The following is a 72,089-nucleotide window of genomic DNA, read 5'->3' on the forward strand; positions in this document are numbered from 1 at the left end:
TATGACGATTGGGTTGTCAGTCACAGCCGGGTCCCTCCTCCACCCCACCCCCCCACCACCTGTTCGAGGACACGTGAACAGACGTCCCAGAGTGCAGTGCTGCCGTACTCTTCATCTATGGGGCACTTTCTCTGACGCACTGCATTGTGGGGAGCCGCAGCAGCCATGACCAGCTCCTTAACATGATCCATCAGCCTTCGCTCCTCTTCCACTGTCAACGTGCTTGAACTCCTTCAACCTGAACTCCTTCTGCACCACCTTTCTTGCACGGACCCCAATCCTCGAATCCCATCCATTCCCTTCACATCACGACTTCCCAAACCCTTCCCCCACCCGTGAGCCTTGTATTATGACTGCAAACCCAATCGGTGCGGTCATGTCACATCCAAACCTAATTCCAGACTTCCTCCAGCATTCAAAATCTATCCACTTCTACCTTAAAGATCCTCAGTCACTGGGCCGCTGCAGACCTGTCGAGCAGATAGTTCCGGAACCTAACTCCCAACTGGGTAAAAAAATGTCTGCTCCTCTCCCTCCTGATTGCCCAACGGCCACCTTCAACGAGATTCCACCAGCAGACACACTCCACAGCGACCATTCCCCTGCTAAGTCCCCGGTCCCCACCGATCAGCCCAGGAGTCACCGTAGTTTCAGCTGATGGACAGGACCAGGCCCCACCTCACCACAGGACAGCACGTTGGCACAGCAGGAGGAGACCCAGTGGCCCAGGTTCACCCCAGACCACCAGCGCTGTCTGTGTGGAGTTTGTACGTTCTCCCTGTGACCGTGTGGGTTTCCTCCGGGTTTGGTCCCATGTCCCAAAGACGTGCAGGTTGGTGGGTAAATTGCCCCACACACGTAGGTGAGGGGCAGAATCTGAGGGGAGTTCATGAGAATGTGGGGAGAATAAAAATACGATTGATGTTGGATTAGGTGGTTGATGGTCAGCATGGAATTGATGGGCCAAAGGGCGTGTTTGCGTGCTGTATCTCGCTGTGACTCTGACGTTCTCTGGCTGTGATACTGATGGGTTCCCCTTACATGGCTGAATTTGGGAGGGGAGACTGAGGGAGAGGAGGGAGCCAGAAGTATTGGAACGTCCCAAGGCTGAGGGGGAACACAGTGGGAGGAGCTCCGATCACCGGGGCACTTGGCCAGGTGGGGGTTGGGGAGGTTGTGGAAGGAAGTCCAGGGAACCAGCAACCACCTGGTGAAGGTGGCGGCAGAAGTCGGAAGGTTCTGGCAGAACAATTGCTTTGTGGATATGACACCCATGAAATGGTGACTGAGAACCAGGGCAACAAGGGCTGAAGGTACGAGACAGTGACTGCAATGCAGTAATCGCTGGTCAGTGAGCAACAGAGATCGGCAAAGCATGAATACTACAGTCTTCAGCAGGAGGTAATCCACTGAGTCTCACACACCCGGAGTGGACAATTCAGAACCAACGGAGGCACCTTTGCAGCCAAGGGCAAGAAGACCAACAGATCCAACATATCCAGCACATCATCCTTCGTCACTTCCACCAGCTGTAACGTGGTCCCACTGCCAGCCACATCTTACCCTCCCCACCCCTTTCCACCTTCCACAGGGACCACTCCCTCCGTGACTTCCTGGTCTGCTCATCCTTCCCCACCCCCCCACCTCGCTGACCCCTGGCACTTTCCCCTTCAACACGCGTCCTTACACCTCCTCCCTCACCACCATCCAGGGACCTAAACAGCCCTTCCAGGTGAGGTAAAGAGCGTACACCTCTTCCAACCCGGTCTATTGCACCTGGTGCTCCCATTCTGGCCTCCTCTACATCGGCGGGACCAAGTACAGACTGAGCGACGGTTTTGCAGCACACCTGCACTCTGCCCACAATGACAATCCCCAGCTCCATTTCAACGGCATGCCATTTTCACTTGGAGGGGGACAATGATATTCCAGGGCATGTTGGTATCAAAGAGGAGGAGGTGTTGGGTCTCTTAAAGTGCATTATGGTGGATATGTCCCCAGGGCCTAATGGGATATATCACAGGTTATTGAGACAGGCAGGAGAGGAGATCACTGGGGCCTTGTCTGTTCCCTCATTCACCACAGGCGAGGTTCCAGAGCACTGGAAAATAGTCAGCGTTGTTCCTCCGTTTAGAAGGGCAACAGGGACAAACCAGGCAACTATATGCTGGTGAGTCTTACATCAGTGGTGGGGAAACTCTTGGAGAAGATTGTTAGGAAGAGGATCTACTCTCATCTGGAGAAGCATGGTCTTATTAGGGAATGTCAGCATGGCTTTGTGCAGGACAGGACAAGTCTTACAAATTTGATTGAATTATTTGAGGAGGTGACGAAGGTGATTGATGAGGGCAGGGCAGTGGATGGTGCCTACAAGGACTTCAGTAAAGCTTTTGACAAGGTCTCTCATGGTTGCCTGATCCAGGAGATTAAACATGGAACATGGAACATGGAACACAGAACATGGAACATGGAACATAGAACATGGAACATGGAACATGGAACATAGAACACGGAACACGGAACATGGAACATAGAACATGGAACATGGAACATGGAACATGGAACACGGTACAGCACAGGAACAGGCCCTTCAGTCCATGATATCTCTGCCAAATTAAACTAAATCTCTTCTGCTGGTACATGATCCATGTCCCTCCATTCCCTGCAGATCCATGTGTCTAACAGCCTCCTAAACGCCACTATCGTACCTGCTTCCACCACCAGCCCTGGCAGCCCGTTCCAGGCACCCACCACTCTCTGTGTAAAACACTTGCCCCACACATCTCCTTTAAACCTCCCTTCTCACTTTAAATGCATCTCCTCTAGCATATGATATCCCTATACTGGGAAAAAGATTCTGACTGTCTAAGGCACTTGGGATCCACAGAGACTTGGTAGATTGGATCCAAACTGGGCTTGGCCATAGAAGACAGAGGGTAGTGGTGTAGGGGTGTTATTCTTACCGAAAGGCCTGTGACCAGTGGTGTTGCACAGGGATCAGTGCTGTGTAGTTTTTGATATATGTAAGTGATTTGGACAAAAAAATAATGTGGACAGATTGGTGAGTTTGAAAACAACACAAAAAATTGGAAGAATGTTGGATCGTGAGGAAGATTGTCAAAGGGCTCAGCAGGATATAGACCAGGGCAGAGAGTTGGCAGATGGAGTTTAATCCAGATAAGTGCAAGAAGTTACTCTTCGGGTGGTCAAATATAAGAGTAAAGTCTGCAGTAAATGGCAGGGAGCCCTGATATACAGGGAGATCTTGGGGTCCAAGTCCATAGCTCCCTGAAAGTGGCGACACAAGTAGATCGGGTGGTGAAGAAGGCGTACAATATACCTGCCTTTATCAGTCGGGGTGTTGAGTACAAATGTCAGGAAGTTGTGTTGCAGCTGTATAAAACTTTGATTAGGCTGCACTTGGAGTATTGTGTGCAGTTCCGGTCACCCCATTCCAGGAAGGATGTGGAGGCTTTGGAGGGGGTGCAGAAGAGGTTCACCAGGATGCTGCCTGGATTAGAGGGCATGTGCTATAAGGAGCGGTTGGAAAAACTTGGGTTGTTTTTTCTCGAGCGGCAGAGGCTGGGGGGAGATCTGACTGAGGCTTATAAGATTATGAGAGGCATAGATAGAGTAGACAGCCGGTATCTTTCTCCCAGGTTGAACAAATGTGGATAGTTTTCTCTGGAGAGGTGGAGGCTGAGGGGAGACCTGACAGAAGTTTATAACATGATGAGATGCATTGATGGGGTAACCAGAGTATTTTTCACAGTATGGAAATGTCAAATACAAGGCGTAGGTGAGAGGGAGAAAGTTTCGAGGAGATGTGTGGGGCAAGTTTTTTACACAGAGAGCGGTGGGTGCCTGGAATGCACTGCCAGGGGTGATGGAGGCAGATACTGTAGCAATGTTTAAGAGGCGTTTAGACAGACAAGTGAACAGGCAGAGGAAGGAGGGACATCAACCATGTGCAGGCAGGCATGCAGTTTAAATTGGCATCACAGTAGGCACAGGCAGCCGGTATCTTCTTCCCAGGGTAGAAATGCCAAATACTGGAGGACATGCATTTAAGATGAAAGGGGGAATGTTTGAAGGAGATTTTCGAGGCAAGATTTTTCCACAGAGGTGTGGGTGCCTGGAATGTGCTGCTCATGGGAGTTATGGAATCAGATATGACAGAGGCGCTTAAGAGGCTTTTATTATAGACACATGAATTTGCCGGGAACGGAGGGATGTGGAGTTTGCACAGGCAGAAGGGATTTGGTTCAATTTGTCATCATGTTCAGCGCAGACATGGTGACCGGAGAACCTGTTCCTGTGCTGGACTGTTCCATGTCCCCAGCCCATTCTGTTCTCCCCACATCCCCATCACCTCCCCCAGATTCTACCCCTCACCTACACACCAGGGACAATTTACAGCGGCCAGTTAACCTCACAACCCACACTTTTTTTGGGGATGTGGGGAGAGATGAGAACGCCTTTCCTCAGAGAGTTGTGAATCTTTGGAACTCTCTGCCTCAGAGGGCTGTGGAGGCAGAAGCATCTCTTCAGATTATAGATGAGTTGAGGGGTTATGAGGAGCAGGCGGGAGTGGAGGCCGTGCCATGGAAGGTCAGAGAAGGTTCCAGAGCCGTATGGCACAAGTCGGGTTCCACTAACCAGCTTCCAGCCAATGACGTGACCCCTGACCTGGACCTGTGCGAGCCACGCCCCCAGCCAATCACAGTTTAGACAAGTAATGGGCCAGTGAAAGGGGAGTTGACGGGCGTATGTGAGTGAGGATCATTTACAAAGGTCCTGGGGAATAAGGGGAGGGGGAATGGGACTGAAGGGATGACTCCCCTAGGAGTCATCAGACTCGATGGACTGAATGGCCTCCTTCAGTTGTAAATGGTTGTAAGTACAATGTCACTGCGGAGTGGGAGAACTGAGGGTCTGGTTCCACACCACCTCAAGTATACAGATCACCACAGATGGGTGAGACACTGAAGGTGTGGCTGTAGATGGGTTGTGAACAGGGAGTACGTGGATGGTTCGTTTCATTGTGGCTGGTGGGAGTTCTCCTCTCCTGGAAGCTGGGATCACTGGATAGGAAGAGAGACTCCCACCGACCAATCGCTGATTCCTTTCTGAAGGTGACAACTGACCAATCGTGGGGGCCCTCTTCCTCAACCGCGGTTGGACAGTCATTGGACAATACACTCACAGTATCGTACAGCACACAAACGGGCCCACCGAGTCCATGCCGACGTTGATGCCTGTATAATCCCATTGGCCTGCATTAGGCCGGGATCTTTCCAAGTACCTGTCCACATGCCTGTTGGACATTGCAACTGTACCTGCACTTGACTGTGCTGGAGCCCCTGAGGCTGGACCAGCTGCTTCCACAGTGACCGTGGGTCACTTCTACCCAGTATAACTGCAATGTAGGGTCATCAGCCTGGGGCTCATTGAGGGACATCTGAATGCACAACTTTGTGTGTGGGGTTGGTACTGTTCAGGGGCTGCTTTGCGATGACCAGGAGGAAGGCTTCAGGGATAAGGCACTGCCAATGGCGCGGGAGCAGGAGGAGGAGCCGGCTGAGTGTCTGTTTCCAAGGAGAGAACCACGGATAGTACCAGCTCGAGTGTGAGGAGCAGGGGAGGCGTTGGGAGGCATGATGTGGCCAACCATGTCAGAGGCTGCAGACACGTCAGACAGGATGGGCAATGGGTTATCTTGGTCAGTGTCACATTGCGAACAATGAGTCAAGCGTTTCTCTGTCTGGGCTGGCACCAAATCCTGGAGGTGACAGGAGAACTTTGAAGGAGTAATCAAGGAGGAGTGGATCCTTTCCATGGATTCAGGTGGCGAAGAGTTTTTGAGAGAGTAGGTTAGCAATGGTGGATTCGGAGAAGAGGATGGGAGGTGAATGAATGAGTGACCGGATGAGCCCACGACAACGGCACTCAGTGCACTGTTCGTGATGTACGTGGCTCAGTGATCCGTGCTGAATGGTAACTGTTCTTCACCAGCCATCAGAGGGGTCTGACCTTCCCAGTAGCTTCCAAGTTGGTGAACTTTAAATAACAAAATCTTCAGTTCCAGTTAATGAGGCTGTGAACGCAGCAAAACGGTAACAGAGCACTCTCCAGCAACAAGTGATCAAAGACCCATCACCTGCAATTCTTTGTTTAGTTCAGGAACCTGTTTTAGTTTGATTTTCCCAGCAGGTTACTCTCTTGGGCAGGTCCATTCACTCTCTATCTCAAAGTGCATTTTCCTGTCTGAAGTCCTACAGCTCACACTGGGGAGTCCAACATTCGTGAATGGTTGGATCTCCACCCATCAAAAAGGGTAAGACAGCATTTGAAAGGGATTGCACGTTGGACTCTGACCAGCATTGATCAATCATGTGGAAAATCAGTTGCACATGTAATAGTGATTACGTGTAATAATTGATGCTCCAATTGTTTCCCGCTTCATGGATTGTGTCACGTGTCTAACTGTCTCCAGGCCTCAACAATTTTTCATGTTTTCAGATGTCCTCATGGTACGGAGAACATTCAGCCCATCGAGTCTATGCCAGCCCTCAGAACAATCCCATCAAACTGATTCCCCAGTTATTTGGTGACACATGAGGCTGCAGACACTAGAATCTGGAGCCATACACACGATGCCAGAAGGACTCAGTGGGTGTTATGAGACAAGTTCGAGGTCTCGAAGGTAACGGACTCTGAGCACAGCCTGGCAAGGAAGGATTTTATTTCCAAAGACAAACGCGGGAAAAGGTGATGAGGGCAACGCACACACATCGGTGATAGCACGCGTGGGAAAATCACAACAGGAGTAAGATACACACACACGCACGCACACACACACACACGCACGCACACACACACATACACGCACGCGCACGCACACACACATACAGACACACGCGCGTGCATGCACACACACACACGCACGCACACACACACGCGCACACATACACATACACGCACGCGCACGCACACACACACACACAACGAACTGGGTACAAACGATCAAGGAAAAGCAATATGCTACCCACCACCCCTTGACTCAGTGCAGGCATGGCCCCACGCCCTGGAAATCCTAACTTAAGATGCTTCTAAACCTGTCAAGGTGCACAGCTTACCGGTGGTCTCTCCAGTGTTGTTGCACGATTCCTCCGGGACAACAAGGAGACAGAACCAACACTCTTTATAGTGCTGGAGGGCTGGAGGTGACCCAGCTCAGGTAGTTCGAACAGGCCAATGACCTGGGCCCAGGTACAAAGGTGTTTACCGAAGCCAATCATCAGGTGCGCCCTGATGGGTGGGGGTGGGGGTGGAGCCAGACCTTGATTGCCAGTGGTGTGGCTTTCGACCAGGTGCCAGGCTGTACTGTCACATGACAGCCTCAGCCATCCACAATACAATCCACCCCTCAAAAGTCACACCACTCGCCAATCGTGGTGAGAGCTATTACTAAGTCTAGACCTACATGTTAGTGTACAGTATCAATGAAGGGCAGACGCACTCTTAATAACTTGGCAAGCACAGCATAGTATACAAATTGCGATGAGAATGAGAATGAGAGCAGTCGCCCAATGGATGACAGTTGCCCACCATCCCCCCAGAGACCCAAACGGCCACCAGCTTCCCCATGAGGTGTCATGCTGGAAGAGCTGGTCCCTTGCTTTTTGAATTTTAGCCACCGAGTCCCGGATGTGAGCGGCCAAGTGGGTGATGTTCCTTGATTCATCAGGGATAAATGTGCAGCACTCCTTACCAATCACTGCACAGGTACCACCATCAGTAGCGAGTAGGTAACCCAGGGCCATTCGATTCTACAGGGCAACCATCCTGATGGCTGTCAACTCAGCTGCCGTCTGTGTCAGGGCATCTTGGGGTATGTTGCAGTGCCACTGCCGTTTCATTGGCCAGTGCCTCGAGCACGCTGGTCATCTGGATGACCTCACGGGACAATCAGGCCATGCCATGTGTGGGGAAGGCTATCATCTAAAACCTTTCCGCCTCTGTGATGGCCCCCACGTCCAGGTGGCCGCTATATGCCGTGTGCTCCCCAACATCCTCTAGAGCGTGGATATAAGGCACCACAAACGCTGGAAAGCAGCAACCGTACCAGCTTGTGGGGAGCCACTGGTAGGCACAAATCCAGTGGGTCCCGGTCAAAGTCCAGGGAGCCCCCAGCCTAGCAGTACCATCAACAGTGGTCACTGAAGCGCCCGGATACCAGTTTCACTCGCAATCACTCTGGCCAATCGAAAGGGTGGACTTGCGCTCATTAGGGAGCCTGCACCAGCATTCCTTAGGCCTGAACAGGGGCTGTGGAATGACCCTGAGAGTCAGGACTTGGGTGGAGGTCAAATTGTAGGGAGGGAAATACCAGTTCCTGAAACACCTACCCCACCGGGGATCGCTGGATGAAATATTATGCAATGGTGAGGGGAGTGGTGGGGGACTGCCATTCGGCCCTCCCCAAACAGATATGCCGAACCCCACAGGGGTGAAAAGTCTGTGCAAACAGTTCATTTGAAGGTCATCCAGCGGGATCGGCGTAAGTGAGAGAGCTTCATCGGCGTGTGATGGGGTTCGGAAGCAGATCCAGCAATATGATCTATTGGAGGTGCTGTCGAATTCATAGGTGACTCTGAGGAAGGTGTTGGCAGATGTCCCGATGCTGATCATCGCGGTGAGCAGGTCGAGTGACAGGAGAAGTGCCATTGTCCTGCAGGGTGTGGGGGGGGGGGCTGCGGGGGTGGTTGAGGAACAAACTCACTCTCGGCGGGTCGGGTGTTGGGTATGAAGACAGGATAGCTTAGTGTGACCCGGGATAGTGACCCAACGGGTGTCCCTGGGACCGTGCGCGATGACTTCTCCCTGTTGAGGGGGCCCTGTGGCTGTCATACCCACACTCTCACTGAGTCCTTGGTCTTGGGGTGCTCGGAGCCTTGCGAGTCGGGAGGTGGGGACTGTGCCAGATGGCAGGATAGTGGGACACCCTCTTGGCCAGTGGTCCGTGTATTCAGCTGGTCAATGGCCTGCTGCAGCACGCTCAGCCACCCCTGCAGTGTGCAGGAGGGCGTTACTTTCTCTTTAAGCAAGCCATTCATTCTCTAGATCAGGCCCGATGCCTGGGGATGGTAGGGGATATGGAACAGCCACGAGATCCCCGCCTCAGCAGCCCAGTTCTGGACATTAGCCCCAGCAAAGTGTGAGCCCTGATCAGATTGTACCTCCCACGGGACTCCATAGATGGAGGAGAGGTACTGCAATCCTTTGATGGTGCTGTTCTGGTCGGCCCTCTCACAGGGCATCGTTGCCAGGACACCAGAGTATGTGTGCACCATCATCAGGGCATACTGCTTTTTATTTTGGCATGGGAGCGGTCTGATATAGTCAATCTGCCACACGACCTGCTCCCGTGCCTCATTGAATGTGACCCGGCGGCCCTGCCGGCCAGCCTAGTGGCTTCACTTGCTGGCAGATAGGGCAGTTAGTGACAGTGGTCTTGCACTGGTCCACTGTGAGGGTGACCCCGAACTACTCTGCCCAACGCCATGTACCGTTGGCCCCTAGGTGACCGCTCTTGCTGTGTGCCCATGCAGCTAACGCGCTGAGGTCGGGTTCCCCCGGGGAGGTGGTAGCGCAGCATATGTGGGCAGCCTGGTCCACAGCAGCATTATGTATGGCCTCCTGTGTGTTTCTGTGGATATGAGCAGCCACATGGTGGACTGAGATCTGTCTGTGGGAAGCCTGATCCCAGATAAGACGCCAGTGTCCCTGCCCCCAGAGGGGGCGTCCATGAATTTCCCACCCCATTTCGTGCCACCGGGCCATCCATACTGCCATGCCATTGGCCACTGCCCAAGAGTCAGTATAGACATGGACCGGCCCGGTGGTGTTCTGTGGGGTAAGTGTTACTGCTGCCAATTCGGCAAGTTGACTAGATCCACCCGCTCCCTCTTTGGTCAAGGTTTTCCCTGTGGTGGGATGAAGTGCTGCCGCCTTCCAATATTGCTTCCCCCCTTTCCAGTGGCTGGAGCCGTCTGTGAACCAGGTGTGCAGCTTTTGTTTGGGGTCAAGGGAGTCGAAGGGTTGGCCCCAGGACATGGGGGAGGGCTGGATCTCAGATATGTCCGGGGGTGGGTCCTGGGACTGGGGGAAGGACGTGACCTGTTCATGGAGGCAGCTGACCCTTTCCAGACTGGGGTCAGCCCGGCCCGCAATGTACCACTTCCACTTCACTATCAAGGACCTCTGGGCCCAGCCCTCTTTGTGTGTGGAGTCAGTGAACTTGACCCAACACATTATGAGCAGGTGGGGGCGAAGGACCACGTGGTCAGTGCCGGTTTGGTATTCGGTGGTGAGGAGCGCCAGGTAGAAGGCCAGCAGCTGGCGCTCGAAAGGACTGTAGCGAGCAGTGGCCTCAAGCAAAGATTTGGTCCAAAAGCCAAACGGGTCTCTGCGCCCTTGGACCTTCTGCCAGAGGCTCAATTCGGCAGCCGACTCGCTGGCGGAGACCTGTAGCTCGAAGGGGACACCTACCTGGCGGGGAGCAAGTGGAAGGGTTTACCCAACAGCTTGCTTTGCTGTTTCAAAGGCAGCCTGTTGTTCAGGTCCCCATGAAAAGGTGGCTTTCTTCCGAGAAACCCTATAGAGTGGTCTAAGGAGCATGGTGCAGTGGGGCATATGCTGCCCCCAATAGCCTAGGAGGCCCATGAAGCTCTGGATTTCCATTTTGTTGGTGGGGACGGCAAAATTTAAAATCTTATTTCTGGCAGCCCCGGTAATCTGTCACTGGCCTGAGTGCCACTGTATTCCAAGAAACAGAAACTGGGGCCTTGTACTTTTTCCATATTAATGGCCCAGCCCCATTCTCTGAGGGAGGAGATTAGCAGATCAAGATCCTCTGAGACAATGGTCTCAGACGGTCCTCGAAGGAGGATGTCGTCGATGTAATGGGTGGTTGACACCTCTGGGGGAAGTTGAATGGTTTACAAATCTCGGGAGATTAAACCGTGGCATATTGTCAGGCTGTGAATGTACCCTTGAGGTAGGCAGCAAAAGGTGTATTGTCTCCCATCCCAGGTGAATGCAAATTAATCCTAGGAGGGTGATGGGGGGGGGATGGAAAAGAATGCATTGGCCAAATCCACCACTGCATACCACAGTTTGTCTGGGCACCGCGCAATGTCCTCGACCAGAGTGACGAGAGAACCATGGAACCATAGAACAATACGGTACAATACAGGCCCTTCGGCCCACCATGTTGTGCTACACCTAAGACGATCTAACCCCATCCTCCCACATATACCTCTAACTTAAATTCCTCCATATGCTTATCTAACAATCTCTTGAACTTGTCCAATGTATCAGCCTCCACCACCACACCAGGCAGTGCATTCCATGCACCAACCACTCTCAGGGTGAAAAACTTCCCTCTGACATCTCCCTTGAACTTCCCACTCAATACCTTAAAGCCATGTCCTCTTGTTTGGAGCATTGGTGCCCTGGGAAAGAGGCGCTGGCTGTCCACTCTATCTATTCCTCTCAATATCTTGTATACCTCTATCATGTCTCCCCTCATCCTCCTCCTCTCCAATGAGAACAGCCCTAGCTCCTTCAGTCTCTCCTCATAATCCATACTCTCCAATCCAGGCAACATCCTGGTAAATCTCCTCTGCACCCTTTCCAACACCTCCACATCCTTCCTATAATGAGGCGACCAGAACTGGACACAGTACTCTAAGTGTGGTCTAACCAGAGTTTTGTAAAGCTGCATCATCACTTCGCGGCTCTTAAACTCGATCCCCCGACTTATGAAAGCTAACATTCCATAAGCTTTCTTAACTATATCCACCTGCGAGAAAACTTTTAGTGATCTGTGGATATGAACCCCCAGATCCCTCTGCTCCTCTACACTGCCCAGAATCCTGCCATTTACCTTGTACTCCGCCTTGGAGTTTGTCCTTCCAAAGTGTACTACCTCACATTTCTCTGGATTGAACTCCATCTGCCACTTGTCAGCCCAGCTCTGCATCCCATCAATATCCCTCTGCAAGCTTCGACAGCCCTCCACACTATCTGCAAATTTGCTAACCCAGCCTTCCACCCCCTCATCTAAGTCATTAATAAATATCACAAAAAGTAGAGTTCCCAGAACTGATCCCTGCGGGACACCACTAGTCACAGCCCTCCAATCTGAATGCACTCCCTCCACCACAACACTCTGCTTTCTACAGGTAAGCCAATTTTGAATCCACACGGCCAAGCTTCCCCGGATCCCTCGGCCTCTGACCTTCTGAAGAAGCCTACCATGTGGAACCTTGTCAAACGCCTTACTAAAATCCATGCAGACCACATCCACTGCACTACCCTCATCAATCTTCCTGGTCACCTCCTCAAAGAACCCTATCAGACTTGTGAGGCAAGATCTTCCCTTCACAAATCCATGCTGGCTGTCCCTAATCAGTACATGTTTCCCCAAATGCTCGTAGATCCTATCTCTTAGAATCCTTTACAACAGCTTACCCACCACAGACATAAGGCTCACCGGTCTGTAATTCCCTGGACTATCCCTACTACCTTTTTTGAATAAGGGGACAACATTCGCCACCCTCCAATCCTCCGGTACCATTCCCATTGACAACGAGGACTCAAAGATCCTAACCAACGGTTCAGCAATCTCCTGCCTCGCCTCTCAGAGCAGCCTGGGGAATATTCCATCAGGACCTGTCCTAATATTTTCTAACAACTCCAACACATCCTCTCTCTTAATATCTACATACTCTAGAACATTACCCTCACCTACACTGTTCTCAGAATCATCAAGACACCTCTCCTTGGTGAATACTGAAGAGAAGTATTATTTGAGAACCTCACCCACTTCCACAGCTTCCAGGCACATCCTCCCACCTTTGTCTTTACCCTACTCGCCAAAGCCTTTTCATGTCCCCTTCTCGCTCTCCTCAGCCCTTTCTTAAGATCCTTCCTTGCTACTCTATATTCCTCACGAGCCCTGTCCGATCCTTGCTGCTTACACCTTATGTATGCTGCCCTCTTCTTCCTAACTAGTTGTTCCACCCCCCTCGTCACCCATGGTTCCTTCACCCTGCCATTCCTTCTCTGCCTCACCAGGACAAATTTATCCCTAACATCCTTCAAAAGATCCCTGAACATCGACCACATCTCCACAGTACATTTCCCTTCAAAAATGTCACCCCAATTTACACTCCCAAGTTCTAGCTTTATAGCCTCATAATTCACCTTTCCCCAATTAAATATCTTCCCATCCTCTTTGCTCCTATCTCTGTCCATGACAATGCTAAAGATTATGGAGCAATGGTCACTGTCCCCCAAATGCTCACCCACCAATAGATCTGTCACCTGACCCGGTTCATTACCTAAAACTAGATCTAATATGGCATTCCCTCTAGTCAGCCTGTCAACATACTGTGTCAGGAGTCCGTCCTGGCCACACTTAACAAACTGCGCCCCGTCTAAACCTTTAGCACTAAGTAGGTGCCAATCAATATTTGGATACTGATATCAATCGGTATTTGGACTATGTCCGGCACGGCAGCAGCGAGGGTGAGGGGCAGACTTATTAAAGTGTCTGTAGTCCACCGTCATGCGCCACGTCCCATTCTTTTTGCTGACAGGCCAGACGGGGCTATTGGAGGGGAAGGCTGTGGGTCGGATGGCTCCCTCCCGCAGCAGGGCTTGGAATGTCTCAGTGATGTCTTGGTCCCCCCCCCCCAGCACCCTGTACTGTTGGCTACAGACGACCTTTGGGGGAGAGCAATGATCGGTTCCCATTTGGCTGCCTCAACTACCACAGTAACCCAGGCGACTCCGAAAGTGAACCTGCCCCGGTTAGTATGAAGGGACTGTCCTTTAAGACATTGATCCCTCGGATGCACTCAGGCAAGGCTGCTATTAGAACCATTATGGGTCAAGGAGGTTGGTTCCCGATGGTCACACGGACTGTGACTTCCCTTGGGGGCAAAAGGGAACCCCCCAACCCCTCGATCTGCATCTGTGCCCCCATCCACGTGGTGGGATTTACTGGGATGATGGTGTGTTGGGCACCCGTGTCGACGAGTTCCATCCACCTCTGTACGTTCCCCTTTCCCCAGTGTACCACTACAGGTATATGTGGCCTCAGGTCCCCCAGGCCGTGAGTGGGTGATGGAGCAAATGTACCTGGGGCCCTGGCCTTCATCCTACAGGAGTGGGGTGGAGGTCTGACACCCCGTGGGTGAGGGTTCCTGTTGGTGGAGGTGGGACATTCCCTGTCACAGCAGGTCCTGGAGCTGAGCCCTGAGGATACGGGAGACTGTTTCAAGTGGGGGAGGAGCAGAGGCAGTATCTGTGTCTGCGGGGGCAGCCCACGTGGTCCGGCAGTTGGGGACGCCCCCTGTGTCGGGCTTGGTTCTGGGGTGGCTGTGGATCTTCCCCCGACTGGACTTCCCCCCGCAGAGCTCCTTCCACCGTGCGTGGTGAGCGGAGGTCGGGACCCCATCTCTGCTGGCGCAGTCCACCCCTCCACGCAACAGGTCCAGGTATAACTGTTTGTGCGTGAAATGAGGGGTCGTGTCCCCAGCCCTCGTCCTGCTCGCAGTGCCAATTGTTATGAGACAAGTTCGGGGTCTTGAAAGTAACGGACTCTGAACACAGTCTGGCGAGGAAGGATTTTATTTACAAAGATAAACGTGGGAAAAGGTGATGAGGGCAACACACGCACACACACACCAGTGATAGCACGCATGGGAAAATCGCAACAGAAATAAAATACACACACACACACACACACACACACACACACAATGAACTAGGTACAAACAATCAAGGAAAAGCGATATGCTACTCGCCACCCCTTGATTCAGCGCAGGCATGGCTCTACACCACCGGGAATCCGAATTTAAGATGCTTCTAAACCCGTCAAGGTGCACAGATTACCGTTAGTCTCTCCAGCATTGTTGCACGATTCCTCCGGGGCAACAAGGAGACAGAAACAAAACATGGAGCACTCTTTATAGTGCTGGAGGGCTGGAGGTGGCCCAGCTCAGGTAGTTCAAACAGGCCAATGACCTGGGCCCAGGTACAAAGGTGTTTACCAAAGCCATTCATCAGGTGTATCCTGATGGGTGGAGGTGGAGCTAGGCCTTGATTGACAGTGGTGTGGCTTTCGACCAGGTGCCGGGCCATGCTGTCACATGACAGCCTCGGTCCTCCACAATACAGCGGGTCAGGCAGCATCTGTGAAGGGGAATGGACAGTCGACATTTCCGGTCGAGACCCTTCATCTGGACTGAAAGATAAAGGGGAGAGAGCCGGTATGAAGGGGTGGGGCAGGAGCTGGCAGGTGAGGTGCATCCAGGTGAGGGGGTGAAGACAGATGATGGAGGGAGCATCAGAGGCTGGGAAGTGATAGGTGGAGGTGACAAAGGGCCACAGATGGTGGAATCTGATAGAAGAGGGAGGTGGAGCATGGACCAAATGAGGGAGGTGGGGAGGGCAGGTGGGAGCCTTGTGGGAGAGGGTGATGGGCAGATGGCTGGGGTGGAGGGGACAGAAACAGGGTGATGGGGGTGCTGGGGGTGTAGGAGGAACGGGGTAGATCAGGAGGGGAGAGAAAGGGGACGGGGAGGGGCAGGTTTCCTGGAATTGGAGAGTTCGATGTTCATGTGTCGGGTTGTAGACTGCCCCGGGGGTGGGGGGGGGGGGAGGCGGTACGGGGTGCTGTTCCTTCAGTTTGTGTATAACTCCACTCTGACAGTGGAGGAGGCCGAGGACAGACATGTTGGTGTGAGAATGGGGAGACGAATTAAAATGGCTGGTAACCGGGTGCCCCACAAGGCCGTGGTGGACAGAGTGCTCGACAACGTGATCGCCCAGTCCGTGCCCGGTCTCACCAATGTGGAGGAGGCCACTTCAGGAACACTGAATACAAAACGCACGGCTGCAGGAGGTGCAGGTGAATGTCTGCCTCACCTGGAAGGCCTGATTTTTACCCTCCCATTTATCATGGTAACCTATCCTCTCACAACCCACTGCTTCTATTACCACTCCCAACACATGGGAAACTTACAGTGGCCAATTCACCTGACAATCGCACATCTTTGGGATGTGGGAGGAAACTGGAGTACTCAGGGGGTCACAGGGGGAACGTGCAAACTCCACACAGACAGCGCTCAAGGTCAGGATTAAACCCAGGTCACAGCAGCTGTGAAGCAGCAGCACTGCCTGTGATACTGTGATACCACTGTGTCACCTCTTCTCTGCTTATAGAAAGTGCCAGAAATTGTCTCTGAAGAGCCTTTGGATAACACTACTCTGTGCAACAGGTTTTGTTCAAGTTCTAGTGAATGTGCTTTAGGCCTTGCATCATTTTTATTAACATTCTTTGTAAATTTATATGCTCACAATTTCTGGACACATTTGTTTCCTTGATTCCTTTTCTGATGAACTTTCTTTAACTTTACTTCTTTGTTTTCCCTGCAACTTTCAGCATTTTTCTTCTTCCTAGTTTTTGTCCATGCTGAAACAGAAACAGGATGTGTTGGAAACTCTCAGCAGGTTGGGTGTAGCTGGGAGAAGGAAGCAGAGTTAATGTTTCCTGTTGGAGACTATTCCTCGCAACTGTGAAAGAGAAAATATTTTAGGTTTAAGTTGAGGAGAGGGTGGGAAGGTAGGGACAGGTCAAAGGGAATGTCTCTCACGGGACAGTTCCTGGTTTCCTGGTTTACAAACAGCACTGATTTATGAGGGTAATTAGAGAGAGTGATGACACGAAAACAAACCACGGGACACAATAAAGCTGTGAAACACAGGTCAGAGCTGTTGCAGAGAATTGAAATCAAAGGGAGAACATTGGTAATGCCCGGCAGATCAGGCAGCGTCTGTGGAGAAAGAAACTGATGTCCTGTTACAGATGGAAAAGCTGCAGCAAAACTGGACAGTTCTGATACAAACAGGAAGCACAAGTGACCTGAAATTGCTAAATTTGACCTTGAGACCAGGAGGCTGCAACGTGCCCAGACAGAAGGTGAGGTGCTGTTCCTCAAGCTTGCGTTGGGCCTCAGTGTAACAGTGCAGGAGGCCACAGACTGACCAGTCAGAATGGGAGTGGGATGGGGAATTAAAGTGACAGGCAACGGGGAGCTCGGGCTGCCCCTGCGGACTGAGCAGAGATGTTCTGTAATCTGCTTATGATTCCTCAGGTGTAGAGGACACCACACTGTAAGGCCAAGATGCAGGACACTCGGTTGGAGGGAGCACAAGTTTCACCTGGAAGAAGAATCTGGGTCCCTGGATCCCCTGGAGTTATGTGGGAAATTCTGGGGAAGGACAGCGACTCGTGCAGGGATCAGTCCCTTGCCGCACTTCTGTGTGAGTTTCCAGTTGTCCATCAGAATGCAGGAGTCTGCCTGTGGAGAACCTTCAGCTGAGGAGGTGGCAGTTAGATGCGTATCATAGAACCATACAACCCTTCCGCCCACTGAGTCCGCGCCAGACATTAGACAGTTGTTTTCACTAATCCCACGTCGATACCGTTTTATTATCCCCTCATTCCTGCCAACTCCCCCAGAATCTACCACTCACCGATACACTAACGGTAGTTACAGTGGCCAATTGCCTCTTATTGTTTTAAATATTTTTAAGTAGGATAAAACTAGGTAGGGTAAGAATTAGTTCAGATGGAGGACATGGTGATGTGCTGCAGCTGCTTGATGTGGGAGCCAGTGGACCCTGTGTGGTGCACGGTGACCACTTCTGCAGTAAGTGCTGGAGACTGATGGAACTTCAGCTCAGATTTGATGAGCTGGAGTCACAGCTTCAAACACTGCGGAGCATCAGGGAGGGAGGGAGTTATGTAGATACTGTACATCGGGAGACAGTCACCCCCCCCCCCCCCCTTAGAGCAGGTACTTCTGGGGTCCAGGAAGCAGGTAGAAGGGTGACTGTCAGGGGAGAGAAAAGGAAAAAGTAAACAAACAGGCAGATCGAGCAGAGGAGCCCGGAGGCTGTTCCACTCACTAACAGGTTTTCTGCGTTGGAAGCTGTTGAGGGGGATGACCTACAGGGTTCAAGCAGCAGTAGCCAGGTCTGTGGCACTGGGACCGATCCTGCTGCTCCGGAGGGAAGGGAGGAGAAGAGGAAGGCAGTAGTAATAGGGGACTCGATAGTCAGGGAAACAGATAGGAGGTTCTGTGGCAGTGAGCATGAATCCTGGATGGTATGTTGCCTCCCAGGTGCCAGGGTCCGGGATGTCTCCGATCGGATCCACAGCACTCTTGAGTGAGAGGGAGAACAGCCAGAAGTTGTGGTATATTGTGGTAATATACCAACGACATAGGTAGAAAGAGGGATGAGGTCCTGCAGAGCAAATTTAGGGAGCTAGGCAGAAGGCTGAAGAACAGGACCTCGAAGGTAGCAATCTCAGGATTGCTGCCAGTGCCAAGCGATAGTGAAGGTAGGAATAGAAGGAGATGGCAGATGAATGCGTGGCTGAGGAGTTGGTGCAGGAGGGAGGGTTTTAGATTTTTGGATCATTGGGATCTCTTCTGGGGAAGGTGGGACTTGTACAGAGAGGAAAGGTTACACCTGAACCCGAGGGGGGCCAATATCCTTGCAGGCAGGTTTATTAGGGTGGTTTGCGAGGGGGATAGGAACTGGAGGGGTAGGTCAGAGGAAGAAGTGGATGGGGAAAAGTCATATCTAACATGTAGAGAGTCTTTGAGGAAGGAGAAGCAGAGTATAGGGTATAAAAGTAGAAAGGTGGATGGGCTAAAGTGCATTTACTTAAATGCAAGAAACATCAGTGAACTGAGAGCTTGGATAAGTACATGGGACTATGATATTGTGGCTCTTGCAGAGACTTGGCTGTTACCAGGGTATTGAATATTCTTGGATTTCAGTGTTTTAAAAGGGATGGGGGGGGGGGAGAGGAGGAGGAGGGGTGGCGTTAATGGTCAGGGACACTGTTACAGCAGCAGAAATGGTGGATAATGCAGAAGGATCCTCTCTAGAGTCAATATGGATTAGGAACAAGAAAGGAGTGGTTACTCTACTGGGAGTATTCTATAGGCCCCCCGGTAGCAGTAGGGATACTGAAGAGCAGATTGGGAGGCAGATTTTGGAAAGGTGCAAGAATAACAGGATGGTTATCATGGGAGACTTCAACTTCCCAAATATTGATTGGCACCTGCTTAGTGCTAAAGGTTGAGACGGGGCAGAGTTTATTAAGTGTGTCCAGGACGGATTCCTGTCACAGTATGTTGACAGGCTGACTAGAGGGAATGCCATATTAGATCTAGTATTAGGTAATGAACTGGGTCAGGTGACAAATCTTTCAGTGGGTGAGCATTTGGGGGACAGTGACCATTGCTCCATGACCTTAAGCATTGTCATGGACAAGGATAGGAGCAGACAGGAAGGGAAGATATTTAATTGGGGAAGGGCAAATTATGAGGCCATAAGGCTAGAGCTTGCAAGTGCCAATTGGGATGACATTTTTGAAGGGAAATGTACTGTGGAGATGTGGTCGATGTTCAGGGATCTTTTGCAGGATGTTAGGGATAAATTTACCCGGTGAGGCAGAGAAGGAATGGTAGGGTGAAGGAAGCGTGGGTGACGAGAGAGGTGGAACAACTAGTTAGGAAGAAGAGGGCAGCAGACATAAGGTGTAAGCAGCAAGGATCAGACAGGGCTCATGAGGAATATAGAGTAGCAAGGAGGAAACTTAAGAAGGGGCTGAGGAGAGCAAGAAGGGGACATGAAAAGGCTTTAGCGAGTAGGGTTAAGGAGAATCCCAAGGTTTTTTTCACATTTGTGAAGAGCAGAAGGATGGCTAGGGTAAAGGTAGGTCCGATTAGAGACAAAGGTGGGAAGATGTGCCTGGAAGCTGTGGAAGTGGATGATGTTCTCAATGAATACTTCTCTTCAGTATTCACCAAGGAGAGGTGCCTTATGACACTGAGGACAGTGCTGGCAAGGTTAATGTAGATATCAAGAGAGAGGATGTGTTGGAGCTGTTAGAAAATATTAGGACAGATAAGTCCCCGGGACCCGATGGAATATTCCCCAGGCTGCTCTGCGAGGTGAGGGAAGAGATTGGCTAGGATCCTTGTGTCCTCGTTGTCCACAGGAGTAGTATCGGAGGATTGGAGGGTGGCAAATGCTGTCCCCTTATTCAAAAAAGGTAGTAGGGATAGTCCAGGGAATTACAGACCGGTGAGCCTTACGTCTGTGTTAGGCAGGCTGTTGGAAAGGATTCTAAAAAATAGAATCTATGAGCATTTAGAGAATCATGGACTGATCAGGGACAGCCAGCATGGCTTTGTGAAGGGAAGATCATGTCTCACAAGCCTGATAGAGTTCTTTGAGGAAGTGACCAGGAAGATTGATGAGGGTAGTGCAGTAGTGGATGTGGTCTACATGGTGCTTGACAAGGTTCCACATGGTAGGCTTCTTCAGCAGGTCAGAGGGCATGGGATCCAGGGAGGCTTGGCCGTGTGGATTCAGAACTGGCTTGCCTGTAGAAAGCAGACGGTTGTGGTGGAGGGAGTGCATTCAGATTGGAGGGCTGTGACTAGTGGTGTCCCACAAGGATCGATTCTGGGACCTCTGCTTTTCATGATATTTATTAATGACTTGCATGAGGGGTGGAAGGGTGGGTTGGCAAGTTTGCAAACGACACATAGTTTGGTGGTGTTGTGGATAGTGTGGAGGGCTGTCGAAGCTTGCAGAGGGATATTGATAGGATGCAGAGCTGGGCTGAGAAGTGGCAGATTGAGTTCAATCTGGAGAAGTGTGAGGTGGTACACTTTGGAAGGACAAACTCCAAGACGGAGTACAAGGTTAGTGGCAGGATTCTGGGCAGTGTGGAGGAGCAGAGGGATCTGGGGATTCATATCCACAGATCACTGAAAGTTGCTTGACAGGTGGATAGGGTAGTTAAGAAAGCTTATGGGATGTTAGCTTTCGTAAGTCGTGGGATCGAGTTTAAGAGCCACGAAGTAATGATGCAGCTTTACAAAACTCTGGTTAGACCACACTTAGAGTACCGTGTCCAGTTCTGGTCGCCTCATTATAGGAAGGATGTGGAAGTGTTGGAAAAGGTGCAGAGGAGATTTTCCTGGATTGGAGAATATGGATTATGAGGAGAGACTAAGGGATCTAGGGCTTTACTCATTGGAGAGAAGGAGAATGAGGGGAGACATGATAGAGGTGTACAAGATATTAAGAGGAATAGATAGAGTGGACAGCCAGCGCCTCTTTCCCAGGGCACCAATGCTCAATACAAGAGGGCACGGCTTTAAAGTAATGGATGGGAAGTTCAAGGGAGATATCAGAGGAAGGTTTTTTTACCCAGAGAGTGGTTGGTGCATGGAATGCGCTGCCTGGGGTGGTGGTGGAGGCTGATACGTTGGTCAAGTTCAGGCGATGGTTAGATAAGCATATGGAGGAATTTAGGATAGAGGGATATGTGGGAGGAAGGGGTTAGATAGTCTTAGGCGAGGTTTAAAGGTCGGCACAACATGGTGGGCCAAAGGGCCTGTATTGTGCTGATTTGTTCTATGGTTCTATGGTTCTCTGGTTCTAACTAACTTACTAATCCGCATGTCTTTGGAATGTGGGAGGAAACCGGAGCACCCAGGGGGAAACCCACACAGTCACAGGGAGAACGTGTGAACTCCACACAGACAGCACCTGATGTTTGACGGTGTATGTGAAACAGAGTGCTGAATCTCAGCTATAGTTGTTCTGAGATAAGATAAGATTTCTTTATTAGTCACATGTACATTGAAACACACAGTGAAATGCATCTTTTGCGTCGTGTTCTGGGGGCAGCCCGCAAGTGTCGCCACGCTTCCCGCGCCGACATAGCTTTCCCACAATTTCCTAACCTGTACATCTTTGGAATGTGGGAGGAAACCGGAGCATCCGGACGAAACCCACGCAGACACAGGGAGAACGTACAAACTCCTTACAGACAGTGGCCGGAATTGAACCCAGGTCGCTGGAGAGAGAGCATTACTTTAAAACCTATAACGTACACTCCAAGGGATTGTGCTCCAGATTGGAAAGCCCCTCGAGACTTCAGTGATATTATTACCTAACTAGTATAATTCTGCCAGTGTAATTCTTGGCATTTGTACAATGTTGGCTGATATGTTAGCCAGCAGTTCTGTTGTTAATTGGGAATCCAGCTTCATGGAACATAGAACAGAGAACAATACAGCACAGAACAGGCCCTTCAGCCCACAATGTTGTGCCGACATAGCTATTCCCTCCTACCTACAGAATGACCATATCCCTCCATTTTTCTCTCATGAATGTGCCCATCCAAGCCCCTCTTAAAAGCCCCCGGTGAATTTGCCTCCACCACCCGATCAGGCAACACATTCCAGACATCCACCACTCTCTCAGTAAAAAACTTTCCCCTCACGTCTGTTCTGAACCTCCCCCCTCTCACCTTAAGTGCATGCCCTCTGGTATTGGATCACTCAGTAACGGGAAAAAGATATTGCTTGTCCACCCTATCTATGCCCCTCATAATTTTATACACTTCCAACAGATCACCCCTCAGCCTCCACCGCTCCAGAGAAAAGAGCCCAAGTTTGTCCATCCTCTCCTGATAGCCCATACCCTCTAATCCAGGCAACATCCTGGTAAAACTCCTCTGCACCCTCTCTAAAGCCTCGACATCCTTCCTATAGTGGGGTGACCAGAATTGCACGCAATACTCTAAATGCAGCCTATGAAAGGCACTACACAAATCCTGAGAGTAATGCAATGTTTTAAGTAATCTGGCATGCCCTACGAGAGGTAACAACATCAGAGCAGGTGAACTAGAAACTGGAGGAAGCAACGTGGCCCCTTCAGCATGCACCCCGTTCAATGCTTGTCCCCTTAATGCCCAAAGATCTCACACCCAACGAATGAGCACACACAGCTCTCTGAATGTCACCATTTGTTTCCGGCTAGGATACCATTTTTGGTATTTATTGACTAAAATGAGCCTTTGAAACTGTTCAGAAGTATAAAATCAAATCTGCAACAATGCTGAGGCACCAGAGAGCTACAAATTGAATTTATCTGTCAAGGCTGCATCTCTCCAGTGGTCAATGTGTTAACAGCTTCCCGTGTTTATGAACTAATTGTAAAATCTCCATTGACAGTCAAGCCGCTGCCTCACAGAGGCAGAAACACCAGTTCAATCCTGCTCTCCAGTACTATCTGTGTGGAGCTTGCACATTCTCCCTGTGACTGCATGCATTTCCCCCGGGTGCTCTGGTTTCCTCCCGCATCCCAAGAATGTGCTGGTAGGTAGGTCAATCAGCCACTGTAAATTGGCCCTGGTGTGCAGGTGAGTGGTAGAGTCCGGGGGGGATTGATGGGAACGCACTGAGACTAAAAAAACTGGAATTAATGTGGGATTAAAGTGGTGGTTGATGGTCAGTGCAGACTCAATGGGCTGAAGGGCCTGTTCCCTGCTGTATGATTCTGATGCTGCATGTCAGCTCTGCTGCTTAGTGACAATACCTCTGTGCAGAAGCTCTTGTGTGCAAAGGTAGTTGTTTAATGTGTAGAGATTGACAGACTCTGAAAGGTCACCTTCAAAAAATTTGCTTCTGGCTTTTGCTGTGGGGTTTATATCAAAGATGAAGTTTATATCAAAGCTTTGAAAATTTAGTTCACTCATTGGTTTTATTGTTTGCTCTTGTCCATCAGCCTCTTCAACCAATGAAAACCACTTAATATCTCTGACCAGCCACAGGTGTGGCCATACTCTCTGCATCTGACGTACAATGAATTCAGGCATCTGTTATTAGAATTTGTTAACGAATATCTACCTTCTGAAATAAACACAAGAAAAACATTGATATCCACTCATCCATGCTGATTTTTAGCTTTCTGCTTTACCAGCAGTTAATTTAAGGTCTTTTGATTCACCATGTGGAAGGAGGCACCAAAGTCCCAAGCCCACAAACTGTGTCAATCATTCACATTTAAATTACTGTTCCCAACACAATTTGCTGCATCTGGATTCCTGATGAGTAATGTCACCACTGGGTAACATATCAGCCAACACTGTGTTCACACCAGTAATTCTGCTGGCAACATCACAGTGTTATAGAGTCATAGACTTGTACATTGTAGAAACAGGCCTTTCGGCCCACCAGGTCCATACCGACCTTTTTGTCCATCTACACTAATCCCCTTTTCCACAGCAGGACTGTATCCATCTATGCCTTGCCTATTTAACCATCCATCTAAATACCTATTAAACATCTGATTCCACTGCCTCCTCTGGCAGCTTGTTGCAGATATCAGCCTCTCTCTGTGTAAAAACCTTCCTCCTCAGATCCCCTGTTAAACTCCTTCCTCTCACCTTAAAGCTCTGCCCGTTTGCTTCTAGGAAAAAGATTCTGTCTACATTATCTGTGCCTCTCATAATCTGATACACTTCTATCAGGTCTCCCCTCAGTCTCCTTCCCTCCAAGTCCAACCTATCTGCGGTTAGCGTAACGCTTTTCAGCGCCAGCGACCTGGGTTCAAATCCGGCTGCTGTCCGTAAGGAGTTTGTACGTTCTCCCGTGTCTGCGTGGGTTTCGTCCGGGTGCTCCGGTTTCCTCCCACATTCCAAAGATGTACAGGCTAGGAAGTTGTGGGCATGCTATGTTGGCGCCGGAAGCGTGGCGACACTCGTGGGCTGTCCCCAGAACACTACGCAAAAAAGATGTATTCCACTGTGTGTTTCGATGTACGTGTGACTAATAAAGAAACCTCTTATCTTATCTTATCTATCCATTTCCCGGAACTAAAGACTTCCAATCCAAGTAACATCCTGGTGAACCTCCTCTGCACTCTCACCAGCACAATCACATCCTTCCCAACAGGTGGTGACCAGAGCTGCACACAATAGTCCAAGTGTGGCCTAACCTGTGTTTTGTGAACTTGCAACATAACATCCCAACCCTTACATTCTGTGCCCTGACCTGTGAAGACAAACATGCCGTGTGCCTCCTTCACCGCCCCATCCACCTGTGTTGTCACTTCCAAGGAACTGTGGACTTGGACACTGAGTCTCTCTGTTTATCAACTTTCCTTAGCACCCCTGTCTATGTCCTACCCCATTAGACTTCCCAAAATGCATCACCTCACGCACGTCAGGGTTAAATTTCATCTGCCAATCCTCTGCCCGAATTTCCATCTGATCTCTATCCTGTTGCAGTCTTAAAGGTTCCCATTATCACCTTCCTTACTGATCACTGGTAACCTGTGTCCCTGCTTACCTCCCCCTCCCCTCCCCCCACCTGCCCCTCTCTGCCTCTCTTTCTTCCTTGTTTGCTTCCACCTACCCCCCCCCCCCCCCGTCTTCCAACTCCACCCTCCCCCTCCCCAACAGGCTCCACCTACCCATCATCCTCCCTCCCACCCACGGTCCACCAATCAACTCGGGCCCCTGCCTCACCCCTCCCCCTCTCCTCTTTGCTGCCTCTCCTCTCCCCTCTCGGTCCTGTAATGTCCTGAAATGTCGACAATTCCTCTCCCCCCACAGATGCTGCTCAACCCGCTGAGTTCCTCCAGAAGATTGTTTGTTGCTCCAGACTCCAGCAGTGGTCAGGGCCTTCAACCTCTCAACCACCTTCCCCTTCCTGAAGAAACTTTTGAAGGGCTTACCTTGCAGACCAAGTTCGTGGACTGGTGTCAGTTCAGTTTCAATAATTGTTCCTGTGATGTGCTTTAAAGACCAGATTTAATTTTTTTTTAAATTTTATTTACAGCGTGGTAACAGGCCCTTCCAGCCCAATGAGTCCACGCCGCCCATTTTAAACCCCAAATTAACCTGTCGTCCCGAAATCAATTTTCCCTTTCCGTCCACTGTAAATAACACAGTGCCACAAGGTCGATTCGAACAAATACCTTTATTAGCAGTGCACCTCTAGGAGAATTCTCTTCAGCACTCACTAAGAGTCGCTTCCCGAGTTCTCCCTGAACAAAGGGCAGACAGACATTTATACAGGAATTGTCACGCATCCCATGCAAACGGCGCCGCGAGTTTCGGTCAAGCTGTAGAGATCCCGAGACAGCTATCACACCTCTTGTCTTAGTATAATTGAGTTATAGTCAAGGCTTTCAAAGGCAGGTATCACCCTTCATTGTTCAGACCAAGTCTTCACCTCGATGTTAATTAGTATCGCCACCGTCTGAGATATCGGAATGGTTCGTTACCCGAAACAAAGGCAGTTAACATACTTAACATTCCAACCTAACTAGTGGGTCAGCAGCTTGCTAGTCCTTGCTAAAGAAATATAAATACATATCTATATATATTGTTTACCAGTTATAGGTATGGTTGCAATTCTTAACCCTTCACTTCCTCAAACCTACCCGTACGTTTTTAGATTGTTGTTATTTTCATAGCTCTGTATGCAAGTATGAGATGTTGCACTTTGGGAGGTCTCATGTAAGAAGAAAGTATATTGGTAATGGCAGGACCCTTGGCAGCACAGAAGGACCTTGGGGTCCAAGTCCATGGCTCCCTGAAAGTGGCTGCATAGGTAGACAGGGTGCTGGAGAAGGCATATGGCACACTTGACCTCATTGGTCGGGGCATTGAGTATAAGGATCAGGAAATCATGTTGCAGATGTATAAAACTCTGGTTCAGCCACATCTGGAGGATTGCATTCAATTCATTACAGGAAGGATGTGGAGGCTATGGAGAGGGTGCAGAAGAGGTTTACCAGGATGCTGCCTGGATTAGAGGGTTTGAGCTATAAGGAGAGGTTGGACAAACTTGGGTTGCTTTCTCTGGAGCGGCAGAGGCTGAGGGGAGACCTGACAGATGTTTATAAGATGATGAGGGGCAGAGATACAGTAGACAGCTGGTATCTTTTTCCCAGGGCAGAAATGTCTAATATTAGAGGACTTGCATTTAAGGTGAGAGGGAAAGTTCAAAGGAGATGTATGGGGCAAGTTTTTTACACAGAGAGTTGTGGGTGCCTGGAATGGGCTGCCAGGGCTGGTGGTGGAAGCAGGTACAACAGAGGTACTTTGGATGCTGTTAGACAGACACATGAATCTGCAGGGACAGGGGGATATGGATTGTGTGCAGGCAGAAGAGAAGTAGTTGAATTCGGCATTGTGTTTGGTGTAAACTTTGCGGGCCAGAGGGCCTGTTCCTGTGTTGTATGTTCAATGTTCCATGTTCTATGTTCTATGTTCTCTGGATTCACACAGTTGCTGTCAGCTGCAATGACCAGGGCAATTTTCTTCATCTCTGCCAGTGGTCAGAAACATCAGGGAGTGTGTCACCGATGGGCAGCACAGTGGCACAACTGGTAAAGCTGCTGCCTCACCTCCCTTCAAAACCTCTTATCCTTACCCTCAACCTCTGCCCTCCGGGTTTAAATACCTCCCTGAGTCATAGACTCATAGAGCGCAGACCCCTTGAAACTCACTGAGTTATGGTCACCGTCCCCAGCGGGCCTGCCCACTTTGCTCCACAGGACTAGATGTGGCATTGCTCCGTCCCCGGTCGACCTATCTGTGATCTGGCACAGAGACCTCTACTGTATGCACTAGAAAACTTCCACCCTTCTAATCCTTTCACACTGAGGTAATCCCAGTTCATATCGCCGACTCCTGGAACCCTCTGCTCTTACACCTATCTATGATTTACCGACATTTCTGCTCCTCTATCTCCCACTAACTATTGGAAACTACTAACTTGTACAATCTCAGCAAACCGGTCGCTCCTTTTCTATTTTCTCAGCGCTGCCCGTGTGGCCTCCCTCATTACTGCATAGATGATCTTCCTGATCAATAATACAACGTCCCCTCTTATTTTACATCCTGCCCATCCCATCTGAAGCTTCTATTCCCTGGATCGTTGAGTTGCCATTCCTGCCCTTCTCTCAACCTCTGTGATGGCAACAATATCACATTCCCAAATGTTGATCAAATGTTCTTCTGCCTCACTACGGATGCTCCCTGAATTCAAATGGATGCATGTTAGCCTTGCAGTATCCCCCGTGCCTTATCATGCCCACATCTGCTCTGCCAACTAGACTGGCCTAGGTTTCAATCAATGTTTGAGTGAACCTCACCCTCAACTGTGCATTTACTCTGTATTCCATCCCCCTCCTCAACGACGATGGAGAAAATTTAGCTGCAGTCTACCCTTCCGATGCCCCTCAACAGGCCCTCCCTCTGCCTCACATCCTCCGAGGGAAACTAACCCAGTTTCTCCAGTCTTTCCTCATAACTGAAACATTCCGTCCCAGGCAAAATCCTGGTGAATCCCCTCTGCACCTTCTCCAGCTCTGTCACATCCTTTCTGTAGTGTGGTGACCAGAACTGCACCCAGTGCTCCAGCTGAGGTCTGACCAGCATTGTATAAAGTTGTAACGTACCCTCCCTGCTCTTGCACTTTGCGCCCTGGCTACCAAAGGCAGGTATCAGTGCAACTACCTGTGCTTCCCCTACACCTACCTGTGCTTCCCCCCACGCTACACCTACCTATGCTTCCCCTACACCTACCTGTGCTTCCCCCCACGCTACACCTACCTATGCTTCCCCTACACCTACCTGTGCTTCCCCCCACGCTACACCTACCTGTGCTTCCCCCCACGCTACACCTACCTCTCCTTTATTTTTCCTTTCTTTTGTCTGCCTCAACCTATCACCCACCTCCGTCTCCCAACTCCTCCCCTCCCCCTCCCCTACCTGGCTCAACCTGCCCATCATCCTTCCCCCCCTCCTCAGTCCACCTCTGGCCCCTGTCTCACCCCTCCCCCTCCCCTCTCTATACTGCGCGCCCCCCCCCCCCCCCCCCAATCTCAGTCCTGATGCAGGGTTTCGACCCGAGATGTCAACAGTTCCTTTCCTCCCACATGTTGTCCATCAGCAGTCCAGGAGAGGGTGAGGAAGGAATCGATCCAAGAGGTGACCTCTGACACTCAGGACTTGTGATATTTCCAGTTCTTCACATTGTTTCCATGGTGACGGAGTTTGAAATGTTCAGTGTTATGTTTCCAGTGTGCTTGTCTTGAACCTCTTTGATTAACAGCTTGTAAGACCACTGCTGGGGAAGAGCAAATCAGGGACTTCCAGGACGGTACTTGCAGTAAAAACCAGAGAAACAGCACTTCAGAGGCACATTTCAGTCAGACCCTGTCTGGAGCTTGGTTGTGACTTTGAATGAGCCACACAGAGACGGGAGCTCTGGATGTGAGAGATAAGTCAGCACAAGCAGGCGTTCAGGAGGAGACCCCTGGCAGAATCTCTCAGTAGGATCTCTCTGAATTCAGAGCACATTGTTTTATACCCGTAAAACAGCAGCTGAGTAAATACAGTTTCAATAGTTACAGCTGCCATTTACTTCACTAATTTGGGTGCAGGCAAATGAGATAACATAAGACTTTTGAGGTTTCTTTATTAGTCTCATGTACATCAAAACTCACAGTGAAATACATCTTTAGCATAGAGAGTTCTGGGGGCAGCCCACAAGTGTCGCCACGCTTCCAGCGCCAACATAGCGTGCCCACAACTTCCTAACCCGTACGTCTTTGGAATGTGGGTGGAAACCTGAGCACCCGGAGGAAACCCACGCAGACACGGGGAGAACGTACAGACAGCGGTCGGAATTGAACCCTGGTCGCTGGCGCTGTAATAGCGTTACGCTAACCACTGCACTACCGTGCCTGCTGGTACTGGTTCTATTGAATAACATAATTACAATGGAGCATACCTCAACTGGCAAGACCATCAGGCACCTTTGTTGGGAGGACAAAGTAATTCACATAGCTGAAAGCTTCTGAGGTCAGAAACCCAGGAGAAATTTGACTACGACCATGTTTGATGCGCTGAATGGCAAACTAACCAGTCTGAAACCTTCCTTGATCTCATCCTGGGGCTTTCACTTATGGACATTTTACAGCTCCACGGACCAGAACCTCTCGTGGACACATCCATTTGCAAAGCATATCTCTTGAGTGGCCTCCGACTGTGAGCCGGCAGCCAGCTCCCTTCAGACACTGGTGTTGATTCATGCAACTCTCCTTTAAATTTTAAAACTGATTCTGTGTAGATTATATTTGAAGACTGGTTCTTGTTTGTACCAATGGTTACTCTACCTTACATTGTATACTTTCTCAGTCTGGCTGCTTCTCCCTTCAAGCTTTGTATTTTTTTCGAGCCACTGCATCTCAGTGGGGACACATTAGCCTTGCGAGGTTGATTCGTACCAGCAGGGGCTCTCTAAATGATCACATTCTTCATCCCTTTCCCTGTGGTTTACAGTTTCCTTCCCTTCAAGTTTCATCAGGTTCCCTGCTGAAGGTTACCATTAAAACTATTTTCAATGCCCTTTTCAGATTTTGATAGTCACTGCAAAAAATTATTTCTTTTAATTCTTCCTCTGATTCTTTTAGTAATTCTGTTCATAAAACACCTCTCATAACTTCAAATCATACCAATTAATTGGCAGCAGAGCTTTCTCTATGAGCACCAGAGACCTTTGATAAGGTCTTGCATGATGGGCTGGCCCAGAAGGTGAGATCACCTGGAACCCAGGGTGAGCAAGACTGTTGGATACAAAATTGTCCTGGTGGTAGGAGGCAGAGGGTGGTAGTGGAGGGTTCAGATTGGAGGCCTGTGACCAGCAGTGTGCTGCAGGGATCAGTGCTGGGTCCACTGTTGCTTGTCATATATATTAACAGCTTGGATGAGAATGTAAGTGACATGATTAGTAAGTTTGCAGATGACACCAACATTGGTGGTGTGGTGGACAGTGAAGAAAGTTGTCGAAGGTTACAACAGGATCTGGATCGTGGGAAAGTGGGGCAAAGGAACGGCAGATAGAATTTATTCAGACAAGTGTGAAATGATGCCTTTTGGGAAGTTAAACCAGGACAAGACATGACCAGTGAATGGCAGGGCCCTGGGGAGTGTTGTAGAACAGAGAGACCGAGGGGTACAGGTATATATTTCCCTGAATGTGGTGACACGAGTAGGCAGGGTGGAGAAGAGGGCACGTGGCACACTTGTCTTCCTCAGACAGGGCATTGAGTACATTGGGATGTCCTGTTACAGCCGTATCAGATGTTAGTGAGATCACATCTGAAATATTATGTGCAATTTGGGTCACATGTGGTTAAGCTGGGGAGGAGCAAAGATAGATTCAAGAGGATGTTGCCATGACTTAGGAGAGATCAGATAAGCTGCGACTGTTTTCCCTGGAGCGAAGGAGGCTGATATCACAGAGGTTTATAAAATCATGAGGGGCATTGCTAAGATGGATGGTCACGGTCTTTTCCCAGGGTGGGAAATTTTAGAGGGCACAGGTTTAAGGTGAGAGGGGAAGATTTAAAGGGAGCCTGAGAGGCAGGGTTTTCACGAGGGAGCGAACTGCCGGGGGAACTGGTCGAGGCAGGCAGGTAGAGTGGTAGAGATATCATTTTAAAGACATTCGGACAGGTACGTGGATAGGAAAGGTTTCGAGGGATATGGGCCAAGCACAGGCAAATAGGATGAGGCACTTTTGTCGGCATGGACGAGTTGGGCTGAAGGGCCTGATTCATCATTAACTCCATGAATCTATGACTCTATGACATAGTATAACAGGCACCTAGTATCAGTAAAGGTGTTCACGTCCTTAGATCATTCAAAAATCCAGCTAGTTCGTTAACGTCCCCTCGAGATGGCAGTGACCAGTTCTGCTCTACAGGTGAGTCCAGCCCACCCTAGTGTGTGCAGATTCTGAACTACTCCCCAGTTAGTTGCATGAAAGCTTCAAGGCGGCAGCTTCCCACTACTGAGAGAGGTGGGCAATGAATACAAACCTTGCCAGTGATGCTCATACCTCGAGAATGAATGCAACAAATGGAGGCAGCACTCCCATTCCATGGTGTCCCAGCCAGTCACTGGGCAACTTATCATTGGCACACAGCAGTGGTAGCCAGACAACCAGGACTGGCATTGGTTTATCCGTTTATTATTGTCACTTGTACCAAGGTACAGTGAAAAAGGGATACACAATCGTATAACCCCCACCCTAACCTAAATCTGAGACACCGTGGAGATTTCTTCATCACATCCTTTTACTTGAGAAGCACATTGAAATGCTGGCATCCTATCTGATGAGTGAGCCTGCAGCACTAGAGAGAGGGATGGACCATGTGTGCGTGTGTCTCTCAGCCTGAGGTGCCCACTTGAAGGTAGAAGTGGCATCTCTGAGCCTCACGGAGAACCACCATCTTGAGAATTTAACACTGCTCTGTGGGGTCCGGAACTAGCTGGGTCCAGCAAGACCCCAATCCTGGAGCACAATGCAGGTGGAGACTGGGAGCATTGCTCCAACAGTCCCTCCCTCACTGATTTATGGGCCAGATACTCCTACCGGGGCATATTTGGGTATAAACATTCTTACTTCTAAATAGCCTTCGTGGACCAGTCTTCAGCTTCACTTCCGGGTTCCATCAGCAATAATTATAATTGTTGGAGCAATGTTCAACGGAAGGGATCCAGAGAGTTATGTTAAATAAGTTTTAAATTCTAGGTTGCTATAAATTGGTTAACTTTGCAGGCAATAGATGGTTACATGGTGGTCTTCAGCCAGGCAGCTTGTAACTACGTGCAGTTGTTTCCTCTCCTCTGTCGGTACATGAACTGCTTTGGGATGTGCAGCTCACTGATACCTGCTCGTTTTATTGCTATTTACACTGGAGAGCGGTCAGTGTATTGTGATCATTTATCAGTTACACTGAGGTGCAGTGACTACTCTGGTGCACATTGACAGCCATTTTGCAATACCAACCGCCCACACATCGTAGTACAGTGACTAATAATTTTCGAGAGAATCAATCAGAAGTGGACAAAGTAGAGAGATGGTCCTTCCCTGACCTGATCTATCTGAGTGAACTGAAGCAGAGGGTTTTCAGTCTGAAGACAACATCTTGGTCCAGAGATCTATCATCCCCATGAGGAACTTAACAATTCACCAAACAAAACCCTTGAGCATCATTAAACTGGTAATTGCTGAGGTGGAAAGTGCTGATAAAACTGAAGGAAACCAAACAGGAGCAGAAACATTGAAGTCTCCTTACAGCTTCTTAAATCAAAATGCAGGTCAAGAACCTTTCACCAAGAAGGAAGACCCTGATGCCGGTGTGCAGAACAAACTGGAGCAACTAAATAGCTTGATTTCAGAGGCAGTATTTGATCTTTCAGATTTTCAGATTTTATTCTAAGGTCAAACAACACATTGGGAGTCTCTGACCTTTGGCCACCTCTTTTGTTGTGAGTAGTTCTGCTCAAGTCCACCCACAACCGAGAGCAGTTGGCAGGTGGGTAATGAGGAAATGATGACATGGAAATGAAGTGACAAGTCTGCAGCCAGCTTCACGGCATTTCCTGCCAGGGCTGTGTACTTACTGCAGTCGATGAAGCCCTCACCCCATCTCCTCTATTTCAGGTACAAAAAAGGGTCTCAACCCAAAAAGTCGGTGGTCCATTTCCCCTTCAGATGCTGCCTGTCCCGCTGAGTTCCTCCAGCTGTTTTTTTACAGTGTATTTAAAGACTGCGTGTGTCAGAATTATCCTGCCAAACTGCTGGATCCAGGTGACGCTTTGTAAAGCACAGGCCATTCAGGCTCACGGGACAGCAAACTGCACATCTACACATGGGTCTCCTGTGACTGAGAGAGGCCATCTCCACCTACTCTCCCTTGGTCAGAGCTGGGAAATCAATCCCATTTCTTCCTTTCCCTATCACCTGATCCTTTCCATTGCCCTCCAATGGAATGTCCAATACAGTTCAGAAGGTGTTATTGTACCTTCTGTCTTCAGCCTTTCAGACAGCGAGATTCAAACCTTACACAACTCCCCTTCTCAGTCAGCCTGAGATGTCACCTTCAGTTACAGACCGCACTGTCTATCAGTACTTCGCTCTGTTGCCTTGCCCTTGCTCTTTCTAAGTCTTGCTCACTTGAACTCTGCCCCTCCCTGGTTACTACAGGCCCCAGTTGTTCAATTTGCCAGAACATTTGTCCAGCCTGGCTCAAGTTAGGCTGAAAGTGAGGAGCTGCAGGTGTATGCTGATGCATTTCTTTACTGCTTTAATCCTCTCAGTAAAAGTAAAGATGGGACTTTCGATTGCAGTAGGTTGTGCTCAGACCAGAATAAAGCTCTTGACATAATTAGTAACTGCCTTACATTTTCAATACAAAGGTAATTCAAGGGGCCTCCATGGCAGGAGATGTCAGCCTCTTCAGACCGAGTTCCTTTGTCCGTGATGACCACGTGTGCAGGGGTGTGTCCAGCTGCAGCTCCTGACTGACCATATTGCACAGCTGGAGTTGTGGGCACTTTCACTGTGGAGTATCATGTGATCATCAGGTGCATCAAAAGATCCCACCGGCCAGGTCCCCAAGGACTGGAGAATGTTGTTTCTCTGTTTAAAAATGGCCAGAGAGACAAACCAGGAAATTATAGGCCAGTGAGCCTTACATCAGTGGTGGGGAAATCCTTGGAGTAGATTCTTAGAGATAGGATCTACTTGCATCTGGATAAGCATAGATTTATGAGGGACAGTCAGCATAGCTTTGTGTGTGGGAGGTCACGTCTTACAAACCTGGTTGAGTTTAATGAGAAGGTATCGGAGGAGACTGATGAGGAGAGAGCAGTGGGTGTTGTCTACATGGACGTCAGTAAAGCTTTTGACAAGTTCCCTGATTGTCGGCTGAACTTTGGGATCTCTTTCAATCTTAACTAATTTGTTCTTGGCCCAGAATGACCGGAAAGGGAGCTGAAGGAGCACAAGGTTCTTTGTTCAGCCTCACGAGCCACTGAGCCACTCTAATAACTGTTGCAACATACACAAGTGTTGCAGCCAGCTAATGCACAGCAAGATCCCACGTACACTGATGAAGTCGATGACCCACAAAGGTAACCATCCCAGATGGATGTTGAAGGTTCGAATGGACTTCATTATGAAATGCTTGTATAATTATCCTTCCCCTAAGTATGCTCTGTGATCTGTGTAAAATCTGAAAAGGTGAATTAAAGTTATGTCAGCTTGTTAATAACATCCAATAATCCGGAAATCTGCTGCTCCCTCACCAGCAGAGTGCTGGAGTATCGGAGTTCTACTGTGTTGTAATGAATGATGGTGATGTGGTGTTGGTGTGGGGGAGGTGTGGGGGAGGTGTGGAGGAGGTGTGGGGGGTTTGGACGTGTGGGGGATTTGGGAGTGTGGGGGAGGTGCAGGGGTGTGGAGGGGTGTGGGGGGTGTGGGTGGTGTGGGGGAGGTGTGGGGGAGGTGTGGGGGGTGTGGGGGGAGATGTTGGGAGGTGTGGGTCAATGTACATTGTTGAACATTCTGGGATATGAGACTGGGGCAAAGGTTCCAGCAGAAGAAAATCCTTTGGAATTGAAGAGAAAACAGAATAACTCAATGCCTTGTATTTGCCACCACCTGCCTCTGTTTCACAAATCAGAATTATGTTCCAACCTGGCATCTTCTCAAACAACGTCCTGACATTGTGAAAGTGCTTTCCAAATATTCACAACAGCTGGATTGTTTAATGTGCTTTTAATGTCCAGAAAGACAAGGCTCTGGAGATAACTAGACACGTCACCCCTGCGGTGTACTGTAACTCTGAGAAGGTGAGGTGAGGTTGAGCAGAATGTGGCAGAACAGTGAGACAAACTCGTCCTGTCATCAGGAGAATAATGCTCAGAGTTGAACTCGGTCTGACAACAACACTGATTCCCAGCAACATCTGGGCCCTGTCTGAAAGTGGCTCTCAGCTGATCACACCTGCACTCATAACCTTGACATATGGCATTATAATTATTCAAAGACCTAATTAGCTGGTTTGAAACTCACTGAGACCCAAGAGCTCAGCGACAAGCATGGGCAACTTTTATCCAAGTCGGTGCTCTGTCCTGAATGCTTCTTCCAGCCAAAGGACGTTCTGCACGACCACTGGTCGCTCTTGGCATATCAGACAGTTGTTCCCTTGTCTTCGTCTACCCAACTCCCCTACCCTGGCCAGCAATTCCTTCACCCTGCCCACTGTTCAGCACAGTGCCAACTTTCCAGTGGTGAGAGGCTCCGTCAGGGCACTTGGAGGGCACTCAACGCTGAGCAGGATCCACTTTGTCACCACGGCTGGGCCTGCCACCCCTCACTGATGTGAGAGCACTCTGGGCTTTCAGTTTCATTTGCATTAACATTGTACATTAACATTGACTATTAGGGAGCTGTGGGCATGCTACGTTGGCATCGGAAGAGTGGCAAAACTTGGGGGCTGCCCCCAGCACATTCTCAGTAACGCAAAAAGACGCATTTTACTGTGTGTTTCGATGTACATGTGATAGATAGATAGACAGACAGATAGATAGACAGATAGACGGATAGATAGATAGATAGATAGATAGATAGATAGATAGATAGATAGATAGATAGATAGATAGATAGATAGATAGATAGATAGATAGATAGATAGATAGATAGATAGATAGATAGATAGATAGATAGATAGATAGATAGATAGATAATAAAATACAGAAAGACCCCTCACTGAGCACCAGCAGAACTCTGCACTTTGTCTGATTGCGAAAAAGTTAAAACACGCAGGAGCACACAGTTTCTCCCACTCCTATCCAGACCATTTTGAAAGCAAATTACTTATAGCTAAGAGGGTGAGAATGTGATATGTGTCACTATTGTAAAGGAGCTGGAATATAAAGGGTAGAAAGAAACCTTGTCTCGTGGGAAACACCTCGTGCAGCTGGTACCACATTAAAGGAGCTGCAGAAGATAGGAGAGTTACTGAGAGACACCAGTGGGCTGATGTGTTCTGAAGAGACCTCTGGTTACTGACAATGTAACGTGAGGTCGGGGAAGGCTGCAATGTGAGGAGTGACAAACGGAGGTAGCTGGGCTATGCGCGGGGATGTGAGATTCAATTCATTATGGGAGGAGGAATGGTTTAAAATAATTTCAAATAATGGGAAAGTATTAAATATTGGTTCACAGGGAGAATGAGTGTCCTTGTTGACATTCCATAACTAATTTATAACTAATACAACTATGGTCACTGGTCCCAAGTTGCTCCCCTACTGACACCCAAGTCACTTGTCCTGCCCCATTTCCCAAGAATAGGTGAAACTTTGCCCTCTCCCTGGTTGGGTCTGCAGTATATTGTGTGAGGAAACTTTCCTGAGCACACTGAACAAATTCCATCCCTCAGCACTATGTTTACATTCAGAAAGTTAAAATCCCCTACGATGACAACCCTGTTATTCTTGCAACTTTCTTCAATCTTCCTGCATATTTGTTCCTCTAATTCCCATTGACTATGAGGGAGCCTGTAGTCCAATCCCAACACGGTGACCATCCCCTTATTTCTCAGCTCCACACATAAGGCCTCACTGGACGATTCCTCAGTAATTTGCTGCCGTGATGTTCTCCTTAATCAGAAATGTAACTCCCCCTCCTCTCTTTCCTCCACCTGTATCCCACCTGTAGCACCTGTTCCCTGGAACATTCAGCTGCCAGCCCTGTCCCTCCTTTACTATGTTTCCACAATGGCTGTAATATCCCAGTGCCATGTAGCTGTCCATACCCTGAGTTCGCCCCCTTCACCTGTCAGGCCTCTTGCACTGAAATCCATGCAATTTAATCCAACTGTCTTTCCTCGCTCCCTGCCATGTTGTTGCCTGTCTCGTCTACTGACTTCACTGCCATTGCATTCTGTCTCAATTACAGCCTCCCACCTGCCTCACTTCTGCTTTGGAATTCACCTACCCACGCCGCCCCACCCCGCCAATCTAGTTTAAACCCTCCCTAGCAGCACCAGCAAATCTGCCCACCAGGATATTGGTTCCCCTCCGGTTCAGGTACAACCTGTCCCTCTTTCCTGAAACTTTCATGAACACAACAAATTCCACCCCATCTAAGCCCTCAGCACTATGGCACTCCTGGGCTACATTAGTAAAGTTACAATTCCCTACTATGATAACTATTATTCTTGCAACTTTCTGCAATCTCCCTGCATATTGTTCCTGTAATTCTAATTAGTATTAGGTACTTCAACCCTGGGAAAAAGATACCTGCTGTCTACTCTATCTGTGCCTCTCATAATCTTATAAACTTCTATCAGGTCTCCCCTCAGCCTCTGCCGCTCCAGAAAAAAACAACCCTAGTTTGTCCAACCTCTCCTTATAGTACATGCCCTCTAATCCAGGCAGCATCCTGGTAAACCTCTTCTGCATCCTCCCCAAAGACTTCACATCCTTCCTGTAATGGGGCGACCAGAATTGAATGCAATACTCCAGATGCGGCCTAACCAGAGTTTTGTAAAGCTGCAACATAACTTCCTGACTCTTGAACTCAGTCCCTGACTAATAAAGGCAGCATGCCATACACCTTCTTTACCGCCCTATCAACCTGTGTGGTGACTTCCAGGGAGCCATGGACTTGGACCCCAAGGTCCCTCTGGACATCAACACTGTTAAGGGTCCTGCCATTAACTGTCTACTGTCCCTTTACATTTGATCTCCCAAAGTGCAACACCTCACACTTGGGCAGATTAACCTCCATCTGCCATTTCTCCGCCCATATCTGCAACTGATCTATATCCCACTGTATCCTAATAGTAGGTTTTGAAACTTACCATTACATCTGTTTCAAGCAGGACCTTCCACATCTCTACTGCGGCTGCTTAAAACATCCCCACTCCCCCTCCTGGATTTGTCCCCAGTTACCTTTAATCTGTCTCCCTTGTTCATTAAGCTTCAGGCTCTTGACATACCCTCTCCCGATCTAACTCCTCTGTTTCAGTGTATGTTAAACCTTCTCTTAACATCTCTTGCTCTCAGACAGACAGTCTCAGTGGCTCCAGACTATTGATGTGAAATGACTCAGCCTTGGCACATTCCTCTGCACCCTCTCCAACTACCTGGTGACAAGAACACCTTTAACTAACTCTTGTGGTGGGTAAACACGTGATTCTGTGCAGAGTACAGATCTTTCTACATTGTCCCAGGAAACACTCACAGGGAAGGCATGAAGCTACCAGACTACGGGAGTGCTCTTTGCACTGATCCAACAGTCCTGCCGGATGCCAAATGACAGCCAATAGAACACGTGCACTGTTGTAACACAGGCAACACCACATCATCTGCGCACTTCCCGGCACTGCTGTGAAATGTTGTCAGATCTGTCTGGACTGGAGCTGGGCAGACAGAGAGGATCTCAGTTTCTCGACCCCTCTCTGGCAGCACTGCGCTCCCTCACGTTGAACTGGGACGTCAGCCAGAACCTCGTGCATGTGATGGGGCCAGAGCCTCCTGACTTGAGGTGAGGCAGTCTCCCTGGCCCACAGCCCATGTGATGTGTACCTCCTGGGGTGAAGGCTGTGGGTTACAAAGCAGAAAACTGCTTACAGCCACAATGGCCTCAGCAGTCGGACTGGCATGAAACGCTGGGGGCAGGCTGTGTTCCACGTCCACGGGCCGCTTCCTTGGCCTTTCCTGCAGGGGCAACAACAGAGGAGCTGCAGATTCCTTGAATTGAAGCAGTGGCAGGGGCAGAACCAAGAAGCACTGTCACCCGTTCAAAGATTCAAAAGATTATCGAACACATAACATCCCTTGTGTCACAGAGGGAAGCTGGAGACAGTGGTGTTAGCTCAGCAGTGGCCACAAGGACACAGGGTGTTCAGTAAAGTGACGAGGGCAGCAAGGCTAAACATCTGCTCCCCCCTACAACCCTCTTAAACCTTGAAGCCCAAGTGATCCGAGCCCAATCTGGCCCTCACCATTACAGTGACCAGAACACTATTGTGATTCTCCGTGTCCGTGGATGGCCCTCCCTCCCCACGACTCTAACCCAAGAGTTTTGTAGATGATAGGACACACTGACACCTTCCAGCACCATCTCCTGGTGCCGTGTGTCACTGGCCTGTGGTTGGCTCGTGTAACTTTGGTGCCAGTTGAGTATTGTCAGTTTTACAGTTGGGACACAGATGGCAGCAGAGACAAAAGGCAGAAAATGCTGGAAACACTCAGCAGGTCAGGCAGCACCTGTGGAAAGGGGAACAGAGTTCAGGTTTCAGACCAACAGGGAAACAGGCCCTTTGGCCCACGATGTTGTGCCAACTCTATAAACCTACCCCATGATCAATCTAACCCTACCCTCCTGCACAGCCCATAACCCTCCATTTTTCTTACTTCCATGTGCCTTAAGAGCCTTTTAAATGTCCCTTTTGTATCAGCCTCTACCACTACCTCCGGCAGTGCGTTCCAGGCACCCACCACTCTCTGTGTAAAGAACCTACCTCTGACATCTCCACTAAACTTCCGTCCTCTGACCTTAAACAGATGACCTCTGGTATTGACTATTGCCGCCCTGGGGAAAAGGTGCTGGCTGACCACTCTGTCTCTGCCCCTCATCAGCTCATACACCTCGATCAAGTCGCCTCTCATCCTCCGTCGCTCCATCAACCACCCATTTACACTAATCCTACATTTATCTCATTTTTCTTTATTCCTCCAACATTCCCATCAACTCCACCTGGAATCTACCACTCACCTACGTACCAGGGAAATTTACAGCGGCTGCTATCCTACCAACCTGCATACCTCTGGAATGTGGGAGGAAACTGGAGTGCTCAGAGGGGGAAACCCACGCGGTCACAAGGAGCACGTGCAAACTCCACACAGTCAGCAGCTGAGGTCAGGATTGAACCTGGGTCTGTGATGGCGCCGGAGCATGGCGACTCATTGCAAGCTGCTCTCCACAGTGTTACTCATTACCCTTACTATAATCGTTCTACATTTTTAAACTTAAATTCTATGTCACTTCTATTCTAATAATCTTCTTTTAAATTTTCTTACATGGCTGGCGATCTTCCAACCTCCAGGAACGACTGTGAAGTGGACCCTACTCCCGGACCCAGAGGGAAACAACCAGCAAGGCCTAGGACGGGCCCATCCACGTGGAAGCCTTCGCAGGACAAAAAGATGTCCCCACTGGAGCCCCCATCGCCGAGACCCGACTCCCGGACCCCACCAGAGCACCTGACGCCGAGGTCCGATTCCTGGACCCCACCGGAGCGCCTGACGCTCCTGACCTGCGGAAGCCAAGTCCCAAGGCCTGACCCACCGACCAGATGAGGCCAAGTCACAGGGCCCAATACAAGGCCCGACCAGCCGGGACACGACACCAGGGCCCCTCCAGTTCAGAAGCCTGACCCTATGTAGCACCCAGGGCTGAGTCCCGATGCCGAGGCCCCCCTAGACACCCCCACTTACCTGCTGGGGCAGCTCACTCCTCTTCAGGACACTTGGACCTGCATGGAAGCAACAACTTACCTCACAAGTCAGCTGAATCCACTCCAGGTCTTCCAAGCTTACCTCCCAGTCCAGGTGACTGCACTCCAGGTCTTCCAAGTCTGTTCAGTGGCAGTCACTTACTTCCCAGTCCAGGTGAATCTGCTCCAGGTCTTCAAAGTCTAGCAAGGAGAAATTACTTACCATCTAGTCCATGGGAACCCATTCCAGGTTTTACAGGTCTGTCCTTTAAGCAATCACTTACCTGGTGGTTCCACTCCAGGACTGAAGAGTTGTCACCACGTATATTAGAAGAGGGCTGGGCTGCAGGCGAGGCTGAAATAACATGGATACAAGACCCCCCTCCCCAGTATACTACCAGCTAACGTACAGTCCATTGAGAACAAAGTTGATGAACTAAGGGCAAGACTGACCTACCAAAGAGAACTGAGGGACTGTTGTGTACTATGTCTCACTGAAACGTGGCTCACACCTGCCTCACCTGACTGTGCCATTCAACCTGAGGGCTTCTCAATCCATCGAATGGACCATACAGCGTCCTCAGGCAAAGTTAAAGGCGGAGGGGTCTGCTTCTTAATCAATAACTTGTGGTGCTTGGATGTGATGGTCCTGGCGAGCTTCTGCTCACCCAGCCTAGAATATCTAATGATGAAGTGTCGACCATTCTATCTGCCACGGGAGTTCACTTCAGCTATCCTGATGGCAGTCTACATCCCACCACAGACGGACATGAAGCCTGCACTCAATGAACTATACTCCGTGGTCACCAACCTTGAGACAGGATACCCTGAGGCCCCCTTCATTATCGCAGGTGACTTCAACTAGGCCAACCTCAAGAGTGTGTTACCAAAATACTATCAGCACATCTCCTGCTCCACCAGGGACCTAACACCCTTGACAGCTGCTATACAACCAAAGGTGCCTTCCGAGCCACCCATCGCCCTCACTTTCGGAAATCAGACCACCAGGCTGTGCTCCTTTACCCTGCATAAAAACAGAAACTGAAACGGGAGGATCCAATACACAGATTCGTGCAGTGCTGGTCTGAGGAAAGAAATGAGCTTCTATGCGAGTGCTTTGAGTCAGTGGACTGGTCCATGTTCAAAGACTCAGCTGCCAGCCTTGATGAGTATGCCACCACCATCACAGACTTTATCAGCAAGTGTGTGGAGGACTGTGTACCAAAGAAGACAATCCGGGTGGTCCCAAACCAGAAACAATGGATGAACAGGGAGATCCACTCCTTACTGAAGTCGAGCCGAGACCCTTCATCAGGGCTGGAAAGGAAGAGGGCAGAAGCCAGAATAAGAAGGTGGGGGGAGGGGCAGGAGCACATGCAGGCAGGTGACAGGTGAGTCCAGGTGAGAGGGGGAGAAGATGTAATAAGCTGAGAGGTGATAGGTAGAAGAGACAAAAGGCTGAAGAAGAAGGAATCCAGTAGAAGAGGGCAGTGGACCATGGAATAAAGGATGGGGAAGAGGAGGAGAGGAGAGCAGATGGGCAGGTCATCAAGGTGGGGTAAGGGAGCCATACTGGACCTAATCTTAGGGAATGAAGCTGGGCAAGTCACTGGAAGTGTCTGTTGCATGAGCATTTTTGGGGATAGTGAGAATAATTCTGTTAGCTTCAAGGTTGTTATGGAAAAGGGTAACGATGATCTGGAAAGGCCCTGGAATGGGGTAAGGCTGACTTTGGGAATAAGCCACAGATAGTTGTAGCATGGTGAACGTAATGGCAGCTGTCAGGAAGTTATTAGGAAAACCTAAGGGGCAGGATCCATGCAGACTTGGAAAGGCAGGCTTTCATCAAAGTTGGTAAGTGTGACTTTGTTACGGGGAGATCCTGCCCTCAGTACGTGGACGACAGTACGGCCTTTGAGTAGTCCCCACAAGGGAGACTGGTCCAGAGGGTTAAAGCCCATACGATCCAGGGAAGCAAATCCGATCCAAAATTGACTTGGTGATGGTGGAGATTTTTTTGTGATTGAAGCAAGTGACCAGTGGTTTATCATGGGGGTGGGCGCTGGAACTTTTGCTGTTTGTAACATTCGTTAACAATTTGGATGTGAACGTAGGAGGATAACTTTGCAGATAACATGAAAATTGGGGATCATGTTGGGCTGCAGGGTGGTATTATCCAGTTAGTTGGATGGCCAGATGGAATTTAAACCTGATAAGTGAGGTGCTGCACTGAGGTGAGCTGAAGGTGTGAAGTCGGAAGGTAGGATGTTCACAGCAAGTGGTAGGGCCTTGGGTGATTGAGGGACAGATGGACCTCGGTAAACGGGTCCAGGATCTCTGAAGGTGGCAGCATAGGTAGATAGTGAAGAGGACAGTGTAAGTGTACCTAAGGGAGGCTGGACAAGCCTGAGGGAGAAGAGAATAGAGGGCCTTGCTGATGAGGAAAACTCTGGTATGAATTGTACAAAGAAGTTGGTACTAGAGCGATAACACTCCTTCTCTAGCCTCCTGGGAACAGTCGTTTGGTAGAGAGACAAACTGTGGTTCCACCTCTAGCCAAATAGCCTGCCAGCACCCACTGGGTTTGCACAAAGAGCAACGAGTATGAAGGGATATGGTGTCTCTGTGGTAGCACAGAGTGGGAAGAGGAAAAGGCCAGCGGATGAAGGGAGCCACACTGTGAAGTCCATGCTCACTGCTATCCACGTGGCACCAGTTCACATCCATCATTACATCTTCGGCAGGTGACAGATGCCAACTGGGTTCCTGAGAGTTTGGATCAGTCTTTCGTACAGGGGCCTCTGCAGGCTTTAGAACCATAGAACCATAAAAAACTACAGCACAGAAAGCAGGCCATTCGGCCCTTCTAGTCTGTGCCGAAACATTATTCTGCTAGTCCCATTTACCTGACCCTCGTACTTATCTCTCCTAATCCAGGTGGAAAGAGCCTACTTGCCTTAACTCTGTCTATGCCCCTCATCATTTTGTAAACCTCTATCATATCTCCCCCCATTCTTCTCCGCTGCAAGGAATAAAGTCCTAACATGCTCAACCTTTCCCTGTAACTCAACTCCTGAAGACCCGGCAACATTCTAGTAAATCTCCTCTGCACTCTTTCAATCTTACTGACATCCTTCCTGTAGTTCGGCGACCAGAACTGCACACAATATTCTAAATTTGGTCTCACCAACTTCACCAAAACATCCCAACTCCTGTACTCAACACTTTGATTTACAAATGCCAGGATGCCAAAAGCCTTCTTTACAACCCTGTCTACCTGTGACTCTACTTTCAGAAAATTATGTATCTGAGCTCCCAGATCCCTTTGTTCCTCCGCACTCCTCAGTGCCCTACCATTTACTGTGTATGTCCTCCCTTGATTTGTCCTTCCAAAATGCAACACCTCACACTTGTCTGCATTAAATTCCATCTGCCATTTTCTGGACCATTTTTCCATTTTGTCCAGATCCCTCTGCAATCTTCGAAAGCCTTCCTCGCTGTCCACGACACCTCCAATCTTAGTGTCATCCGCAAACTTACTAATCCAATTTACCACATTATCGTCTAGATCATTGATATATACAACAAAAATCTAGAATCCGATTGCTGAACACCGTTGTGTGCACTTTGCCAACTTCTGGAAATTAAGTTTTAGTTCTCTGTCTGGATGCCACTGTCAGGGAAGAAGGAAATCAGGAGGGCAAAACGGGGACATGAGAAAGCTTAGGCAGTGAAGGTTAGGGAGAATCCAGAGAGATTTTGTAAGTATATTAATGGAAAAAGAGTAACTAGAGTAACATTGATGTAATCATGAAGAAGGCACGCTAGCATCCTACTTCATTAGGAGTTTGAGGAGATTTGGTATGTCACCAAAGGCTCTTACAAATTTCTATAGATGTATGGTGGAGAGCATTCTGACTGGTTGCATCACCGCTGGTATGGAGGTTCCAATGTGCAGGATCGCAAGAGGCTGCAGGGGGTTGTAGACTCAGCCAGCTCCATCACAGGCAGAACCATCCCCCCCCCTTCCCGCCCCATCGAGGACATCTTCAAGCGGTGGTGCCTCAAGAAGGCACCATCTATCATTAAGGACCCTCACCACCTGGGACATGCCCTCTTCTCGTTACTACCATCAGGGAGGAGGTACAGGAGCCCGAAGACCCACACTCAACGATTCAGGAACAGCTTCTTCCCCTCCACCATCAGATTTCTGAACGGCCCATGAACCCATGAACACTACCTCGTTATTCCTCTTTTGCTCTGTTTATTTATTTTTGTAACTTACGGTAATTTTTATGTCGTGCACTGTACTGCTGCCGCAAAACAACATATTTCACGACATACGTCAGTGATAATAAACCTGATTCTGGTTCTGATTCTGATTCTAACTAGAGAGAGAATAGGGCCCCTGAAAATCCAAAGGGGACATCTTCATGTGGTGCCACAGGAGATGGGGGAGGTCCTCATTGAAGATTTCTCCTCTATTTTTACTGCGGAGAATGACGTGAGTACTTCAGAACTTGAGATAGTTGATGGTGTTGTCTTGGGGACAGTCTGCATTACAGCAGAGGAAGTGCTGGATGTCTTAAAACAGATGGAGGTAGATAAATGGGGTCCAAGTCCCCAGCTCCCTGAAAGTGGCCACACAGGTTGATCGGGTGGTAAAGAATGCATATGACCTTCTTGCCTTTACTAGATGAGGTGTTAAGTTCAAGAGCCAGGAAGTGAGCAACAGAGTCTGAGGGAAGACGATAGAATTTCTTAAAATTATGAGAGGCATTGATAGACAGCCGGTATCATTTCCTTGGGGTCGAAGTATCTAATACTAGGGGGCATGCATTTAAGGTGAGAGGGGGCATGTACAAAGATGTTTGGGGCATTTTTTTTATACAGAGAGTGGTGGGAGCCTGGAATGTGCTGCCAGGGCTGGTGGTGGAGGCAGATACAATAGAAGAATTTAAGCTCTTAGATAGGCACATGAATGTGCAGAGAATGGAGGGATATGCACCATGTGCTGGCAGTTTAATTAGGTGTCATTAGCTTAGTTAGTTGTCATTAGCAAAGGCCAGTTCTATGTGCTGTTCTATGTTCAATAAATCTCCGGGGGCCTGACTGGGTATATCCAAGAACACTGTGGGAAGCTGGAGCAGAAGCTGCGGGAGCCCTGGCTGAGATATATGCCTCATCGTTAGTGATGGATGAACTGCGGGAAGACTGGAGGGTGGCGAATGTTGTGTCTTTAATAAGGGTTGCAAAGAAAAACCTGGGAACTATAGAGCAGTAGCTGAACATCTGTGGTAGGTGAGTTGCTGGAGGGCAGTCTGAGGGATAAGATATACATGCACTTGGAAAGTCAGGGATAGTCAGCACGCTTTGTGTGTGGGAGATTATGTCTCACAAATTTGAATGAGTTTTTTGAAGTAACCAAGAAGGGCGATGAGGGCAGGGTGGTAGACATGGTCTGACTACTGTGGACTCTGGTAAGGCCTTTGCTTTGATAAGGTTCCACATGGTAGGCCGCTATGGAAAGTAGATCCCAAGGGATCCAGGGTTAATTGGATACACAGTCGGCTTGATGGCAGGAAGCAGAGGGTGATGGGTGATGGTGTCAGGTAACTGACCAAGTTGGAAAGGTCTTGTGGCCAAATAAGATTTGTCTGTTTCACTCATCAATCATCATCAGCAGATGAAAGCTCTTCTGTCTTTTGTTGTCCGAGTAACTGGAAGTCACATTCTGTCATTCTGCTCTGCTGCAAATATCCCTTCAACAACAGATCAAAGTGTCATCTTCAATCAGCCTCTGGAAAACGTACACAGACAAATTTCCATCAGGCTTGATTCAGCTCTGAGTCTTTCCTGCTCGAGAATATGACAGGTTGGTGCCATCACTGAATCGTTTTTATTCGTCCTGGCACAATGCAAACAGTGTCCGAGCTGCCTCCACCTGCCCCTTCTCCAGGCAGGCTGACAATGTGTTCACCTGACGTCAGTAATCCCGCTGGCCCTGAATGTGCTGGGGCCCCGGGGCAGTATTTGTTGGCGCCATCAGCAATTAGAAATGCATTTGTTATTCCTAGGCCTTTATTAAAGCCAAAACATCCACAGCGATCTCTCAGCCTCCCCATCCCCGTGCCCATCACATGGAGCTGACCCGCGCCAAGCCCACTCCCGTGTTATAGAGCCCAGGAGTCCCACAGCCCCTCAGCCCACAGCACTGACCGTCGGGCTCCATGTTCCACCTGAATCTTCCTCTGCCCCCCACCCACTGATTCCCCTGCCACCCATCCACCTACATAAGGGGCAATTTAGATGCCAATTAACCTAGTGACCAGCATGTGCATTTGGAAGGAAACCCTTGTAATCACAGGGAGAACATGCAATCTCCCTGCAGACAGCTCCAGGGGTCAGGATTGAGCCCAGTTTGGAGCTGTGAGACAGCGGCTGCTCTAACCATACCACTGATTCTTCCCCAGCTGCACTGACCTGCCCTCAGGCATTCCCTGGCCTCACCTCATTGCGACACATCCACTGTTCCATTCTCCCCAAACTACCAATCGACTCTTTCCCTGGAACTTAACCCAAGCAAGAGAACATGGAACACAGAACAGTACAGCACAGGATCAGGCCCTTTGGCCCACCATGTTGTGCTGAACTAATTAAACTCCTAACTAAACTAATCCCTTCTGCCTACACAATGTCCATAACCCTCCATTCTCCGCACAACCGTGTGCCTGCCTAAGAGCCTTTTAAACCCCTCTATTGTATCTGCCTCCACCCCCACCCTGGCAGCACATTCCAGGTACCCACCACTCACACTGAACATCTCCTTTGAACTTCCCCCTCACCCTAAATGAATACCATCTAGTATGAGACGTTCTGACCCTGGGAAAAGATACCGGCTGCCCACTCTGTCTCTGCCTCCATACTTCTGCTGTCTCCATGTACTTGTCCCGCCCCCAACCTCCTGTCATCATACACTCCTAATTCGTTGGTTCTAGAAGCTGCCATTCAATCTCCAACCTCACTTCCTCTCCAAAACCTTGACATACTCACCCTCTGGTCTGTCGGACTATCCTGCAACTCCCCACTGAAACTCTCCAATGCGGTTTCCACTCCAGCCACAGTACAGAAGGAGTCTTCCATGACTTTGATGGACTGTCCCTTCTCGCCCTCAAACTTTGACACAGTTGGCTACACAATCCAGCGCAATAGAACCAGTCGATTATACCCACCAAGAGCCAGAATACCTGTAGTATTACCTCACCTGTAGTTGGCCTGGAGGTTTCTCCCCATCATCCACTCTGCATGTACATGGTGGCCCGTGGTGGGATCTACAAGAATCTACGGCACCGACTGCCATTTCAGTCCTTCACCTCTCCACTCACGCCCATTACGGTTATGGAATTATTGGTTATACATGCACCATGTCTGTGCAGGAGACCCATATTCACCCCACTCCCCAACTGTTGGCCAGTAGCCTTCGATGCCATGGCATTTCAAGTGCATAACTAAATACTAGTGTTAGAGTCCCTGCCTCTGCCACCCACTCGGCAACGTGTTTACATTCCAGCTATTTTCTGGATGGAAAAAAGTTTCCCTCAACCTTTTCTAAATCTCCTCCCACTCAGCTTAGTCTGCCCACCGGTTTCAGGCACTTATGGGGAACGTTTCCTACTGTCGATGCCATGCATCCTGTAATTTTGTGCACCTCTGTCAGCTCAGCCCTCAGCATCCACCCCAAGGAACACAAGCTCATGGACTTCATTAAGATCAGAGCTGGAATTCAGAAACAGTTAAAATTTTGGAAATGTGGGCAGAGAAATGTGAGATGGAGTTTAATCCGGACAAGTGTGAGGTCAGATGTATGAGGAAATAATACAGTAAATGGCAGAACCCTGAGGAGCACTGGAGTACAGAGGGATCTGGGGGTGCAAGTCAATAACTCTCAAAAAGTGGCAACATAAGTAGATCAGGTGGTGAAGGCGGTATACGGCATGCTTGACTTCATCCCTCGATCTTAAATTCCTCCATATGCTAATCTAACAATCTTTTGAACTTCACCAACATATCAGCCTCCACCACCACCCCAGGCAGCACATTACATGCACCAACCACTCTCTGGGTGAAAAACCTCCCTCTGACATCTCCCTTGAACTTAAAACAATGTCCTCTTGTATTGAGCATTGGTGCCCTGGGAAAGAAGCACTGGCTGTCTACTCTATGTATTCCTCTCAATATCATAGTATGACATCAATAGTTTCTGACAGTAATAGAGCGTGATGGTTATATTGTGTGATAGTTATGGTGTGTGATAACAATTGTGATAGTAGTGTTAGTGATAATGTGTGATAGAGATAGTGTGTGACAGTGATAATAAAAGTGTGTGCTTGTGATAGTGTTTGATAGTGACAGTGTTTGTGTGTTAGAGAAAGTGTGTGATAGTGATTGTGATAGTGATGATGTGTGCTAGTGATAATGTGTGTTAGTGATAGGGCGTTATAGTGATAGTTGGTGATAGTGATAGAGTGTGATAGTGATAGTGAAATTCTGCGATAGTGATAGTGTGTAATAGTAACAGTGTTTCCGAGTGATGTTGTTAGTGTGTGTTAGTGAAAGTATGTGATAGTTGTGTGTGATAGTGATAGTGTGTGATAGTGAGTGTGTATGATTGCAATAGTGTGTGATAGCGACAGTGATAGCGTGTGATAGTGATAATTAATGGTGATGATAGTCTGATAGTAATAGTGATAGTGTGTGATAGTGATAGGCTGCAATAGTGATAGTGTGATAGTGATAGTTTGGGATAGTGGTTGTGTTAGTGTGTGTTAGAGAAAGTGTGTGATAGTGATAGTGTGTGATGGTGATAGTGTATGATAGTTATAGTGTGTGATATTGATAGTGTGTGATAGAGATAGTGATAGCGTGTGATGGTGATAGTGTGGATAGTGATAGTGTGTAATAGTGATCATGTGTGTTCGCAATAGTTATAGTGTGTGATAGGGATAGTGTGAAAGTGATAGTTTGTGACAGTGATAGAGATAGTGATAGTGTGGTAGTGATGGTTTTATAGTAATAGTGATAGAGTGTGAAAGTGATATTGTGTGGTAATGATAGTGATAGCGTCTGATAGTGACTGTGTGTGATAGTGTGTGATAGTGATAGTGTGGATAGTGATAGTGTGAGATTGTGATGGTGATCGTATGTGAAACTGATAGTGTGTGTTAGTGATAGTGTGTGATGGTGATAATGATATTGTGTACTAGCAATAGTATGTGACAGTGATAGTGATAATGTGTGATAATGATAGTGTGTGATAGTGATAGTGTGCAATAGCGATAGTGTAAGATTGTGATCGTGATCATGTGTGAAACTGATAGTGTGTGATAGAGTTTGATAGTGATAGTGATAACATATGGCAGTGATAGTTTGTGATAGTGATATTGTGTGACAGTGATAGTTATAGTGTGTGATAGTGATATATTAATAGTGTGTGATAGTGACAGTAATTCTGTGTGACAGTTATGGTGTGTGATAATAGCGATAGTGTGTGATAGAGACTGTGTGATATTGATGGCAATGGTGATAATAGTGTGTGATAGTGAGTGTGTGATTGTGATAATGTGTGATAGTGATAGTGTTATAGAAAGTGTGTGATAGTGTGTGTGATAGTCATAGAATGTGATGTGGATAGTGTGTGAAAGTGATAGTGTGATAGTAACAGTGTGATAGTGATAGTGAAAGAGTGTCATAGTTGTAGTGTGTGATACTGGTAATGTGCGATAGTGATATTGATAGTATGTGATAGTGATTGTGCATGATAATAATAGTGTGTGATAGTGATTTGTGTTATAGTGATAGTGTGGTATAGTTATAGTGTTTGACATTCATTGTGTGTGACAGTGATAGTGATAGTGTGTGATAGTGATAGTGTGTGATAGTGACTATGTGATAGTGATAGTGAAAGTGTGTGATAGTTGTACTGTGGGATACTGGCATTGTGTGATAGTGATAGCGATAGCATGTGATACTGATCGTGTGTGATCGTGATAGATATAGTGCATGATAGGGATAGTCTGTGATAGTGATAGTGTGGTGATAGAATGTTATAGTGATATTGATAGCGTGTGATTGAGATTGTGTTTGATAGTGATAGTGTGTGATAGTGATAGTGTGTGATAGTGAAAGCTATAGTTTGTGATAGAAATAGAGGGGGATAGTGATGGTCTGTGATAGTGATAGTGTGATTGTAATAGTGATAGTGTCTGAAAGTGATAGTGTGTGATAGTGGTAGTGTGTGACTGCGATAGTGTGTGACAGTGATAGTGATAGTCTGTGACAGTGATAATGTGAGATGGTGATAGTGTTTGATACCAATAGTGTGTGATAGCGATAGTGTTTGTCTGTGTTAGAGATTGCGTGTGATAGCAATAGAGTGTGATAGCGACAGAGAAATTCTGAGATAGTGGTATGGTGTAATAGTAACCGTGTGTGATAGTGATAATGTGTGATAAGTCATAGTGCATGATAGTGTGTTAATGACAAGTGATAGTGATAGTGTTTGACAGTGATTGCGTGTGATAGTGATAGCCAGTAATAGAGATAGTGTGTGAAAGTGATTGTGTGTGATAGTGATATTGATAGTGTGTGATAGTGACTGTGCACAATAGTTATAGTGTGTGATATTCTGTGTGATATTGGTTGTGTGTTATAGTGATAGTGTTTGACATTCATTTTGTGTGATGGTGATAGTGATAGTGGGTGATAGTGATAGTGTGTGACAGTGATAGTGTGTGAAAATGATAATGTGTTATAGTGATAGTGTGTGATAGAGATAGTGTGTGATAGTAATAGTGAAAGTGATACTGTCTGATAGTGATTGTGTTGGATAGTGATAGTGTGTGATCGTGATATATTGGTGTTAGTCAGAGATTGTGTGTGACAGTGATAGTGTGTGATTGTGATAATATGTGGTGGTAATAGTGTATGAGAGTGATAGTGTGCGATAGTAATCGTGATAGTGATACTGTGCAATAGTGATTGTGTTTGATAGTGATAGTGTGTGATCGTGATAGTGTTAGTGTGTGTTAGAGAAAGTTTGTGACAGTGATAGTGTGTGATAGTGATAGTGTGATTGTAATACTGAGTCTGAAAGTGATAGTGTGTGATAGTGGTAGTGTGTGATGGTAATAGTGATATTGTGTGACAGCGATAGTGTGTAACAGTGATAGTGATAGAGTGTGACAGTGATACTAATAAGTGCGACATCAATAGTTTCTGATAGTAATAGTGTGTGATAGTGATAGTTCCACTGTGTCATAGTGATAGACTGTGATAGTCATTGTGATAGTGTGTTATCACACAAACACTAATACTCACAAAAACACCAATACTTACAAAAACACACTAGCACTAAAAAAATATAACACTTAATAAAAACACACTAATACTGACAAAAACACACTAAAACTCCCCAAAACACCATAAAACTGACAAAAACACACTGATACAGACAAAAACACACACCAACACTAAACCACACTAACACTCACAAAACACAGTAATACTCACAAAAGCACACACTGGCATAAAAACACTATAAAACTCATAAAAACACACTAATGAAGACAAAAACAGACACAAGCAGAAAAACACTCTAAAGCTAAAAACACACTAATACAAACAAAAACACAGTAATACTCACAATACCACACTATCACAAAAATACACTAAAACTCACAAAACACACCAATACTCACAAAAAAACACACACTAGCACAAATCCACACACTAGCACAAAAACACACTAACACAAAAACACACTAGTACTAACAAAAACTCAAATACTCACAGAAACACAGTGTCACTAAGTCAAGCGAAGGGCGAGCTCGTGGAGAAACCAAATTGGCGCGCTGTTATGAGACTGGAGTCAGGATGCTTCCTCACAAGCAAACGCAGGCGACAACTGAAAGGATTCTTGCCTCGGGGCTCTGAGGTGGAGTCCCAACATGGTAACTGGGACTGCTCTAGAGTTGACAGCTCTAAGCAACCAGGAGACAAAGTATACCCAAATGTTGACCAATACTCTGGCAACTAGGGCTCGTGAAACCAGGGTTCTGATGCTAGTCTCCTGATAGGGCTCAGGTGTCTGTCGTTATGCGGTTATTAGTGCACAGAATCCAGGTGCTGCACAACAACATCAATGGAGTGGAATCGAGGGCCAGCACTCGGAACCATGACACACAGAGTAACACAAAAACACAATAATACTCCCTGAAACACTAATACTCGCAAAGACACGCACTACTCAAAAAAACACACTAATAGGCCAAAAACACATACCAGCACAAAAACACTCTAAGAATAACAAAAACATATTAATACTCAGAAAAACACACTGATACTAACAAAAAGACAGTAATACTCACAAAAACATACTATCACAAGAATACTCTAAAACTCAGAAAAACACCCCAATTCTCACAAATACACACTAATACTCAACAAAACACTCTAATTCTTACAAATTCAATATAATTCTCACAAAAAGACTAAAACTCTAAAATCACAATCAAGCACAAGTACACTCTAAGACTAACAAAACACACTAATACTCACAAAACACAAAATACTCACAAAAACACACTAATACTAACAAAAACACACCAGTGCAAAAACTAAAGCAAAAACACACATACTCAAAAAGCACATTCATTCTCAAAAAACACACTAATACTAAGACAACACAACACAATACTAACAAAAACACAGTAATACTCACAAGAACACACACTAGCACAAAAACACTCTAAAACCAACAAAACATTCTAATACACAAAAAATACACTAATATTAACAAAAGAAACTGTAATACACAAACACACAATATCACAAAAATACTCTAATACTCACAAAAACATACACCAGCACAATTAAACTCTAACACTCACAAAAACGCACAAATGTGTTTAAAGGTGGGGGAGTGGCACTGCTGATCAGAGATAGTGTCACGGCTACAGAAAAGATGGCCGTTGCAGAGGGATTTTCTACGGAGTCTCTGTGGGTGGAGGTTAGTAACAGGAATGGGTCGATAACTGTGCTGCTTGCTTTTTTATAGGCCGCTCAATAATGACAGGGTTATTGATCATAATTCTATCTCCTTTACGTTAGCACCGGAAAGGGATAAAAACAGACAGGCTAGAAAGGTGTTCACTTGGAGGCTCTCAGGCAGGAAATTGGAAGATTAAATTGGGAACAAATGTTCTCAGGGAAAAGTACGGAAGATATGTGGCAAATATTCAGGGGGTACTTGTGTGGAGCTCTGCGTAGACAATGTTCCAATGCGACAGGAGAGTCGTGATACGTGGTGTACGAAGGCTATAATAAATATAGTCAAAAGGAAAAGCATACAAAAGGTACAGAGGGCTAGGTAACGTTAGAGATCTGGAAGAGTACAAGGCTAAAAGGAAGGAACTTAAGAAAGAGATTAGGAGAGACAGAAGGGGACATGAGAAGGCCTTGGTGGGCAGGATTAAGGAAAACCCCAAGGCATTCTACAGGTATGTGAAGAGTAAGAGGATGAGATGTGAAAGGATAGGGCCTATCAAGTGCAGCAGTGGGAAAGTGTGTATGGATGCAAAAGAAATAGCAGAGGTACTTAATGAATACTTTACGTCAGTATTCACCACGGGAAAAGATCTGGGGGATTGTAGTGGGGACTTGCAGCGGCCTGAAAACCTTGAACATGTAGATATTAGAAAAGAGGTGGTGCTGAAACTTTTGGAAAGCATCAAGTTAGATAAGTCGCCGGGACCGGATGAGATGTATCCCAGGTTGCTGTGGGAGGCGAGGGAGGAGATTGCAGAGCCTCTGACGATGATCTTTACGTCGTCGATGGAGACGGGAGAGGTTCCAGAGATTGGAGGGTTGCGGAAGTTGTTCCCTTATTCAAGAAGGGGAGTAGGGATAGTCCAGGGAATTATAGACCAGTGAGTCTTACCTCAGTGGTTGGTAAGCTGATGGAGAAGATCCTGAGAGGCAGGATTTATGAACATTTGGAGAGGTATAATATGATTAGGAATAGTCAGCATGTCTTTGTTAAGGGCAGGTCCTCCCTTACAAGCCTGACTGAATTTTTTGAGGATGTGACTAAACACATCGATGAAGGGAGAGCAGTAGATGTAGTGTATATGGATTTCAGCAAAGCATTTGATAAGGTACCACATGCGAGGCTTATGGAGAAGGTGAGGAGGCATGGGATCCAAGGAGACATTGCAGTGTGGATCCAGAACTGGCTGGCCCACAGAAGGCAAAGAGTGGTTGTTGAAGGTCGTATTCTGAGTGGAGATCGGTGACCAGTGGTGTACCTCAGGGATCTGTACTGGGACCCTTACTCTTTGTGATTTTTATAAACGATCTGGATGAGGAAGTGGAGGGGTGGGTTAGTAAGTTTGCGGATGACACAAAGGTTGGGGGTGTTGTGGATAGTTTGGAGGGCTGTCAGAGGTTTCAGAGGGACATAGATAGGATGCAGAGTTGGGCTGAGAAGTGGCAGATGCAGTTCAACACATATAGGTGTGAAGTGGTTCATTTTGGTAGGTCAAATATGGTGGCAGAATGTAGTATTAATGGTAGGACAGTTGGCAGTGTAGAGGATCAGAGGGATCTTGGGGTCCGAGTCCATAGGACGCTCAAAGCGGCTGCACAGGTTGACTCTGTGGTTAAGAAAGCATATGGTGTATTGTCCTTCATCAATCGGGAAATTTAATTTAGGAGCCGAGAGGTATTGTTGCAACTGTATAGGTCCCTGGTCAGACCCCACTTGGAGTATTGTGCTCGGTTCTAGTTGCCTCACTACAGGAAAGATGTGGAAGCCATAGAGAGGGTGCAGAGGAGATTTACGAGGATGCTGCCTGGGATACGGAGCATGCCTTATGAAGGCAGGTTGACGGAACTCGGCCTTTTCTCCTTGGAGAGACGGAGGATGAGGGAGGACCTGATAGAGGTATATAAGATGATGAGAGGTATTGATCGGGTAGATAGTCAGAGGCTTTTCCCCAGGGCTGAAATGGTGGCCACAAGAGGACATAGGTTTAAGGTGCTGGGGAGTAGATATAGAGGAGATGTCAGGGGTAAGTTTTTTACTCAGAGAGTGGTGAGTGCATGGAATGAGCTGCTGGAAACGGTGGTGGAGGCGGATACGATAGGGTCTTTCAAGAGACTGTCAGATAGGTACATGGAGCTGAGTAAAATAGAGGGCTATGGGTAAGCCTAATAATTTCTAGGGTAGGGACATGTTCAGCACAGCTTTGTGAGCCAAAGGGCCTGAATTGTGCTGTAGGTTTTCTGTGTTTCTATGTAAAGTATTCATTAAGTACCTCCGCCATTTTTCCGGATCCATACACACTTCCCCACTGCTGCACTTGATAGGCCCTATCCTTTCGCACCTCATCCTCTTACTCTTCAAGTACTTGTAGAATGCCTTGGGGTTTTCCTTAATCCTGCCCGCCAAGGCCTTCTCATGTCCTATTCTGCCTCTCTAAATCTCCCTCTTAAGCTCCTTCCTATTAGCCTTATACTCTTCCAAATCTCTAACATTACCTAGCTCTCTGTACCTTTTGTAAGCTTTTCTTTTCCTTTTGACTAGATTTGCCTTTGGAACACCACTGTTCCTGTATCCTCTCGTGACTCCCCTGCCTCATTGGAACATGCCTATGCAGAACACCACACAAATATTCCCTGAATATTTACCACATTTCTTCCGTACTTTTTCCTGAGAACATCTGTTCCCAATGTAATCTTCCAATTTCCTGCCTGAGAGCCTCATAATTCCCTTTACTCCAAGTAAACACCTTTCTAGTCTGTCTGTTCCTATCCCTCTCCAGAGATAGAATTATGATCACTATCACCAAAATGTTCACCCACTGAGAGATCTGACACCTGACCAGGTTCATTTTCCCAATTCCAAATCAAGCACAGCCTCTCCTCTTGTAGGTCTATCTACATATTGTGTCTAGAATCCTTCCTGAACATACCTAACAAACTCCACCCCATCTAAGCCCCTCGCTGTCTGGAGATGTCAATCGATGTTTCAGAAATTAAAATCCCCCATCACAACAACTCTGTTATTCTCACACCTTTCTAGGATCTGTAGCCTCCACCCACAGAGACTCCGTAGACAGTCCCTCCACGACGTCCACCTTTTACACAGTCGTGAAACTATCTCTGATCAACAGTGCCACTCCCCCACCTCTTTTACTTCCCTCCCTGTCCTTTCTGAAACCTGTAAAACCCAGCACTAGAAGCAACCATTCCAGTCCCTGAGTGTGTATCAGTGAAATCTGTAGTTTGTGATCGTGATAGTGTGTGGTAACGATAGAGATAGCGTGGGATAGTGATAGTGCATGACAGTGATAGGGCGATAGTGATAGTGTGTGATAGTAATAGTGTGTGATTTGTATAGTGATCATGATAGGGTGTGATAGTGAGAGTGTGTGATAGTCATAGTACATGATAGTGATAGTATGTGATAGTGATAGTTATGGTGTGTGATAATGATAGTGAGTGATAGTGATAGTGTGTGATGGTGATAGTGATAGTGTGTGAATTAGTGATAGTGTGCAATAGTGTGTTATAGAAAGTTTGTGGTATTGTGTGTGATAGTCATAGGGTGTGATGGTGATAGTGCGTGATAGTGTTAGTGTGTGATGGTGATAGTGTGTGCTAGTATTAGCGTGTGACAGTGATAGTGTGTGATAGTGATTGTGCTCGATAGTGATAGGGTGTGATAGTGGTAGCGTGATAGTAATAGTGATAGCGTGTGAAAGTGATATTGTATGGTAATGATAGAGATAGTGTGTGACAGTGGTGATAGTGATAGTGTGTGATAGTGATAGGGTGGGAATTAGTGATAGTGTGCAATAGTGACAGTGTGTGATAGTGATATTGTGTGATAGTGATAGTTATAGTGTGTGATATTGATGGTGTGTGATAGCGATAGTGTTAGGGAACCATAGAACCAGAGAACCATAGAACAATACAGCACAATACAGGCCCTTCAGCCCAACATGTTGTGCCTCCCTTCAAACCACACCTAAGACTATCTAACCCCTTCCTCCCACATATCCGTCAGGCCACTGAGTAGAAAAGTCAGGAAGTCGTGTTAGAGCAAAGCTTTGGTTAGAGCACATTTGGAGTATTGTGTGCAGTTCTGGTCACTACATTACAGATAGGCTAAGGAGGCTTTGGAGAGGGTGTAGAAGAAGTTCACCGGGATGTTAGCTGGATCAGAGAGTATTATCTATAAGAGAGGTTGAACCAGCTTGGATTGTTTTCTTTGAAATGTCAGACACTCAGGGGAGACCTGATAGAAGTACCAGGGGAGTGGTGGGTGCCCGGATCATGCTGCCAGGGGAGGTGGTGGGTGCCCAGATCGCACTGCCAGGGGAGGTGGTGGAAGCAGATACGATGGCAACATTTAAGAGACAATTAGACACATGACAGCAGGGGATGGAGGGATATAGTCCGTGTGCAGGCAAATATGCAAGTTTCAATTGGCATCATGGTCGGCACAGCCACTGTGGGCTGAAGGGCCTGTTCCTGTGCTGTCCTGTGTTGTCTCCAATCTCTCAGAACTAAAACACTTGGCACCAGCCTGGTGAATCCCCCCTGCACCCTCTCCGGTGCAGCCGCATCCTTCCTATAGTGTGGCGACCAGATCTGAACCCAGCTGTACCTCAGCTGTGGCCTGCCAATGTTTGAACTTTGTACCGTGATCTCCCTGCTCTTGTATTCTCCGCCCTGACTTATGAAGGTAAGCATCCCGATACCTTCTTCACCAGTCTACCTGTGCTGCTGCGTTAAATCTCCGCAGGGCCCCAGCAACCTCCTCCAAGGGCTGCCTGGATTACACCTCACCAGGCCCTCAGGATGTAGCCACCTTTGAGCCTTCTCAGACATCTAATTCCAGCTTTCTAACGAGAACCTGTTCTAGAATTTCACTGTCCTTCTTCCAGAACTATCCAGCTACAGTGTCCTTGGTGAATACAGATGAGAAGTGTTCATTTAAGAATCCCCTGACTCCAAGCACAAACTTCCCCTCGCAGACCCTACTTGTTCCCTGGATACCCTCCAGCTCTTGTAAATTGCCTCGGGATTTTCTTTAATCTTGTCTGCCAGTGGTAACTTGTGTCCCCTGAATTTCCATCCCTACAGTTCCTACCCCGTGTTGTGCCCTCGTTTTCCCTTCCCACAGCTGCCATGTGCAGTTTTTATCGTTGTTCAGCCCCTCATGTCCAGGTTTCCCTGGATATGTTGATTTTACCTTTTGCTCTTTGAGAATATGTTGGCCCTGAACTCTGCTTGACATTAAATGATTCCCACTTGCCAGCTGTACACGTACCGGCAGTAACTGCTCCCACTCCACGCGTCAGGTCGTTGAAGTCAGCACCTGTCCAATTCATTTCCAATCCATCCTTGGCTTTCTCAATGCTGCGCTGAAACTTGAAGTTATGGTCACCATCTCTGAAATCCTTTTCCACAGACATTTCAACCACTTGTTCTGCATTCCCAAAATCTGCCCCTTCTCTAGTAGGGCTATCGATGTACTGGCTCAAAAGCTCCCCAGGATGCCTTTCATAAATTCCACTCTGTCTAATCCTTCCACACCCAGTTAATAATGGGGAACTGAAATCCTCTCCTACTGTTACATTAAAATTGTCACACATAGCAAAGACCTGCACAGAAACCTTCTCCCACTGATGGTATGTGACCTGTACATTACCCCAACCGAGTGACCATTTGTTTCTAAGCTCTCCCCATAAGGCCTCATTTGAAGACCCTCCTCGGACATCCTCTCTCATTACTCCAGCCATGGGTTCCTGAAGGCCACCTCGTCTTGCCTCCACCCCCTGTCAGACCTGAAACTTCCATCTCCTGAACCTTTGAGTTGCCAGCCCCGCCCTTGTTTCAACTGAGTCTCTGTAATTGCAACATGGCCACATTCCCAAGTGCTGATCAACACTCTGAGCTAATCTACCTCACTAGTCAGACTTAAAATAGATGCTGCCCAATGCATTTCTCCCAGTGCCTTACTGCGCCCGTCTGCTCTGTCCACTGGACCGACTTGGTTTCCCTTCTGTACTCGGCTGTTCCTCATCGCTGAAACCCTGACGGAGGGTTTTGATCTGAAATGTCAACAATCCCTTCCACCCCCCCCCCCCCAACAGATGCTGCTGGACCCACTGAGCTCCCCCAGCAGATTGTGTGTTGCTCCAGAGTTTGCATCTTGGCCCAGAATAAGCCATCAAACAGGAGGGGATAATAACAGAACATGCTGGAGATACTCAGGAGGTCAATCAGATTCAGTGGAGAGAGAACCAGTTCAAGTCTTCAGCTGAACGTCTTTGGTTAAATGTCATTGACCTGTATTGTTAGTGGTTTCCCTCCATGAGCACGGCCTCACCTGCCCAGTGACTCCGGGATGTTCACCGAGGTTTAGAATTCCAGCATCCACCGCAGGATGCTTTCACAAAGGCAGGGGAGGTCACCCCTTTCCCAACAAACCATTTTCTAATGTCAACTCTGCCCCTTGCAATAAGTAAACCACTTGAGCCCTGAGCCCTTGCAGTCCCTGGGATGGTTCAGTTGCCACTGCTGAGGCCCAGCCTTTGTGCAGCAGTGTTCGCACTCGGTCAGGTGCACACAGTGAATGTGGAGACCGGAATCAAAAGCTACATTAAAATTCAAGGATCGAACTGGGCTTTTTATGTAAATACAAATTAATATCATGGTCACACAGCAGGGAGACCGGTCATTCGGCCCATCATGTCCATGCCAGCCAGTGGGCACCCATCCGTACTAATCCCAATTCCCAGCACTTGACCCGGAGCCTCCTACACTGAGGTGATTCAAGTGCTGGTCCAGACGCTTCTTCAATGCTGTCAGTGACTCTGCTTCCACCTCTCTCTCCGGCACCGCTCTCTGGGTGAGAAAGGTTCCCCTCAGATCCCCTCTTAAGTCTCTTATCCCTCATCCTAAATCTGTAGTTTTCTTCACCTCTGATATGGGGAAAAGTTAACTGCAGTCTCCCCTATTTATACCCCTCATCATTTTATATACCTCACTCATGTCCCCTCTTAACACCCTCCACTCCAGCAAGAACAGACCCAGTCTCTCCAGTCCTTCCTCATTACTGAAACGTTCCAACCCAGGCAACATCATGGTGAATCCCCTCTGCACCCTCTCCAGCGCTATCACACTTCGTCAACGTACTTTGTTGTGTCAAATTAAGACTAAAATTCAATAATTAAGAATGTATTCTGTTACTCCATTTTTGATTCTTTTCCTGTAGCTGAGGGTTGGAAGGGATGACGTGGCCTTCCTGTTGCTGGGATAATTCGACATGTTTGACATTGAAGCAGGACAGTTTCTAAGGTATGTTGAAGATCTGACCCTGGGTGCAGTGGACTTGTTGCCTGCAGAATGAGCTTTTAAAGGAAAGTTGGTTGAGCTGATTGTCCTGTTTTTCAGTTATGGTAATACAATGGAGCCCCCTGAAGGACACTCTCTTTAGAGCAACTCACACTTGTGCTTCAACAATGTTCAAACTGATGTTAATTCGGAGAAGTCTTGGCAATATAGTCAATGTCGAGCTTATTGTCAGATGTACAATCCACGTGTGCACAGGTGCAATGAAAAACTTAGTTGCAGCAGCATCACAGGCACAGAGCACCAGATACACAACATTCACAAGAAAAACATAAATTTAAATTATACACAATTTTTGCAAGAAAGAACTCAATTAGAACAAAAAAACACAAAGTCCATTGTGGTACAAAGTGGTCAAAGTGGTCATACTCTTAAACTATGAAGCTGCTTTAAATTAATCCTTGTGGCATCTTTTATAATCTCAAGACAGCATGGACAGTGATGTAGTTTTAAGGTGTAGTCATTGTTTAATGTACGAAATATAGCAGATATGCCGTGCATATCAAGCTCCCTCAAACAGCAACATGAAGTTGATTGGGAGATGGACATTGGTCTGAACCCCAAGGTTAACTCTTTCTTGAGAAGCTTTGAGATCTTTTGCATATACCGGGGGTAGGTGGTGGATAAGGCCTGAACACTGCAGCACCTCCAGCAATGAAGCACATGCTGCACTGAAGTGTCAGTGGTCACGGATGGTGATGAGGAGGCGTCCAGGATTGAGATAGGTCAGCAGGTTGAGTGGTGTCGCAACAACAATGTCAGCAAAACCAGGGAACTGATGGTGAACTTTAGGAGGGGAAGTCAGGCGAACACACACCAGTCCTCATTGAAGGCACTGCGGTGGAAAGGCTGAGCTCTCTCAAGTTCCTGGGTGTCGACATAATGGAGGATCTATTCTGGGCCCAGCACATAGATGCCACCGTGAAGAAGGCGTGCCAACATCTCGACTTTCTTTAAAGTTTAGGCGATTCAGCATGTCACCAAAGGCTCTGACAAACTTCTGCAGGTGTACAGTGGAGACCATTCTGACAGGTTGCATCACCGCCTGCGATGGAAACTCTAGAAGCTACAGAAAGTGGTGAACTCAACGGGTTCCAACACAGGCACAGCTCTCCCCACCATCGAGGAACATCTACAAGAGGCGATGTCTCAAGAAGGTGACATCCATCATCAGGGAGCCCACCATCCAGGCCATGCCCTCTTCTCGATGCTGCCATCAGGCAGGAGGTACAGGAGCCTGAAGATCCACACTTCAAAGTTCAACAACAGCTTCTTCTCCACTGCCATCAGGTTCTTGAACCCACCTGAAAAGCCTCAACGCTACCTCACACTGTATGATTTCTCTCTCTCTCTCTCAAGCTTGCACTAGTGCTGTTATGTCTAGAACACAGAACAGTACAGCACAGGAACAGGCCCTTCAGCCCATAATGTTGTACTGAACTAATTAAACCAATGACACTAAATCCCTTCTGCCTACACAATGTCCATATCCCTCCACTCTCTGCACATCCAGGTGCCTAACTAGGAGCCTCTTTAATGGCTTTATCGTATCTGCCTCCATCACCACACCTGGCAGCACATTCCAGGCACCCACCACTCTCTGTGTAAAGCACTTGCCCTGCCCGTCTCCTTTGAACTTACACCCACTCACCTTAAATGCATTCTCTCTAGTATTAGATATTTTGACCCTGTGAAAAAGATACCAGCTGTTCACTCTATTTATGCCTCTCATAATTTTATAACCTTCTATCAGGTCTCCCCTCAACCTCTGCCGCTCCAGAGAAAACAACCTAAGTTATCCAACCTCTCCTTATAGCACATGCCCTCTAATCCAGGCAGAATCCTGGTAAACCTCTTCTGCACCAAAGTCTCCACATCCTTCCTATAATTGGGCGACCAAAACTGAATGTAATACTCCAGATGCGGCTTAACCAGAGTTTTATAAAGCTGCAACATAACTTCCTGACTCTTGAACTCAGTGCCTCGACGAATGAAGGCAAACACGCCATTGGCCTTCTGTACCACCCTATCAACCTGTGTGGCCACTTTCAGGGAGCTGTGGACTTGGACCCCAAGATCCCTCTGTACAGCAACACTGTTAAGGGTCCTGCACTTTCCCTTTACATTTGATCTCCCAAAGTGCGACACCTCAGACATGGCCGGATTAAACTCCACCTGCCATTTCTCCGCCTATATCTGCAACTGATCTATATCCCATTCTATCCTTCGGCAATCTTCTACACTATCCACAACACCACCAACTTTTATATCGTCTGCAAACTTACTAACCCACCCATCTTTATTTCCTTCCAAGTCATTTATATCCATCACAAACAGTAGAGGTCCCAGTACGGATCCCTGCAGAACAACACTATTCACAGACCTCCAGTCAGAATAAGTCCCATCGACCACTGCCCTCTGTCTTCTATGGGCAAACCAGTTCTGAATCCAGTCTACCAATTTCACTGTGGATCCCACGCATCTTCATCTCCTGGATGAGCCTCCCATGAGGGACCTTGTCAAACACCTTACTAAAATCAATGTGGACAACATCCATAGCTCTACCTTCATCAATCACCTTCATCACCTCTTCGAAAAACTCAGTCAAGTTAGTAAGACACACGTTACAAACCATCAACAAAAGAAACACACTGAGTCATGATTCAGTGTTAAAAACTATTTTATTAATCACTACTTATGATAATAAGAAAAATAAAAGTAAAAATGTTAGAATGTTAGAAGTAAATATGTTAAACCTTGAACATTAACCCCAAAACTAAACTCTTCGTGTGTGTGTGGCGAAGTCCCGAACTCCAAGTCCAGGAATAGTTCTTAAAGTTCAGTTCCGCAAGCCATAAGGTGAAACATGAGCAAAGGCTTCTTCAACAACCACCGTTGTCTGAAGATAAGACGTAGATGTAGAGAACATAGAGAGAGTACATATGAAATCCAAATGTTCCACGATGGAACCCAAACGACACCTCAGTGTTTACTCGGTAGTGACTTCCTCACCCAGAAAACCATCCGAATCGTGGTCGTCCACACACAAATACCTGTTTCCTTCTACAGGTCAGCAACAAAGTGAACTCCACCGGATTACTCCCAATTTCTATACGTGGATTGTAGTAACAGACACAGTTATTGTTTCTCATCCATGGATGGAGAAACTAGCAGGCTGGTGTCTCTCTCTCTCTCTCTCTCTCCTCTGACTGACTTCGACTGACTTCTTCAACAATGGCCTTGAACTTGAAGACAACAGGTTTGTGCCGGAGTCCCTGGTGCAGGACTTGAACACAAACCCTTGACCTGGGTGGAAGTGAGTCACAGCTGCTGGAAGGTGCTAGAGACAGGTACCATGTTCAGAACTGAAATTGATGTGAATAATTTTAGTGTTTTAACATGAAACAGAGAACGTAGAACAGTACACCACAGGAACAGACCCTTCGGCTCACGATGCCTGTGCCAACCATGATGCCAAATTAAACTAAATCCCTTCTGCCTGCACATGGTCCATATCCCTCCATTCTCTGCACATCCACCTGCCCATCTAAAAACCTCTTAAACACTTCTGCCTGTATCTGCCTCCATCACCACCCCTGGCAGCTCATTCCAGGCACCCACCGCTCCATGTATAAAATACTTGCCTCACACATCTCCTTTGAACTTTCCCCCTCTCACCTTAAATGCAAGTCCTCTAATATTTGATATTTCTATCCTGGAAGAAAGACTTTGACTGTCTACCCCATCGATGCTTTGCATAATTTTATAAACTTCAATCAAGCCCCTCCTCAGCCTCTGACACTTCAGAGAAGTCCATCCAACCTCTCCTTATTGCTTGTACCCTCTAATCCAGGCAACATCCTGGTGAACCTCTTCTGCACAAGCCTGCACATCCTTCCTGTAAAGAGGCAACCAGAACCACACCCAATACTCCAAATGCGGCCTGACCGAAGTTTTATACAGCTGCAACATTGGATATATAATTTTAAAACATAAAGGTTCATTTAATTTTTTTAAAGTTATTTTAGCAATGGTTTTATTTAAGTAATGCTGACTATGTGCATCAAAGACATCCACGATCAGTTACTGTGACACCCCAACAATTGTTGGGTCCGGGAATGGGCTTACTTGGGTTGTCAAAGCTTTTGTGAGCACAGCCAGCTCTCCGGAAGGAGAGGGGAAAGAAGGGCAGTGGGAGCCAGGTGGTGGGAGGGGAGGGTGGAGGTGGGTGGCAGCCTCTTGTCTTCACATCATCTTTCAGCCCGCAGGTTGAATGGAGATGTACACTTTGAAACACATGTCAGACACAGGGAAGATAGCTTAATGATGCAACTCAACACATAACAGTGGTCGTTTAGGTTTACAACTTGCACCTCAACTTGCTGGCCCTGCTTCAAACATCCTGAGGGTAAATAATAGGGAAAACTCTGGAAAAAATAGGGAAAACTCTGGAAAAAGAACTGCTAGACAACAAAATGAATCTACCATGCTAAAATCTATCTGTGCATTTGTCAAGAAATGCAAGTTGAAAAAAACAAAAATAGACAGAATTTGTGTTTCTTTCATATTTTGTGTTTATTTATTTTAACTTTTCCCCATAAATTCCTTAAGAGTGAACTTTATTCCATATTTCAAATTTTTGGGCAGTGATTTGTGAATTCTGTAAGGGCAAATTTCCGTAATTTCCAGAACCCAAACTGCCATAAAGTGGGGTTACCTGTAAGGTGAGGTAACCGTATGGTGGGGTTACCTGTAAGGCGGGGTAGCCTCAATGATGGGGTTAACCGTAAGGTGGGGTTACCTGTGAGGTGAGGTTATCTGTATGGTGGGTTTACTCATTAAGTGGGGTTATCCGTAAGGTGTGGTTAACCGTATGGTGGGGTTACCTGTAAGGTGGGGTTAACTGAAAGGCGGGGTTACCCGTAAAGCGGGGTTTGTCGTCAGGTGGGGTTACCTGTATCAGCCGGGTAGCTACAGGCCAGGAAGGAGGGATATAAACAGAAAAAATCCTTAATCTACACTTAAAACATCAGCCAGTTTATTTGGTGAGAGATCCTGCCTGATTATTTAGTTGTTTTTTTTTGAAAAAGTAACTGCATGTATTGATGAGGACAGCGGATATGTCGTGATCTCCATGGACTTCAGTCAGCCCTTTGACAAGACCCCACAAAGGAGGCTGGTCCAAAAGTTTAGCACCTATAGAATTATAGGCAAGTTGGCAAATTGGATTGGTATTGGTTTATTATTGTCACTTGTACAGTGAAAAACTTGTCTTGCATACTGATTGTTCAGATCAATTCATTACACAGTGCATTGAGGTAGTACAGAGTTAAAACAATAACAGAATGCAGAGTAAAGTGTCACAGAATTTCAAAGTGTCAAACAATTATGGTAGAGGTAATGAGTAGATCTGCAGAGAGCAGCTCCCTACAATTCGCCACACTCCGGCACCATCAGACAGCTGTTTCTGGATGATCTCTTTCAATAGGTGGGGTAATCCTTTCTGGATCCAAAGTTGGCTTGGTAAAGGAGACAGAGGGTGATGGCAGAGGTTTGTTTTTGTGATCGGATGCCTGTGACCAGTGGTGTCCCAGAGATCGGGGCTGGGACCCTTGCTGTGTGTAATGTGCGTGAATGGTTTGGATTTGAATGTAGGAGGCAGGGTCAGTAAGTTCGCCGACGACACGGTTATTGGTGGAGTTGTTGACAGTGTGGAGGGAAGTCTCAGGTACAGGGTAGTATTGCTGTGTTGGTGAAATGGGCTGAGAAATGGCAGATGTTGTTTAATGCAGGTAAGTGTGAGGTAATTCATTTTCAGAGTACTAATGAGGCTGGGACATATACCCATGAGTGATAGGGTCCTAGTGAGCATTGAGGAACAGAGGGAACTTGGTGTGCAAGTCCAAAAATCCTTAAAGATGGCAGCGCAGGTGGGTAATATGGTTATGGAGGTATATGGTACACTGGCCTTCATTAGTCAGGGCACTAAATACAGAGCAGGGAGGTTATGCTCCAATTTTATACAATGCTGGTCAGACCTCAGCTAGAGCACTGGGTGCAGTTCTGGTCACCACACTACAGGAAGGATGTGACAGAGCTGGAGAAGGTGCAGAGGACAAGTTACACACAAGATGCTGGAGGAACTCAGCGGGTCGGGCAGCATCTATGGAGGGAAATGGACAGTCGACTTTTCGGGTCGAGACCCTTCCCCTGGACCCCCTCTTCGACGGGAGCTCTGTGAGACCCCCTCTCACTGCTCCCCGTCTGTGATCTCTGCTGCAACCAACGTTTCCCTGTTTTGAGCCCGACATCAAGCACCGAGCAACGTTGTTTCCCGTTGCCAGCCACCAGTGATTCTCCGCTCCGTCTGCTCCCTTGTGATGCCAACAAAACCGTGGACCCGGACCAGAGTCAGCACAGGTACCACATCCTGTGTTGGTGCCCTTCCCGAGCCAGCTGATGGGGAGCAGTGAGCCACAGTCAGGGTGTGGACATAGCACAGGAGTCACTGACTATACATGGGGTCCACCCCTTCAACTGCTTCCCTTTGTATGTTACAGTTTGTTTATAATTTCAAAAATAAACTTTCTTCATAACAAAAAGAATAAACACTGTGCAAAACTCTTCACATACACGAGGTAGTGTGAACACATTTATTTACGTAGCACCATATGGCCCCCTGTGGTGATCCCCCTTCCATTGTTCGAGGGGCTCCCCCACCGGACTCAGCCCCTCCATGTCCAGTAGGGGAAGGAGCCCAGACTGTGGTCCTTCCCCACTGAGCCCTCGCATTGGCTGCACCCAGCTTCAGGGCGTCCCTCAACACAAACTCCTGCAGCCCGGACTGAGCCAGTCGGCAGCATTCCTTTACGGACATCTTCACTGTGCTGGAAGACCAACAAGTTTCGGGCAGACCAAAGGGCGTCCTTCACCGAGTTGATGACCTTCCAGCAGCACGTGATGTCAGTCTCGGTGTGTCCCCAGGAATAGCCCAGAGATCAGGGGGTCCTCTGTCACGCAGCTGCTGGAGATGAACCGGGACGTGGACCCTCACATCTGTCTCCACACCCTCTGAGCAAATCCACAAAGAGGTGTGTGACCGTCTCCTCCACAACACGGCCGTTCCAAGGGCAGCGTGCAATGGGGATGATGTGTTGTTTGTATAGAAAGGATCTGACCGGGAGGGTCCCTTTCACCACCGGCCAAACGAGGTCTTCTTCCTTGCTTACACAGCCTGACACCCTGTGATTTTAAAGCCCAACACTGCTTGCTGGTCTCAGTGCATTCGGAAGGCTGTTTCTTGCATCAAAATCTCACTACTCTGAGGGGTGATCTTACAGAGGTGTATGAAATCATGAGGGGTGAGTGCACTCAGTCTTTTTCCCAGGGTTGGGGAATCAAGAACTAGAGGGCACAAGTTTAAGGTGAGAGGGGAGAGATTTAACAGGAACCTGAGGGGCGACTTCTTCACCCAGAGGGTGGTCAGTATATGGAATGAGCTGCCGGAGGAAGTGGCTGAGACAGGTACATTAACAAAGTTTGAAAAGTACTGGACAGGTCCATGGATAAGAAAGGTTTAGAGGGATCTGGACCAAACGCGGGCAAACGGGACGAGCTGAGATGGGGATTATGGTTGGCATGGAGCAGTTGGGCAGAAGGGCCTGTTTCTGTGTTGTGTGACTCCGTGCCTCTGGATTCCGTGGATCTGAGTGCACGGGAATTGCTCTGCTGAGCACTGGAGGCCAGAGCAGACCTGAGGCAAGGGCTGCCGAAGGATAAAAGGGCTGTCAGCAGACATGTGAAGGGAGGCAGAGTGATCTGGACACCTGTTCCTTGTGTGTTTGGGTTTCACTTAATATCTGCAGAGGCTTCAGTGAAACCTGGTGGTTTGGTTGACAGGTTATCCTTGAAAATCACAGACCTACTGATAATCACATACTCGAGCGAGGTCGCGGTCAAACGCCAGGGTGTATTCGCCAACCCCCAGTGTTCAGCTGAGAGTGAGAGTTTGCGATATTGCTGCCTTCCGTTGAACGTTTGGCATTGTCTGGCTGTCTGTGTGTGAGCACCCTCGGCTCTGGGTCTGACCACCACCAGCTCAGCTCCCACTCACATGAGGCTGTGGCTCTTAGCATAGTCACTGAGAACTGCATCGCTGGGAGCTGTGTCACTGGGAGCTGCATCGCTGGGAGCTGCATCGCTGGGAGCTGCGTCACTGGGAGCTGCATCGCTGGGAGCTGCTTCACTGGGAGCTGCATCACTGGGAGCTGCGTCAGTGGGAGCTGTGTCTCTGGGAGCTGCATTGTTGGCAGCTGCATTGTTGGGAGCTGCATTAGTGGGAGCTGCATCACTGGGAGCTGCATTGCTGGGAGCTGTGTTGACTTATCGTTGGGAATGTCACATTGACCGTTTCGGTGGATGCCCACTGATTACTTGGGAATACTTTAGAGATGATCAGGGAGCTCTCCGTGCCCTGTGCTGTGTTGAACAATACTCATACTTCACCCTGCACCAATGGTCACTTTCTGTGCGTTATAATAACCTGTGTTGTTGAGCACTTGGATAACCCTAATGATTGCGAATAGAGCTGTATAATGTAATCTCTTCAGGCCATTTCAGCAGCGACTCCATAGCGCTGGACATTGTCACCTGTAGGTTATAACTCAGGCTTGTTCTTTCACAGCATGAGTTCAGGTCAGTGAGCAGGGAATCAGTGCAGCAGAGCAGCAGATAAAACTCGCTCTGAGGGACTGAGGCAGCAAGTGGTTCAATGTGATTGGCCTAATTAAATATACAGACAAATTCTGAATAAAGCTCAAAGAATGGGTGGGATTCTGCCATGGGGAAAGGTTAACTACAGTCAATGCCCAGAACTGTGTACACCTCTGTCAGGTCTCCCTGCTCCGTTCTGAGGAAAGCAAAACAGCTTCTCCAGTCTCTTCTCAGAACTGTGTGCTTCCATCTCAGGCAACATCCAGCTGAATCTCTCCTGCAACCTCTCCAGAGCAATCGCTTTCTTTCTATACTGGACTCAGTATTGGCCTCACCAATGTTTTATGAAGCTGTAGCACAACTTGCCTGTTCTTATACTCTGTGCCCTGGCCAACGAAAACAAACATCCGGATGCTTCCCTAATCATGCCGTCAACCTGTGCTGCCACCTTCAGGGATCCTTGGACTTGGACACCAAGGTCCCTCTGTCCCTCAATACTCCCTGGGATCCTACCAATCACTTCCTATGTCCTACCCGTATTTGACCTCTCAAAGTGCATCACTAATCAGGATTAAATGCCACTAGCCATTGCTCTGCCCAAGTTACCAGCTGATCAATGTCTTTCTGCAACCTGAAACTATCCTTCTCATTGTCCACAACACCACCAATTTGTGTCATCTGCAAACTTACTAATGATATCTCCCAAATTCACACCAAGGTCATTCATGCATACAACAAACAGCAAGGGTTGCTGCACCAATCCCGACAGTACACTGCTGCTCACTGCAAAGCTACCTAACATCATCATCCTCTGCACACAGTAACCGCCAGCAGTCTTACGAGCACAGATGTACAGAGGGATCTTGGGGTCCAAGTCCATCACTCCCTGAAAGAAGGAACACAAGTAGATTGGGTGGTATATAAGTCATGTGACATGTTTGCCTTCATCTGTCAGGGCTGTGAGTATTCACCAGGTCACTAGGCTCTCTATCTCCTTCCTGTACTCCGACTCATCGTTATTTGAGATATGGCCCACTACAGTGGTATCATCTGCAAACCTGCAGATGGAGTTAGAGCAGAATCTGGCCACACAGTTATGAGTGTATAGGGAGTAGAGTAGCTCGTGTGGGGCACCAGTGTTGAGAATAATCATGGTGGAGGTGCCTATCCTCACTGATTGCGGTCTGTTGGTCAGGAAGCCAAGGATCCAGTTGCAAAGGGAGGTGTTGAGTCCCAGGTCTGTCTGCTGGGTTTCCTCCGGGTGCTCCGGTTTCCTCCCACATCCCAAAGACATAGGGGTTAGGAAGTTGTGGGCGTGCTATGTTGGCGCCGGAAGTGTGGCGACACTTGCGGGCTGCCCCCAGAACATTCTACATAAAAAATGCGCTTCACTGTGTGTTTCGATGTACATGTGACTAATAAAGATCTTATCTTATCATAAAGTTTTATTCGAATTATGGTATTGAAGGCGGAACTGTGGTCAATAAATAGAAGTCTGATGTAGGTGTCTTTATTATCCAGATACTCCAGAGATGAGTGTAGGG

The sequence above is a fragment of the Pristis pectinata genome, chromosome 22 (genome assembly GCF_009764475.1).
Source record: "Pristis pectinata isolate sPriPec2 chromosome 22, sPriPec2.1.pri, whole genome shotgun sequence".
NCBI classification, from domain to species: Eukaryota; Metazoa; Chordata; class Chondrichthyes; order Rhinopristiformes; family Pristidae; genus Pristis; species Pristis pectinata.